This window comes from Hyperoodon ampullatus, assembly GCF_949752795.1.
Source record: "Hyperoodon ampullatus genome assembly, chromosome: 17".
Lineage (NCBI taxonomy): Eukaryota > Metazoa > Chordata > Mammalia > Artiodactyla > Ziphiidae > Hyperoodon > Hyperoodon ampullatus.
In genome coordinates this window covers 20,362,208-20,434,296 of record NC_136930.1, presented here as the reverse complement: position 1 = coordinate 20,434,296, position 72,089 = coordinate 20,362,208, and the positions used below count along the sequence as shown (strand labels likewise).

General features: G+C 34.2%; 1 protein-coding gene across 1 annotated transcript; it reads right to left on the bottom strand.

Moving 5' to 3' along the window:
- Window positions 1-27,878: 27,878 nt before the first annotated feature.
- On the bottom strand, window positions 27,879-55,132 carry LOC307065301 (E3 SUMO-protein ligase RanBP2-like; the record flags this gene model as incomplete). Its single annotated transcript, XM_079722136.1, is given in 7 exon segments — window positions 27,879-28,072; window positions 50,914-51,996; window positions 52,050-52,541; window positions 52,544-53,147; window positions 53,149-54,621; window positions 54,625-54,990; window positions 54,992-55,132. Coding segments are annotated over 7 exon segments (4,353 nt in total).
- Window positions 55,133-72,089: the final 16,957 nt, after the last annotated feature.

Here is a 72,089-nt window from a genome sequence, read left to right as displayed (position 1 = left end):
CCATTCAGCAGCATGAGATATTTAGTATAATACTCAAGCTTTCTCCCAGATAATCTTTGTATACTAATCATTGCACCTATATTTTTAAATTAAGAAAAAGTCATTAGTTTTACCTCGAAGTATTTAAAAGCATTTCTGGTATACTTTACACTTATATAGGAATTATAAACAAAAGGAAATAAACAGAAAACAATGTAAAATAATTCTCTAATTTAATATCCACCTGTGTTAGAGAAAGATATTGCCATAACTTTGTGTTTCCATTGTCTTCAGACACTCTTCAATCACAGCAAAGAATGTATGACTTTCTAAATTATGTCCATAATGTAGCTTACAGGTATTTTAGAAAATTTTAAATAATTTTAAAAATTTATAGAAAAGACTCTACAAAGAAATTATTCTGTTGATACTTAGAGATTGTTTTTAATTCTACATTAAAATAAATTAAAATTTTATTTTTTAATAAAAAAAATTAAAATTTTTAATAAATAAAAGTGTGTAAATGATCATTTCTCCATAAAGTTTTTGGTGCTTCCTTCCTAAATATTGACAGTGATAAACCAATGTTGTTGCAAGTCATCTAAGATATGCCATCTTAAGCCTGATAACATGCCTTATTCAAAACAACTTCAATTTTTTGCACATGTTTTCAGGAATTTTGTTTGTCTCACCATCTCATCTCTTCAATGACAATAAAATCCAAGAAATAACTTTAATTAATAAAGTTTCTGATATTTATACAATTATATTACACAATTTAACAAGAGCTACATCTTTCCATCAATGTTTCATCTTTTATTAATGAGTGTTTTGAGGAGACACTGATCTGACTTACAATATTTTGAAACATGTTGGTATTTACTGTTCCAAAAATTGAAATTGCAAAGACATGGAAATCAACTGATAAACTCACAAATTAATATCATCTTTATCCTTCCTTCTTCGACTGAATTGTGGAAAGGTTTGTTGACTAGCAGTTCAAACATCAGTGACTTTCCCTGTAGGTAAGGAAGCAAGAATCCAAGTTGAGGGCTTCTGCTGGTGGAGATAGAGAAAATAGTGAAAACTTTTGTCTGTTTCAGAATGGAAAAAATAAAACAAAACAAAACCTGCAATACTTGAAGAATTCCAAGTTAATAGCTTGATTCTCCATCAAAACAGTTGCCCAAATTCTGAAACTGTGTGGAATGGAAGATTAAAAATCTAAGCCAAAACCTCTGAAAAGCAAAGCAGGTTATCAGACATTCTCAAAATGCTGAGAAACGATCATTAAAGTTCAAGTTACACTGGTAGAGGGACTATAGTGAAAACAATAGGCTCTCATCTGAAATCCCTGGAGATCTATGCCTCAAAAATGAGGCAAACCAAAGGTAAACGGAGTCATACCAAAACTGTGGTCCAGTTTTGAATCAACATAATCCCTGATTTGATTAAGCTTATAGCGTCCACATCTATCTTTCACTAGAGGAAAGGATAGCTCCCCTTTGGAGGAAGTTAACATTATTTGGAGTTATATTTTTTTTTTTTGTAAATAAAATATATGACATTCAGTGAAAATTACAAGTCATTTACAAGTTCTTATCACTGACAGGAAATTAGACCAAATGACCAAAGACCAAGAGAAATAACAAGAGATGAAAACATTGGTGTTATCCAAAAGGATTTTATAATAATGATTCATATATTCAAAAATAGAGGGAATGAGACAAAAAAATTAATGTATAAATTCACCAAATATTCAGAATCTATAAAAATAATCAAAGGAAATTCTAGGACTGAAAATCAGATTAATGAACTTGATTCTAGGACTGAAAATCAAATGAATGAACTTGAAGCCTCAATATATGGGTTTAACAATTTTGTAGTGAATAAACAATAACAAGGGAGTGTGAGTATATGCAATTAACATATAATAAAACCTTACCTTAATGACGTAGAGCTCAATAATATCTCAAAGATAAAATGTTTAGAAATTATCTAGTTATGTCACTTTAGTCCATAAATGAGGAATAAGATTAAGAGAAGTATGTAACCTGTTGAAAAATCATACAGATAGTGGTTATATATGGGTTTAGCAACTAAGGTAAAATAAAAGTCGCGATTGGTAGATTTGAAGATGGGTCAATAAAAAATTTGTAAACTGAAAACAGTGGGAACAAAATGAAAAATAGAGATGAGAGCATAATACCTATAAATGACTCAGTCGATTATTCTAGCTTGAATGTTGATGATGTCTCAGAAAGACAGAATGAGACAAAATCAACATTTGAAAAGTTGATCAAAGATTTTTCAAAATGAGGAAAGATATATACCCATAGATGATAAGCAGGATAAATACAAAAAACATCATGCCTACTATAGTCAAATTACTGAAACATAAAAACAAGAAAGAGATAAAGCCAAAGAAAAATGAGAAATAATAAGACAGAGAGTTGACCTCACACCAAAAACAATGGAAGTTGGGGAAAAAATGATATATTTAAAATACTGAATCGAACAACCACCAACATAGCATTATACAGTTGGAGAAAATAGTTTAAAAATTAGGGCAAAATAAAGACACGTTCAGACAAATTACAGCTAAGAGAAATCACTAGTAGCTCTTCTTTACAAGAAATATTAAAAGAACTCCCTTAGGCCAAAGAACAATGATCCCCGAGGGAAACAGTGCAGTGTGAGCCATAATAAATATTGACTGTACAGAACAATAATCATACTATATCCTGGAGTTTAAAACATATGAGAAAACAAAAAACCAAACCAAACCAAAACAAACAAACAAAAAAACCCAAAACCCTGATCTCAGTAATGCAAAACATAGAAAGGAAGTAAGCAGAGTTAAAGTATTCTGAGGTACTAGCGTTATTGGCAAAGTAGTAGAAATAATAATATTTCAAAACCTTAATGAGTTACAAATGCATGGTTTAATATTTGGGATAAACATTAAAATAATAATAAAAAGAATGTAATTAACATGTTAATAGAGGAAAAGCAAAAATGTTGTAATACCTTGTGTTATACAAAGGAAATCAAGGAACCAGACAAGAAAGTGAGTAAAATAGATGTGAAAAATGGAAAAGGAATAGTAGGATGACTGGTATAAATGCAAATACATTAATGATTATTGGTAAATGGATTGAATACTCCAAATAAAAGACAAACATTGTCATAATAGATAAAATAAAAACCCAAGGATTTAATGCTTATAAAAGACATGTTAATTATAAAGATAGAGATTGAGTGAGTAATAAGATGGAAAAAAATAGCAAACACTGGTAGCAGAACATTTAGAGTAACTTCAGAAAAAGAAAACTTAAAGGAAGGCAACATGGAGATAAAAAGGGACATTTCATAATGACTTATAAACCACCATGAAGAGATCAAAATTTTAAATTTGTGCACATCCAATAATATGTATACAATCACTCCAAGCTAAGTTCAAAACCTGGCATCAAGAATTATGCAATAGATGGCACCTGATTTTGAAATTCATTGATAAAAGAGAAATAGCCATTATTACTCCGTTAGCCCACATTTCATTTTATTCATCTATTCACTCATTTATTTATTCACAAGATAGCAATTGAATGTATACTCTCTTCCAAGTACTGTGCACTAAGTGGACAAACAGATCTGCATTTTGCATTCATAGAACTTACTGTCAGAGCAGGAGATGGATATTTAAAAAGCACAGTTAAATTCATATAGATTTATCCTGTGAGGTATGATTTATAGACAAATATAAGAGAAAATAATGGCAAATATCTGTTAACCCTATTATATGAAGTCTCATCATAAGGTCTGGTGTGTTGCAGTTGGTCAATGATAATTATTGTGAAATTTAAAAGTTATTAACATGTTTTAACATTCAATAAGCAGTATTATTTTTCACAATTTGTTTTTTTCTTGTTTACATACTGATCATAAATACACCACAAATCTCCCATTATATTCCACGTGTATAAAATATGGGAGCACGGAAATATTCTTCAGTGGAACTTCCACAGAGTATGTTTACATTTAATTAATGACTTTGACAATAATTTAAAATTCAGAACTCTGAAGTTTTTCTAATTTGAGTTATGCTAGAATGCATAGATTTAAATATTTACATGATTATTTTTTGTGTGAATTTGATCAGCCTATAAGAAAATAAGTATGAATCAAAAGGCTCACAGTTCTTTTTCTACAGAACAAAAAAGGAAGGATTGAAAAGTCATATTTATAATTTCTAAGCTGTGATATTATGTGGTTGTTTTTTTAATATCTAAAAATTTGTCAGGGATGTGAGACAGTAAACCCCAAACAATCCCCACACAAAAACAAGATGTGTGCTCTAGCAGTGCACAAAATACCACCGGAAGTTACACAACATTTCTTGGCTTGCAAACCAAACCATTATTGATTTTTTTTTTTAATTTAAAGAGACTCTATGCTTCAGGTTTAAACTATTTATATATATACTACTATTGCAAATGTATTTTTCCCTTGCAAAACTCATCACAAGTGGAAATTGATCATTTTATTTTGTGCTGTCTCTTCAGTTTGATCTAAGTTCCATCAGGAAAGGAATTGTTTTGTCTGTTTGGTTTCCTGTCATAACTCTCTAGGGTCTTAAAAGGTACCTGGCACATTGCAAGTGACAATACATATTTGTTGGGTAAGCAAAATGAATGAATGAATAAATGACTATTACATTTACATAACTTTATTTGGATATATCACATATATATGAATATATATATTTGAAAATTATGGAACAAAATCATAGTATGAATGAAAAGCGACCTATGAGGAAAGTAACAGATTCAGAAATATTTGTGGTTCTAAGTGAATGGTACTACTCTGTCTGGTTTCTTAAAAATAGAGTGCACAGTTCATATAAGGAAATATAATATAAGCAAAAGACACTACATAACCATGGAGATACTATTTTTAAGAGCCTACCTGTTGGCAGTGTATATATTTCTGGTCTTTATTTGAATAAGGTGTTATGGTTTCTTTGATGGAGGTCATCGACTCTGCATATGCATATATATATATATATATATATATATATATATATATGTGTGTGTGTGTGTGTGTACATATATATTTTCAGATAAACAGATACAACAGTATATGGGTAACACCTATGAGAAGAAAATATTTTGAATGAGCTAATTTTAAGAATATATATCATTTCTCTGAATTTATAGAAAAAAATACAATCTCCACACACCACCAGTAAGATTTTCCACTGTTGCTCAAACAAAATGGAATTCATTTGCACCTAGCAGTTCATGCATGAACTGAATTCTTTTCTAATTATCAGAAGCTATGATATTTTCAAGTAAATGTTAGACTAACCTGTATTAAAAGCTTCTTAGGGATTTATTACTATTAATCTAAAGTAATATTGTAGAGGATTTTTATCATGAGTATATTTTGTAAAAGTAAAGATTACCTTGTCAACTGTAGTGCTTCGATTTTTCTCTGTAAAAGTTATTGTGAGTTTTAACTTTCTAATTTTATAGACTTCAGTACAAAGGATACCACATTATATAGAATAGTATAGTACAAAGAATAAACATTCTTGATTATTCATCATGCTGCTACAAGCTTTATTGTAGCTTTATTAATACTTTCTTAATTTAATCTCAAAATGTAAAGAAAGAAAGAACAATATTGTAATGTGATCATAGGAAAATTTTCATGGCTAGTGTCAGTTTCTATTAGGGGAAGTCCAATATATTCTGTCAAAGAATTTCCTGGTGTGATAGTTAAAAAGAAAAAAATAAACCTAACACACTAAATAAAACAGAAACAGAAAATCTTGTAATAGATTGAATGAGAATTTCTATTTCTGGGAAAATTAGACATGTGATGTGGGGACAACAAACTGAGTTTGGCATATATTTGGTTTAAAGAATGATCTCTGTCTGAGTCAACACTTATTGGATGCCTCCTCATGCAGAAGAACACTGTACTAGTTGCTGAGAATATACAGAGGGACAGAAGACCTGGTCCCTGCCCTTGGAGGAGCTTACTAAATAAATGGATCATTGGTTTTACCCACAGGGCAGAGGGAAGACCAAGACTAATGAATAAAACACAGGGGCTTCCCTGGTGGTGCAGTGGTTGATAATCTGCCTGCTAATGTAGGGGACACGGGTTCGAGCCCTAGTCTGGGAGGATCCCACATGCCGTGGAGCAACTAGGCCCGTGAGCCACAAATATTGAGCCTGCGCGTCTGGAGCCTGTGCTCCGCAACAAGAGAGGCCACCATGGTGAGAGGCCTGCGCACCGTGATGAAGAGTGGCCCCCGCTTGCCACAACTAGAGAAAGCCCTTGCACAGAAACGAAGACCCAGCACAACAAAAATAAATAAATTAATTAAAAAAAATAAATAAAAAATAAATAAAACACAATATTTCCAAAATTATATTAAATCTTATAGTATTTTAAGAGTCAAATATAGTATAACTGAATAAATTTGGCCTTGAAGTTAGAAGTCCTAGATTTGAAATTCTAACCTTCAGCTTATCAGCTATGTGACCTTAACAAAGTTAAAAACACCTCTCTGAACGCTTCTGTTCATTTGCAAAATGATGACATTGAGATGATATTTCTGATGTATGAAAGTTTCCAATAACATTCTTGTAGAACATGCTAGGTACTTATTGGAATAAATGTTCAGTGTTTGCATGTTTAGTATATTACCAATGATTCTAGAAGTATAATAGATTAGATCAATATTCAGAAGACAGAACTTGAAAACATGAGTTTGAACAATTTTGCCTTCTCTAATATTTAGGTTGATGGTTCTGTTGTGAGGTAGGATTTGTCTCTCATACTGAACTTTGCATTAAGGTTTTGCTATGCTAAGCAGAAGAAGTAATCAGGTAAGTTCCTAATTAAAGATTTGATGTCTAGAGAGAAAAAACAGAAGATCAAGACTTCAGCCCTGTATAACAATCTCAAATATACAGATGCTTCCGAAAGTTCAATCTCTCAAAACTTTCCAACTCCAAAATATGATGGAATATTATTAAATTTGGTACCACCATGATGATTTTCTAAGGAATGAGATGACATTGCAACAAAACTTTAATCCATGAAGTTAACCTGGAGAAAAGGGGATCTTACTTTGTATTTAGCTTCTACATATGTAATATTTGCTTCAACTTGCATCTCATTAATTATAGTGTTTCATGGACACATTCAATTACTACTCACAGTGATATTTTAGTAAACTTAATAAAGCCTGAAACTGAAGCCTGAATTCGTCAAAATATCTGTCTATATATCTGGAAAATATTCTAACTATATATCCCAATACCCAATGAAAGGAGCAAAGTAAGTTTGAAGCCAAAGAAAGTGCTTAAATCATTCAGCCACTTATTATTAGATGACATATATCACACATCATATGGAGACAATAACTCTGACCTATCTCAAGAAATTGTGAGGACAAGCCTAAAACACAGAACTGCATGCTTACAAAATATGAAGCAGCTATACTGATTACACACACACACACACACACACACACACACAGAGTACTATGTATCTGTGCAGCCTTCAATGTCCAATTCTTCTCTTCCTGGAATCTTCTATGATTGGCCTAAAATGTAGGCTCAGACTCAGAAAATCATAGAGCAGTGTAGGGTAGCACAATTAGATTGTAAAAGTAGAACCATGTTCAGAATAGGAAGCAGATACATCCTCTGAGAAAAACAAAAAGAATGTGAACTCTTTTCAGCAGAAAATTAATCAATCTCTTTCTTCTTAAAAGGGTTATGTTAAAACTATATCTAGCATAGTTAGTAAAATACTAAATTTGAATAGTTTGCAAGTTTAAAGGGAATACTTCTAGACAGTTCTAAGAGAACCAGATTTTTCTTTTCTCTAAAGAGATTAATAGTATTGCAAATATGATGCTGCTGCCAGGCTTTGGGGAAAAGCCTTTGTTTTCTTGAGAGCTGATAGCAGTCAATAACCCATGTGTGGTTGAAAAATCATCCAAAAAAATCTTCATTTGGGGGTTGCCAGAGACTACTTTATATCCATTATTAGCACATAAATAAGGGTAATATCCTCTAAATACATTAATCGGTTTAATCTTGTATCCCTCATGGCCCAATGCAGAGGTTAATGGTGGAGGTTTGTTATTAGAAAACTTATAACATCTTGTACCTGCTGAATAAGAACATTTATTTCTAGTTTGATAATGTCTACCAATAATTGAGAATCACGGCTGTGTCAGGCAGAGTGCATGCCCTCTACAAAATTGTCTGTTTTCTCATAACCTCCCTATGAAGAAGATATTATTATCTCCCTATTATACATGAAAATACTGAGTCTTAGAAGTAAAGTAATTGGTTCAAAGTGGTGATATCTTAAAAGGATTCAAGCTCAGGTGTATCTGACTCCATTGTCCATTATGAGATGCTGCTCTATTATTCGAGGTCTCACTCTATTGTTTTTAAAGAAAAACAAGTAATTCATTCAAAATATTAATTTGAAATATTTTTTTATAAACGAAACTGAATTTTGTGTGGAGTTAACCATACATGTTGTTTACAATTATACCCAGTATAAATCCTTGAAGAATCACCCCTGTATTACTACTGAAAAGACCGTATGTGTTCATCTTTTGTCTTCTTTCTCTATGAGCAGTCAAGGGCTCTGTTCCTTTATCTGTAGCAGCCAAATCCACCTAAGAACATTTGAGCCTAGACATCTAAAAGCTTCTCTAGTGTAAAGCAACATTTCTCTTGAGCCCAGTCAAGCTCAGCTTTGAGCATTACTGTGTAACTTATATAATCTATTATTTTAAAGGTGGTGGGGTGGGGTAGGTTGGGGGGGTGGGAGTGGAGAAGGACTGTGTGATACAGTTTAGCTGAAGAGGTTTCATTTAAGAAAAAAACATTTCTTTGGATAAAGGTATCTCCATTAACAAGTGCTTTATCATACTACTCAGTGATTTTGATACCTCAAGGCCACTTATTAATTATAAGAAGGAAAATAATACACTACATTTTACCTAGTGGAACTTATGTCTTGCATGAGCAAAAATTTACTTTAACCTCAAGTACAGAATATCATATTTGAAATATTCACCGAAGGGTAAGAATTGTTTTGCACTTCACATTTTTACTGCTTATCTACTGAACCTCAACTCTCAGGCTCAAACTAAGCCACATGAAGCAGAAATACAGACAATACAGTCCTTTGGTAAAGACATTGTTATAAAGCTTGGATTTCATTTAATGGAACTCCTAATTAGAAGATTATTGAGGTTTGTCAGAAAATCAGTGTTCTAGTCTCAGATCCACCACTAGACTGGGGGTAGTTCACAGACTTTCTCTATTTTGATTTCTTCATAATTAAAAAAGCAGATGAATGTCCTGCAAATCTCAATACTTGATATATGTATTAATTTTCTACGGAGATAATATAAATTAAAATTCCAGTGCATAGATAAGGCTAAAATGCACTACAAATTCAAGTTGGCATCATTCTTTCATTTTTTTAACCTTGCTCTTCTTTTTGTGACTGTATATTTCTTAAATGCTAGTATAAGTTCTCTTTAACTGTGGGCATGGCACTGTGGCACCTTTGCTTGTCTAGATACACAATTGAATTTAAAATCAGAGGTAAAGGGAACTCTACTCAATACTCTGTAATGATCCATATCGGAAATGAACCTTAAAAAAGCGACTATATGTATATGTATAAGTGATTAACTTTGCTGTACACCTGAAACTAACACAGCATTCTAAATGCTATATGTCAATAAATTGTTTTGTTTTTTAAATAGTAGATTTAGACTTACAGATTCATCAGGGAAAAAAAATAAAAGTTGGTCCATAGAAAATAGTGCTCTCCCAAAGTGTCTTCTCTTTGTCATAGAAGCTAGTTTATGTGCTCATTCAGCACGAAGTATCCTGAAGTTCAGAGAGCAGGGGAGGGGTCCTAAATAGTGACTAATCCATTCATGCCAACAGGGACATTTCACAAATTCCTTTTTGTTTCTCAAAAAAGAAAAAAAAAAGTGTTGTTTATAGTAAAACATTAAACCAGAAAGCCTGACTAATTTGTTAGGAGGAAAATAAATCTAAGCAAAGCAATGTATATTTATTCAAGTGCATAACTTGAATTTTCCTGAAAAGGTTTTTACACAAGCAAGCAAACCCCGCCTTGTCAGGTCATAAAGGTAGCAGAGCTCTATCTGGACATCAAGAAAATAAAGCCCTGACTACTTGTTTTCTCTAAAATAATGAAGGTTGATGATTTGACACCATTATTCTGGACTTTTAAAATTTGTCTCTAGTCTCTTTTTGCCAGTGGAATTACTAAACTTTCCTCAAGCAGGTTGCATTCCCATTGCAATCTCAAAAGTGGCAGCTATGGCCATCATGGTGGGACAGGGTGAGTCTCCCTCTTTTTCTTGGAGTCCTTCCCATCTCAGTATTCCAGGTTTGCTCTGAATATCTTCTCTCAAGTAAAATTCCAACATCAGATACACTAGATTTTAAGCCAAGTATTACTTTGTTGATGTCATATGAACAAATGTACTGATTTTCATAGCTAGACACCTCCTATAATCATTGTACTGTTGCCTTGTACTTTTTGTTTTATTGTCATTTATTTCTATTGAAAAAAAAAAGAGTGTTTTAATTTCAAGTCTTCCCAAATTCTTTTTGGACTTAGCAAACAAATGCATTAATATATATTTTGCAGTTTGAAAATATATTTGTGGACATAATTTCACCACTTAAGAAAATTAGAGATCCTTTGGAGGGTGAATACTCAGAATTTTTCTTGAAGTGTCATAGAGTCTTAGCTCTGTTAAGTGTCTACTAAGTATATATAGAACTCCATTTCCACTGTCAAGGTAAAATTCGTATTCCTGAGTTTCTACAATAGCATTAATATCATGACTAAAATTACATTCTTGTGGTTGTATGTGGTGTGTGCCTGTAATAATAGTTATTGTTTGAAATATCTCAAGCAAGTTGAACTACTCCATCATTATGTTTCAAAACATCTCAAAATGTATCATATTCTGAGTCATTGGCCAGGATTGGTTAATATGTCGTGAAGGCTTTTGTCTAGAATATTATATTTCTAGAATATTTTAATATACATACGATAATTTTCTATTTATGCTTAAAGTTTATTTTTATTTTATTTTATTTTATTTTATTTTCACTGTTTATTTCTCACCACATTTATAATTGTAACAATATTGTCAGCTTATTGGTATAATCCACAGAGGCCAAAGTGAGCTCTCTGACTCCAGAAACTGCTATGTAAATAGGCACTCTACATCTTCTCCAACTATCAACTACCTTTTTCTTCATTGCATATTTGTATTCTTTTTCTTTTTCTAAACATTTTTATTGGAGTATAATTGATTTACAATGGTGTGTTAGTTTCTGCTTTATAACACAGTGAATCAGTTATACATATACATATGTCCCCATATCTCCTCCCTCTTGTGCGTCCCTCCCTCCCACCCATCTGGCTGGTCACAAAGTGTCAAGCTGATTTCCTTGTGCTATGCGACTGCTTCCCACTAGCTATCTATTTTACATTTGGTAGTGTATATATGTCCATATATACACTACCACTCTATCACTTTGTTCCACCTTACCCTTCCTGCTCCCCATGTCCTCAAGTCCATTTTCTAGGAGGTCTGTGTCTTTATTCCTGTCTTGCCCCTAGGTTCTTCAGGACCATTTTTTTTTTTTTTTTTTTTTAGATTCCATATATATGTGTTAGCATACAGTATTTGTTTTTCTCTTTCTGTCTTACTTCACTCTGTATGACAGACTCTAGGTCCATCCACCTCACTACAAGCAACTCAATTTTGTTCGTTTTTATGGCTGTGTAATATTCCATTGTATATATGTGCCACATCTTCTTTATTCATTCATCTGTGGATGGACACTTAGGTTGCTTCCATGCCCTGGCTATTGTAAATAGAGCTGCAGTGAATATTGTGGTACATGACTCTTTTTGAATTATGGTTTTCTCAGGGTATATGCCCAGTAGTGGGATTACTGGGGTCATATGGTAGTTATATTTTTAGTTTTTTAAGGAACACTCGTACTGTTATCCATAGTGTCTGTATCAATTTACATTCCCACCAAGAGTGTATGAGGGTTCCCTTTTCTCCACACCCTCTCCAGCATTATTGTTTGTAGATTTTTTGATATTGGCCATTCTGACTGGTGTGAGATGATATCGTGTTATAGTTTTGATGTGAAATTCTCTAAAGATTAATGATTGAGCATTCTTTCATGTGTTTGTTGCAATCTGTATATCTTCTTTGGCAAAATGTCTATTTACATCTTCTGCTCATTTTTGGATTGGGTTGTTTGTTTGTTTGATATTGAGCTGCATGAACTCCTTGTAAATTTTGGAGATTAATCCTTTGTCAGTTGCTTCATTTGCAAGTACTTTCTCCCATTCTGAGGGTTGTCTTTTCATCTTGTTTATGCTATCCTTTGCTGTGAAAAAGCTTTTAAGTTTCATTAGGTCCCATTTGTTTATTTTTGTTTTTATTTCCATTTCTCTAGGAGGTAGGTCCAAAAGGATCTTTCTGTGATTTATGTCATAGAGTGTTCTTCCTATGTTTTCCTCTAAGAGTTTTATAGTGTCTGGCCTTACATTTAGGTCTTTGATCCATTTTGAGTTTATTTTTGTGTATGGTGTTAGGGAGTGTTCTAATTTCATTCTTTTACATGTAGCTGTCCGGTTTTCCCAGCACCACTTATTGAAGAGGCTGTCTTTTCTGCATTGTGTACTCTTGCCTCCTTTATCAAAGATAAGGTGACCATATGTGCATGGGTTTATCTCTGGGCTTTCTATCCTGTTCCATTGATCTATATTTCTGTTTTTGTGCCAGTACCCTACTGTCTTGATTACTGTAGCTTTGTAGTACAGTCTGAAGTCCAGGAGCCTGATTCCTCCAGCTCCGTTTTTCTTTCTCAAGATTGTTTTGGCTATTAGGGGTCTTTTTGTGTTTCCATACAAATTGTGAAATTTTTTGTTCTAGTTCTGTGAAAAATGCCAGTGGTAGTTTGATAGGGATTGCATTGAATCTATAGATTGCTTTGGGTAGTAGAGTCATTTTCACAATGTTGATTCTTCCAGTCCAAGAACATGATATATCTCTCCATCTATTTGTATCACCTTTAATTTATTTCCGCAGTGTCTTACAATTTTCTGTATACAGGTATTTTGTCTCCTTAGGTAGGTTTATTCCTAGGTATTTTATTCTTTTTTGTTGCAATGGTAAATGACAGTGTTTTATTAATTTCACTTTCAGAGTTTTCATCATTAGTGTATAGGAATGCCAGAGATTTCTGTGCATTAATTTTAAATCCTGCTACTTTACCAAATTCATTGATTAGCTCTAGTAGTTTTCTGGTAGCATCTTTAAGATTCTCTATGTATAGCATCATGTCATCTGCAAGCAGTGGCAGCTTTACTTCTTCTTTTCTGATTTGGATTCCTTTTATTTCCTTTTCTTCTCTGACTGCTGTGGCTAAAACTTCCAAACTATGTTGAATAATAGTGGTGAGAGTGGGCAACCTTGTCTTGTTCCAGATCTTAGTGGAAATGGCTTCAGTTTTTCACCATTGAGGATGATGTTGGCTGTGGAGTTGTCATATATGGTCTTTATTATGTTGAGAAAAGTTCCCTCTATGCTTACTTTCTGGAGGGATTTTATCATAAATGGGTGTTGAATTTTGTCAAAAGGTTTCTCTGCATCTATTGAGATGATCATACGGTTTTCCTCCTTCAATTTGTTAATGTGGTGTATCACTTTGATTGATTTGCATATATATAAGCATCCTTGCATTCCTGTGATAAACCCCACTATCATGGTGTATGATCCTTTAATGTGTTGTTGGATTCTGCTTGCTAGTATTTTGTTGAGGATTTTTCCATCTATGTTTATCAGTGATATTGGTCTGTAGTTTTCCTTTTTTTGTGACATATTTGTCTGGTTTTTGTATCAGGGTGATGGTGGCCTCATAGAATGAGGTTGGGAGTATTCCTCCCTCTGCTGTGTTTTGGAAGATTTTGAGAAGCATAGGTGTTATCTCTTCTCTAGATGTTTGATAGAATTCACCTGTGTAGCCATCTGGTCCTGGGCTTTTGTTTGTTGGAAGATTTTTAATCACAGTTTCAATTTCAGTCCTTGTGATTGGTCTGTTCATATTTTCTGTTTCTTCCTGGTTCAGTCTCAGAAGGTTGTGCATGTCTAAGAATTTGTCCATTTTTTCCAGGTTGTCCATTTTATTGGCATATAGCTGCTTGTAGTAGTCTCTTATGATCCTTTGTATTTCTGCAGTGTCAGTCATACTTGTATTCTTAAACTTATATAGCTTATTTAATGGTCAAAAATGTGAATGCAAGGTTTAATTTCACAGGAAGTTAAATAACACGTATGGATATACCAGCAAATTCTTTAATCTCTACAGTCCTCAGTTTCCTTATCTGAAAGTGATAGCAATAATATTAATTTTAATCAGTTGATGTTAGGACTAAATGAAACAATGAAAGTCAAACAATCAGTACAGAGCCTAGCACATACTCAATGAAATAAATGTCAAGTATTTTCTGTAATTATCATGCTGTTTTCAATTCTCTCTCAACTTTTTGAATAATTTTACCTTAGTTCAGGTTTAGGTTAAATATAGCTTCACCTAATAATTGTGGGTACTTAATTATCCAAGAGTTATATTTCTTCTTTCCACACTTAGATTTGCCGTTGAACACCACAAGAATTTCTCCTCATTACATTTCACCTTTTCAAGTTTACATGGCAGTAACAGTGGACATTTTGCTCACTCATTCTTGTAGATTCCATCCTCGATTTTGTAGAAAGAAGTCATTTCTGATGCTCTGGATGAAGGTTTTCAGTTACATATAAATTTGACCTTCACTTACATTTGAAATGTTGTTGGTGGGAATGTAACTTGATACAGTCATTATGGAGAAACGTATGGAGGTTCTTTAAAAAATCTAAAAATAGAACTACCATATGATCCAGCAATCCCACTACTGGGCATATACACAGAGAAAACCATAACTCAAAAAACACATGCACCCCAGTATTCACTGCAGTACTAGTTACAGTAGCTAGGACATGGAAGCAACTTAAATGTCCATCAACAGAGGAATGGCTAAAGAATATGTGGTACATATATACAGTGAAATATTACTCAGCCATAAAGAGGAACGAAATTGGGTCATTTGTAGAGACCTGGATGGACCTAGAGACTGTCATACAGAGTGAAGTGAGTCAGAAAGAGAAAAAATATATACTGCATATTCACACATATATGTGGAATCTGAAAAAAATTGGTATAGATGATCTTATTTATAAAGCATAAATGGAGACACAGACATAGAGAACAAACATATGGATACCAAGGGGGGATGGGGGGGTGGGATGAACTTGGAGGTTGGCATTGACATATATACACTCATGATACTATGTATAAAATAGATAACTAATGAGAACCTACTGTATAGCTCAAGGAACTCTACTCAATGCTTTTTGGTAACCTAAGTGGGAATTAAATCTAAAAAAGAGGAGATATATGTATATGTATAGCTGATTCACTTTGCTGTACAGTAGACACTAACACAATATTGTAATGTTACTATACTCCAATAAAAATTTTAAAAAATATATTTTAAGAGTTACAGGGTTATGAGGCTTCCCACTTGGCTTGGGAGGGAATCAGATAGTCTTCAATTAAGAGAGTTATCAAATGAAATTGGGAAAGTTTCTAGAGTCATAAAAAAGGATATATCAGTCTCTAGAGAGAGGGGGAAAAAAGCAAACACAGAACAAACAAACAAAAACACATTTCTTCCTGTCAGCAATAGGTATATTAGCAACTTAAAGTATGGCTTCAATTAGATGGGTAGGTTAGGCATGATGTCATAGAAACATTTGCTGTTGACTCTGATAGGAAAATCCAAACCCTTTCTAAGTCTATATTTATCATTGTTTTATTTGTTGACAATTTTTATTTAAAATATTAAATTAATTGGTTTCTGAGTGGATTTTTCTGAGCTCTCTTGAGATGTCTAGTTAACCTTGGCTTATCTGTTGCCTTAATTCAAATCAAGAATAATCCAGATACAGAGCAGTCACCACTAGTTTGAATCTATCTTTGGTTAAGTGTTTTATGAACAGACTATGAGGAAGATGGCTCAGGCCTCAAGGAAAGCAGAGAGATTCAGTGCCAACAATGGTAAAGAATAGAATAATTTTAACATGAAAGTTAAATTAACTTTACCAGGATCAGAAAAAACATGGGAATGAGGGGATCCTTAATACTTCTGAATGATAACCCAGAAGCTCTAACACTTTGGATTCATCTCTGTAGGTGAAGCCATGAGATCTACAGTAAAGAGAAGAGCCAAAAGAAGAAAAACCTGAGACAGATTTTAGAATTGCATCAAAATTAAAAGAACAGAAAAAAAATAATAATACAAGATGTCTCTAAATAAATGTGAAAATGTGATTTGGGTATGTACTGTAATACTTTGTCAGTCATTGTCATAAAGTTTTCATGGCTTCTATTATAAATAAGCATTAAAATGCTCCCATTTTTAGTCTTCAGAAGGAAGGTAAATCATAAAACCCAAAGGACTGGATTCCTGGGGAAAAAAATATTCCCATAACTGGAGGAAGCTATGCCATTCAAGTATTTTTGCATCCCTAATAACAAAATCTTTTTTTAATATAAGAAAATTATGCAACAAGGACTTATTGTATAGCATAGGGAACTATACTCAATACTGTATAATAATCTATAATGGAAAATAATCTAAAAAAGTATATATATGTATGTAATGTGTATATATATATATATGTGTATATATATATATATATATATATATATATATATATATATATATGTATGTATAACTGAATCACTTTGCTGTACGCCGGAAACTAACACAACACAACTATATTTCAGTAAAAGTTTTTTTAAAAAAGAAAGACCAAAAAAAGAAAAAATTACAAAATCTATGAAAGATACAATTTATACTGTATAATTTTGTCAAACTTTTTTTTTCTTTTGTGTTATCTGACTCCCCACTAGAATATAACCTCTTTGAGGGCAGGAATTTAGTTGTTTTGTTCACTGTTTATACTTAGGATCCGTGTTAGGTGCAAAGCAGGACCTAAGGGAAATAGTTGGTGAATGAACTAACTTGTATTTTCAAATTCACTTTAACCCAGTAATCCTTGCCCCTTACACTCTCAGTATCTTGTGAGTCTAATTTTCCTTATGCACATATTAGTATACACTGTCTTCACATTTTCCACTCAATGGTCAATGATTTTACTCCTTCTTGACAGTCCTGTTCACAGTCCTCTAAACCCTTGCTATACTCATTCTGTCAGATGATTTTATTTCAAAAACTATTCTAATTTTCCTGACATTTGTACACATCATCCACCCATATCTTTTCTCAGATGTAAAGGACACCCCTGTAAGTGTCTATCTTTACACTTCATAAACGTCTGCTATATCTTCTGATTCTTTGCCTCATCGGTGACCCACTTTCAATCTTATATCCTCCTTGTCCACTTTCTCCTTATCTTTTGTCTATTGTCAAATTCAAGTCTATATTGCATGAGGACTTAGTCCTTCCTCACTCCTTTTAATCAGCTACTTTACTTTCTCTTTTCCTTTCTTTCTCCCCAACTGTCTTAGTGTGTTCAGATTACTATAACAAAACACCAAACACTTGGTGGTTTATAAAGGGCAGAAATTTATTTCTCAGAGTTTTAGAAGCTAGGAAATCAAAGATGAAGGCACTGGCAGATTTCATGTCTAGTGAAAGCCTGCTCCTTGCTTCATACACGACTGACTTTTTTCTGTGTCCTCAGAGGATAGAAGGGGCAAGGGGGTTTTCTCAGGCCTCTTTTATAAGGACACATATTCTATTAATGTAGGCTCTACCCCCATGACATAATCATCCAAATCCCCCACTTATTAATACCATCACTTCGGGGGATAGTATTTCAACATATGAATTTGGGGGGACACATATATACAGATCATAGTATCACCAAATATTTAAAGCAATAATGTGGGTACCTCTTGCTTACTACACACTTAGTTATTATTATTATTATTTTTTTGCAAACTAGTGTCTCCTTCAACCCCCATCTATGCCAATAAAGCTTCCATTTTCCAAACCCATTTCTCTCAGCCTTGAATAGTTTGTTTGACCACACATAACCCAGGGGTTAAAGATTGGTACAACACTTTGATAAAAATCAAGTTTTCCTTTGATATTTTCAATATATGTAGAAGTCAGGCCAGCTATTCGGCATGTTTCATTAGGTGATGGATGGTATATTGCACAAGGCACATAGCTAAGTACATTCCTCCATCCACTATTAATTTAACTAAAATTAGTTAAAAGGTGGCAGTGCCTACAGTAGTCCAGGATGATAGTAATGAAGACAGAGCTATCCAGTGGGGTAAGTGTGCCTTTACTATTACAACAATAGGTAAAATAAGGTGAGATGCTCACTATAGTAGCATAGGCATTGGGTGCCATGGTGACATGGAGTATGTAACATAATTCAGTCTGGAACGAGTGAGGAGGCAGCCACAGGCCAGAGGTGGCCTAACACACCAGTGTTCAAGGATGAGTAGGAATTAGCCAGGTAAAATGTTAAGAGAAGTGGGTGAGAGATTCAGACATTAGTGTGATCATATGCCCTTGACTATTCACAACTCTTCATAAACTCCCCATTACTTCTAAGAAAATTGTAAATTCCCAAACCTGGCATAGGGAGTACCCACAATGTGCTTTCCACTTGCCTTTCTGCTCATCCAAATGTTCTCTACAAAATAAATCATTTACAATTTTCTAGACCAAAAATATACTTTCCCATTGTGTTTTTGCTTCTCAGTCGTTTTGCCCATGTAAAGCACCCCGTCAAATACTTACACATTTTGAAAAGATAGTTACCAATTAGTGCCTCTTTAATTACCCCTTCTGAGGTAGTTATTTCAATACTATGATATTTTTCCTTTCAATTTAATAGACAAATCACACATTACTTAGTTTCGTGAATGTCTGTTTTCATGAATTTTCCCCCAATTAGCTTATGAGCACTTCATGGTAAAGAACCCTACCTTAGCTATTTTTTGTGTCCCTCACAACCTAAAGAAACAATGCCTTTAAAACATTAGCTTTTCAATAAATTGTGGACCAACATATAGCTTGATTGGTAAATTTTCCTAAGAAATACGGTTCTGGTCATTTTGTTTTAGTTAAGAAAGTAGTTCAAAATTTTTGCCCTAGACCTCCGTGATTTTATAAAATTCTTGCTTTGCTACTTCATTATTAATCTAACACAACATTACCCTGAAAACAAACTGGAAATGTTAGATTCACTACAAAAGCCAAGGACTTGCAATGAATCTCAGTATAATTACCTCATATAATTTTTGCAACAGGATACAAAATGTGCCATGGTGGAAAATATTGCTTATCACCCTGGAAAGACAAAGTTCCATATTACTCAAGATAAAAACTGCTTTTTCTTAAAGGAGCCCCAAATATTTAAAGGGAAGAAGCAAAGCACAAAATGTTTACTCAGTTTACATTTTATTAGGTACATTAAGGAATAGATCCTTATGGTCATAGCTAAGAAAAATTATAATAAAAGTTTTGGAGAGGGAGGTAATATATTTTCAATCCTAGCCATTAATTTTAGACAATATTTAATCTACAAAATATAGAGAAGTCTGTATTTGTACTCAGTTTTGCTGTAGACCTCTGCTCCTTTAGTAAAACCTAGAACTTCCAATAATACGAATGGATTTTGATATTGTACTTTAGTTTTAGATTTTATAGGGGCATCAAATTACCTCTCTTTGATTTGGCTTTCCCCTAAATGCTGAGTCTATGCCTAAGTGTCCACCAGAGGCCAGGCAGTGGGTTTCTCTTAAAATGTGACATGTCTAAAAGATGATAGCTGACTTAATAAAAATTTCAAGTTAGAAATGTCATAATAAGCATGTGTTTCCATTCATAAAGTATGTCTTGAACACACACAAACTATCTTTTGTCATCTGGTTCTGCCCCATTTCGAAATTATTCTCTGCTGTTAATTAGAAGTGACTACACTTTGATTAATCTCAAACATGTGTCACATATAAACGATGTGGAGAGCTGAATTCAATATTTTTCCACGTGGAGTATTCATAGTATTCATAGAAAGGAGACAAATATATATTTTAAACCTATTGGCAATCTGATATTATCAAACTAACAGGACATTATCAATGTAACATATTTTACTTTATTTGAAGTATTAAATTCACAGAAGAACCTAATTATAAGCATATTTTAGATTGCAAATGTAAAACTGAAGAGGACTTCTCTCTCATGTTGTTATGCTTCAAAAACTCTCATTCCTGGAATCTGTTTTTTCACCTTGAGAATTCACCTGATCTTGGTCCCTGTTTGGTTTTTTATTTAACTCTTTTGAAAACAGCTTCCCAATACCTGCAAACTCACAGTAGACAGATACACATGGATTTTGCTTAGAGAAAGTAAAGGTTCAATTAACAAGGGAAAAAGTCTCTTTGGCTTAATTTGAATTATCATTATTATTATAGGATATATACTAAAACACTCATTTTTCAAAGTGCTAATTAAATTTCCATAAATGCACTAAGCCTTTAACCAGATTATAAAAGAAAAATTTTATGATAAAGTAGTTGTGATTTAAGAAACAATGATTCCAGTTAGGTTTTCCTGTTCAACATTCTAACCAAAAATGGTTTTCTTTCTTATTACACAGGCTGCAGTAATAAGTGAAATATAATCCTAATTAATTTTTCCTACAGCTGTATATAAATCAATAGCTGCAACATCCCAAAGGAAACACACACTGCAGTCCTCCGGTTTTCTAATGAATGCAAATAGAATGACCTTTTTCTGACAACTATGAATATTGTTCCACAATTTTACCATTAAAATTGCTGCTATCAGCAATTCATACAGCAAACATGGAGACTACAATAGTTGTAAATAGCTATTCATTATGGTAAGAAAGGAATGGAAAAAATGAAGCCTAAGTTATTCAACTTTTAAGCCTCAGCCTGATTTTTATATTTCATTTTTTTGTTTGTTTGTTTTCCACATACGATTATAGCATTTATTTATACTTCTGACTCATTGTAGAATTTTTTAGTTTTTTTATATTATTTTAAAATTAATTTTATTTTATATCAGAATATAGTTGATTTACAATGTTGTATTAGTTTCAGGTGTACAACAAAGTGAGTCAGTGACACATATATATATGTCCTTTCTTTTTCAGATTCCTTTCCCATATAGGTTATTACAGAATATTGAGTAGAGTTCCCTGTGTTATAGAGTAGGTCCTTGTTGGTTATCTATTTTATATACAGTAATGTGTATATGTTAATCATTTTGATATGGAAATTCTGTCTTACATATAACCAGTCATCACTTAAATTCTTTCTTCTCTATTCCAGAAGAAAATAAATTAATTCAATGCTTCATATCATTTAACTGAGAGGTTCAATATTGAAATATTTTTGCAAATGAAGTAAAATCTCTCAATAAATAACATTATAAAGCTCTAATTACTATATCCAGGTTATTAGGAGACTGTGATTATATTCCACCAGAAATAACTCTGTGGAAAATCCTATTGGTGTCCTTACCCTATCAAGACACAATACTATTCATGTAATGAGCATGAGATGAATTTAGAAGCTATGAAAACAGATAATGATGTAAGGATGACACCTATGGGAACCTGAGAAAAGGTAAGGAGTAATTCAATTGCATTTTTGTCCATTTTGACTGAAGAACCACTTTATTTCAAAATGCAATAAAATTGCATGTACTTATGCTAATGCATATTCAGTTTCCCATGAAACTTCACTATAGCCATGAAGATGTCTCATTAAGTAGAAGTTAAACTCAAGTTTTATAAGAAAAGTAGTTAAGTGAGTCAAATCTAATTCTGCTTATCATAGATCTATATACTGGAAACTCCTGTTGTTCACGAGAGTCAAGAATACGATTTGCCAATAGAATTCAAATACTCATGAAAAATAAGACTCCCTAATTTGCAACAAGTTTCAAAAAGGAACTCACAACAAAAGTACTCCATTTCCACAAAATTCCAAAAATATTTCTTCCATCCCCTATTCTATGATTATTTTATATACCTCTGTACAGAACTGGAGACCACTATCACATAATTATTTGATATCCCAAATATGTATTAGTTTATGTAGACTATATTTATAGAGAAATATTAATTGTCTTTGGTAAGTAGTTGTACCACTATTTTCATATAAAGCCAACTTATTATACTTTTAAGTCGAGTGCTGTTTTAAACCCTATTCAACTTCTTGAAACTGTTAAGAGAGCTTTTCTGTGAGTGTGGTTTGTCAATATCGGGCATAGATGGCAGTTTTTAACTGTATTAAACTATCTCCACTTGACGACATCTGAAGATGTCTATACTCTCACACCTGTAAAGCTTTCATGTTCAGAATGAATCCCTGCTACATCTCACTCAATATTGATCTTTAAGGCATTTCTCCCAATCCTTTTCCCAGTGTGGTCACTGAACAGTATCAGAGTTCAATAGGAAGATCAGCTGCTCATCCACTTTTTGCTAAAGCAATTTGTATTATGGATTTATTTTAGCAGTCTACAGTGGCAGTTGTTGTTTTTACTATTTAAATGCTTTGATTATATGACCTTGCTTACTTTATCTTTCTAAGTGCTATGCATGGGCTTTAAAATTGATCAATAAGTGGGGATTCCTCTACAGGATTATGCTGAAATCAATCTCAATTCAGACTTTTTGTATTTTATGTTTATTACTAGATCCGTCTTAATTGCACTCATTTTGGTAAATAATTTTAAAACCTGTACTTGATTACAGAGGTTAAGTGTCTTCCAAGACCCACACACACTGTAAAAATAACCTGTATTCTTTATACATTATTTTATTCATTCTTTTAATGTGAAGCAGGAAAGAATTAATTCCTAGATATTTTACTCAAACACCTTTGTATTATAAATAAAAGATCTGTTCCATTAGAAGAAAAAATATAATTACATATATATGTGAATAACTGAAAAATCTTGAAATACATTAATGGGCTATATTAATTGTGCTAACTGTGGAACTTCAACAAGCACTGTCTGTATACATATTTTGCACATAAAAGTGTTTATAAGACTTTTCACAGAAAATATTAACGCTCCCTGGAAGAAAAATCAAAGGAAATTCTCAATATTTGTATCTTTGAAAGTCAATGGGAAACAAGCTATAAGCTTGTTGAATATCAAAAAAAATTAATATTTAATGTAACGAGAAAAATTTTTCAGTTTCACATTCTCACTACTAAGATAGGATGCTTTACTCATTTTTTTTTTTTCGGTTAAAAGAAAAGTAACTTAAAACCTTAAAATGCTGAATACTTCTTAACTCAATCTATGAATTTTATAAATTCCATATTAGTTATTAATGATTTTGAATATAGATAAGATTCTTAAAATTAACTATGTAAGACATAAACATTAAGGAATATGAATTATATTGCATAACTATTAAAACTTGTGCTAAATTTTTGGTCTAATTTAATTATATTTCATGCCTCTGGGTGTACTCACATGAAGCTCCTGAATTTTATCTTTGGATCAATTTATTCTAACATTAGATTTTTCAAAGTCATAAATAAAAGAAATGCAGATGGGAGTTAAAAAAAGGAATTGATGTCATCTTTTTTTAATCCCATTTCCAAAGCCAATCTAATGTCTAATATCTCTGTCATCAACTCTTACAAAAAATTACAGTGAAATACTTTCTACATATGTAATTGAGAATATAAAATCTGCAATTTGTTCCAGCGGCCAAAAATGCAAGCAGTAAAGAACTCGAGGTAAATAAACATATGATTATATACAGAAAATGTGCAATATTTTCACCTGTGCAAATACAGGTTTTGTTTAAATAATTAAAAAACCTTTCACAGGACTAGAGAAATATCAAATATATCCAATAGGTATATATTCACATTTTCAGACTTTGAAATTATTGGCCAAAATTATTTAGTATTTAACAGCTTTCTTTTCAGACTAAATTATAGCCTATTATTACAATAATTTTTCTTCTGCTGCTCACATTAAATAAGATGTAAATTATAAGTGAATAAAAACAAAACTCTCACAAGATAATTCATCTTAATAGTTACATGTATGAAGTTAGGGTAGGAAAATTAAGATTCTTAAGCGCAAAGAGAATGAGGAAGATAAGAAGTTTAATTACCAAATAGTTGCCATAATGATATTTCCAAAAACAGTTACAACCAATTTTGTTCCTTTCTACTGTTTGTGGTAGAATAGCACTAGAGAGAAATCATTTTCCAGAAAGTTTTGCAAATCTGTAGATCACAACCTTGGCAAGACATATCCATACTTTCATACTTTTTTCCTCAAGTGGGTAAATGTTAAGAGAGAAGAATTCAAGTTTCACGATGCAGCAACACAAAGCTGGGAAGTGAAAATTATGTTACAGTGGAGTCTTGAAAATATGACTGTAAAAGTTAATCAATAAAATGTCTATTCCTGTCTATTCACTGGAGGCCCCAGCTGCATAGCTTCACTCAATCGATACTACAAATTATTACGATTTCCAGGTTCCCACTGGACATTCAGAACAAATCTTTCAAGTGTAAAATGCTTATACTGAGTATAAGGTGTGTGTTCTCTACATTTTGTTCAAAAAGAGGAGGGGAAAAATAAAATCTAAACCCTAGGTGTTTTTTAAAACTTCAGCTTTATGGAACCAGTAACTTAGAGGTCACCTTTTAATGTTAAAAAATCTTCCTTTTGATTGCCAAATATTTTGTATGCTTCTTTTTCAACTGTTTCATATTTAGTTAAGAAATGACTTAACCTAGTAATAGATTTTGGTGATATAGGAAACTGGTTAATTCTGAACAACTATCCCAAAATAAATGAATGAAAGAAATGTTTGAGTTAAATACTTATCAAAAAGTCACTTGGATACATTATCACTATTAGAGAGAGAAATGTGTGGGACCCTGATTGACAAATATTTCAAACTGTAGCAGATCCCTTAGAATATACATTCAAGTTATTGTTTTCATGACTTATTCCAATGCATTTTAAAATCATGTTTGAGGTGTTCCATTTTTTTCTATTTTTGTAAAATAAAGCAAATCATAATTTCAGAAATGAGTTTCTCTTCATCTTAATAAAAGTTTTGGATTTTTTTTTCTAGTGAGATTCTCTGCTCTCTGCAGGAATATTCTACTGTGATTGCAAATTCTAGAAACTACTCAAGACCTTAAATTTATGTTCCATACATTTTGTTCCTGAATCTTCTAGTTAAAATCCAAAAACTTTTCCAAATAAAGGGATAACTGGTTAAGGGAACTAACTATAATGCTTGCATGCCTTATGACACCTAACATGGCCTTTCTTTCTTCTGACTGGTAAGCACTATGGTGTCTGGCACTGCCCCAAACCAGATCAATTGGTAAATTTGATCAATTCATGCCACCTGTCGATTGAGTGGGAAAAAAATAACAAAATAAATAAACAGAATTTTTTGTTTGCTCGGCCAAAAAGGCTTTGATTTTTATTTGACATTTAAACAGTAGTATATAATTTCACATATCATAGAAAATATATAGACACGTATATCTAGCATCTAGGCACACCCTGTGACAATGTATGTCGAGTCTGTATTTGAAAAGCAAGATAAACCTGCTTCTCCTGAGAAACCATTACTGTTTTGATTATGATATTTATCAGTATCTTTAAAATTTAACATTTTCTTATGTCAATAATATTTCTGATTTATGACTTTTAAAATATTTAATTGCTAAAAACCATTTCAAATAGTTAGACTTCAAAAAAATACTGTACAATTTTAAATACTCTCTGAGATGATATTTGTATACCTTGACAGCAGTTTCACATTAAGAGAGAATATCATACTTAATTTCATGATCAGGCTGTGTTGGAAAATAAAATAGATAAATATAGATCAAGCATATAGAACTTAAGTTTGATTTTTATTGTAATTTAACTGGATGAATCAGTGTCTGGTGTATTTACTTATAAAATTCAAGATTGAAAGCAGATCTTTGCATGCCAGTTTTCAGATCAAAAATGACATTATTTTTGTGGTTCAAAATAACGTGCCTTTATAGTAATGTTTAACTGTAGAAAAATGTTGGCATTATTTTAATAACAATAAGAACATCAAAAACTGTCATTAGTTTTATATGTGTTCACAACCATTGTTATATATTTCATATTCTCTAAATATATCTTAAGCATATTATTGCCCTAATATAATTTGGCTTTTTAAAAGACCATAATATTTATAACAATAGTACATTACTGTAGCCATTCCCAAAGAAACTTTGCCCAATATGCTTTTAATCCTTGGTACCAATTTCTACCCTTTAATATTTGTTAAATGTGGCTTTTTTTGTTGTCTGTGTTCTGGCATCTGACTAAAGTTACATTAATGGCAAACAGCATTTATCATAGTGTTTAATTTTATTTAGAAACACATAAAGTGTCATTCTAGATTTTATAATTATTTTTAGTGTTTTGTCATATTAAATCATTGGATTAAAACAGAAATAAATTGCTCATGAATAAATTTCAAAAAATTTACTTTTACATTTTAATATGCTTTATAAACTATAAATCAAAAAAGAATTTTAATGTTTATCATATGTAATATTTTGAAATCCTCTTGATGGATATATCAAGATAAGCAGTAAGTAGTGTAAGTTTAGAATTTGACTTCCAAAGATCGGTTAATATCAAATGCACATTTTAGTTTTGGCCTCAGGACTGTGTTCAAAGGTATGAGTGATGAAGGAATAAAGAACATTAGATGTGTATGCTTTATCTAACTGCAATTACTCAATTTAACCAAAGTTCAGTGAGTAAAGTGTAATTCTTGACAAATAGATACAGAGAGAGGGACAGAGAGAGATTCGTCTGGGCTATGCTGCTTTCACAATTATTTTTAAAAACAGACTAAGAAAATGAAGCAAAAGGCAGAGAAGACAGAATACTTAATTACCAGAACACTCAAAAAAAGAAACTAACGTTTATTTGAATAGTAGATGACAAAAGCTGAAAACATTGCAGAGATATAATAATTACATAAAGATTTAAATGATAAAAACAGAAATTAAATACTAGGTGTTTCACTAAGAACAATTTTCTTGAATGTTTCAAAACAACATAGATGTTTATTACTTTTCATCATAGTTCCTTACATGCCTCAATGGTCTGACCAAAATTTTTCTACTCTAAACGTCTCTCAATTTAATACTGTCTTGCTTAGAGCTGCTACTTTAACAAAAAGAAAGTCAACAAGAGCCATATGTAACCTTTGGACTCCAAAAGGAGAAAGATGAGAATGCCATTGGCAGATAGGTGCTACAGAAACACAGTGTATTCTTTGCCTTGAACCCTACCTTGAACATTTCTTGATAGTTAACAAGAAAGTTGACTGCCACGTCATTACTCAGAATCTGGAATAGGACAGTTACCGTTTTCAATATGTGCCGTTTCAGTTAAGAGATGTTGGAAATTTAAAGTTTATCTATTTTGGAACGAACAATTTATTGAACAAGCTAGTATATTTACACATAACCTTTTGCAAGACAGAGAGAATTAAATATTTAAGAGCTAAAGTCAAAAGGACTGACTTGATTTCAGTTTGTAAAGTAAAACTTTTTGAAATACTAAAAAACAACTCACTTGTAATCATTTTTTTCTTCTTCAGAAGCAATAATCCCTTCTGTCACTGTCTTCAGCTCTGCCTGGGGTTTTCTACTGTTCTGTTCTTGGCGAACTGTTTCTGCTATTTGCTCAGTTAGCTGCTCTTGAGTAGCTTTCAAGCTGGATTCCATTAGTAGAAGTTTTTCATCTTGACTGGCAAGTTCTTGGGCTGAAAGATAAAACAAGAACGTTGCCTTTTAAAAAACCAAGTTAATGTGTTTTTTTTTTTTCTTTTGTTTTTGGATTAAATTTTATGCAATGCAGCTTTGAAGAAGATTTAAACAGATTCTTCTTGTCCAAATACAAGCTCATGCATTCAAATGTTCAGATTCCTTTATTTAAAACACAAGTAAACAAATATATGTACGAAGAGATACAAGATGCGTGTCAGTAATCTCGAGTTTATAAAACATTTGAATCCAAAAATTAGATGTCTTCATCAGACAACAATTCCCTGAGCTTATTTGTGAGTCTTCTGCTGCTACATAAGTGTATTATAAAAGAAGAACATTAATGTATACTATTCTTGTTCTTTCTTTTGCATAGGCCTTGGGTATATGTATATATGTTCATATAGACAAAGACTGATATGTTATAAATTATGCCAAAATGATGGCTCTCCACTGATTTATTTTCATGTATAATACTTAGGAAATTTAAACACTTTTTCAAGGTCATCCAATAGATGGCAGTCTTTCATTAGACCAAAGCATACTTAGGCAGTATGCTTTAAGCTCTCAAAAAATAAGTGATTTAAGACAAAGACATTTTTCCTTTGTTCTTTGTTGACCGTATTCCTAGAGATATATATCTGTATTTTTATTCTAGTATTTCCCGTTTATAAAGTATTTATCAGTTTTTTTCTTTTCAGATTTTCTCAAAAACATATCATGAATTTTAAATGTTTTCAGGGTTTTTAATTTTATTTTTAATCACATTTGTGTATATATTTATATAAAGTTGCTAAATAGTATCTTTTTGGAGGTATTCTTAAATATAACTGGATATATAATTCATTACATTAAAGATCATGATATTTTATGAAAATTAGCAATTTCAATCTTGCAGTTCAAATGAAGAAAAAAAAAATACTTTTAGTATCTCCAAATCAATATAAATAGAAATGGAGAAGGTCATATTTTTTCAAGAAAAGCATCTTCCCTTTTAATGATTCTCATTTTATGTCCAAAAAATGGTGTTTATATTAAGCTTCAATAAAGTTGGAAACCAAGGTATTAAAGTCTTACATCAGAGGTATCTTTTACAGCCAACCTCATAAAGAAGAAACTCTATATAAATATTCTGCATTTATCACTCATCTTTGAAGTTGAATGATGTCTCCCTTATAAATTAGATATAAGAATATCTGATTCTCAGTTTCTTATTTATAGATTTTGAACAACTGAGTGCTTATATTCTAATAAATATGTGCATACATGTTTGCTTTGTTACTTGCAAGTATTCAAAATGACCAGTTTTGCCCCAGAAGAAATTACAGCATCTACTATTTTTATAGTTTAAACCTGCTATATATTAACAGTTTAATTTTGTGCCTCAGGAAACCACAGAGCTAACGCAAACAGCTAAATATTTAACAAGGAAGAATGCATCATCTAGAGCTCATCTTTATTAAATTTCAAATACATTGAAATCCCTCTGAACAAATGAGTTAAATGTTTAATAATTTCAACACATGTTCAAGTATGGGGAAAAAATCCAATAAAGATTACAACAAGTTCAATTTCAAAATTCTTTTAAAAACCCTTCAAGGTTAAAAATATATAAAGTCACTTTAGCTTTCCCTGCTCTTGACCAATAAGAAAACGTAATCAAGTAAAAGCAATCAATATTTTATAATGATATTTTTTAGCATTGTTAATGTAGTTGCATAAGTAAAGTGCAATGTTTCATTTTATATGCTTTTCACCTTCCACAGTATACATATTTCTTATGGAAAAAAAAAAAAAAACCTACGCCAAAACTTTTTAAATAAGGAGAATTTTCAGACAGTGAAATTGAGAGGTTAACAGTCATTAAGTTAAAAGGACTTTGAGCAATCAGACTATATACAAATAATTATGGAGATAGGAATGTTTCAGGAAGTTTCTTGTTTGAAGAACTTACCTGTGCCAATAGACTGACTTCAAGACTACTTGAGTAAACTTGTGGCACATAAACAAAAAAGACCTTTTATCAACTATGTATGATGTGAATTTTCTACGAAGTTTGCCGTTTCAAAATGACTAAGAGATTTATGCCCCACAGTTCTCCTAAGAGTCTACTCTAATTCATTATATGCTGGTTAAAAAGGGGTAAATTATTTTAAGTTTACCTATGCCTTGGACTTGAGCCGGAGTTGATCCCAAGCCAGAGGCACTCGCAGCTGCATGCTTTATTTACAATCCCTTTGTCAGACTTACAACTGCCCCAGGCTATAACATAGTGTACCTAATGTTCAAACTGGCAGGTAATCTTATGTCAAACATACTTCTTTGATTTAAAGTGATCAATAGATTCTTGTAAAGAGGTAATTTCTCTGATGTTTCCACCTTGCCTTTTTTACAGGTGATTCACACAAAAGCCTGATTATATGATGCACGAACAATAAACAGAAAGCTATAATCATGTTTTTTCAGATGTTTCCGGTTCACAACGATTTTGGATCGATACACTGTGTAATACAATTATCTGCAATGATCTGGTTGTATTGAAAAAGAATTTGTAGGAGACCTCTGGGGGTTTTATCCAGAAATACGTATCTGGCAACGTTGTGAATAGTGGAAGGAAAAATTAAGGGGTTGACGATGGCTGTCTATTATGTACCCAGTGACTTCATTCAGATATTATTTCATAAAATATTACACCACAAACTTTAGTCAAACAATAACTCACATGTAATAAAGATAATAATACTCCTAGCTTCATACTATTTATTTATGTGAAAAAAAAAACTTAGCAAACATATAGACTTCTAACTATAGAGATTCAATGTTGTGTGAATATTATGCACCACAGATTATAAGCAGAATTGATTACTTATTTATGCTATGCAATAATAAATTATCTTATTTCTATCTAATCTAAGTTATGTAAATACTAGTATCTGTGAAATACTTTGATATCTCTCCAACTACATTTTTTTTTACTAGAATGTTAAGATTCTAGGCAGAATATCAATTTGAACTGTTTAAGAGCACTATACAATATGCCCTTTATTTCAAGCTTCTTTTTTCCCAAATGAAGATTTGCAAAATCAGGGAAAAAGCTAAGATAGAAGAAAGTCTGTATCCAAAAGACATTACACAGTTTCCTGCAAAGATCTCTGTGTGTGTAAACAACTCAGTTTTGTTTTTATGGCTCTCTGGACGATGCTGACTCTTAGCAGCATCTTCCCCAAAGCCTGAAAAGATCCACATTTTCTATTTTGAGCCTCTAATCATATACCTGGAACATGAAATTCTCTTTTGTCAGGCTGAACAGATTTCCATACTGGTGAAGCTCACAATTTGGGGTACACTGCTTTCTCTCACAATGCCCTGCTCTATGCAGATTCGGCAGGTCCCCACGTGGCTGCTGGAGACCTGCTCTGACGACTAGGAAGATTGCTCTTCCCAACGCTTCCCTCCCTGTAGATCTTGGGATTTTCTTTCAGTCTCCTGACCGCACTGTCTAGGCGCCTCCCCCTTACCCACTTTGACTTTGATGGCTTCCTGTGCCTGCAGGAGACCAGCTTCTGACTTTCTTAGAAAGTCCTATTTTTTTTGCGTATTGCCTGTGAAGACAAAAAGCATTCCAATAGCGCCTTTTATGATGGACTTTTTATATTGCATCCTGCTATTTTGAGCTATAGGATACTGGAGATTATACAACTCCTCATTAGCAACTGGGTCAAGTATCCACATCTTTTCTAGGATCAAAACCTTAAAGGGACTTTCATTAAAAAAAAAAATCAGTTGGAAGATTCACCCACCATTAGCCTAAATGAAGTGTTAATCAATACATAAAGGTTCCAAGACTAAAGAATACTATATCCCATGATTCTTAGGGAATTAAAAAGGAGACTTGTTAGATCAAAATGAATACTTTCTCTTTAAACTGTAAAGAAGAATTTAATGAATACAAAAAGTGTATTTAATCTCTTAGAGTTAACACCTATATGGCTCTTTCATTTAGCTCTAAAGCAAACTACACTAATGTGACACACAGGGAAATCCCTTCACCATAAAGATAATTATGATACCCTCCTAATGACTTCTCCACAACACTTGAACTAATTAGCTTTAGAAGAACACAATGTTTGTCACTTTCTTTTTTCAATTTTATTATCTTTCTAACACACCAGGTCTCAGCTTTAAATTTGAGTGAGGAAAGACATAAAAAAATAATGGAAAGCTAAAATGATAAACCAATGTGCTTCCTTAAAAAAAATTCACCAAACTTTACCGGTGCTGTTTTCATATCCATCAATATGGTATTCCTGGTTGTTTTTTTTTTTTTATTGGCTCCCTGCCACACCTTGACACTCTATCATGCTCCATCATGCTTCTTTAATCTGAATATTTAGTGTTCTTTCATGTCTTAATTACAGCAAATTGCGGCAGAGTTGGCACCATTTCTTGAAATTAATCCCAGAGTACTTTGTTTCTGTCAAGCAGTCAAAGCCTTGGAGAATAATAGTAAATGTTATTGCAGATCTAAATTTAAATGACTGTCTATGTATTTAACTTAAGCCTTTAATTATTCGTGCCAAACTGTTTTTGGTTCAAATGTTAAACATTATTCATTGAGAATGTAGAATTAGATTAGACAGCTAAAACCTGCAGACATGTTTGGCTATACTTTTAACACAACAATTATCTATATTAACATATTTTCTCAGGTGTACAAAACTTAGTAAATGGCATGTGATATCTTCTTATGAATATGTATTTCAATGTTCCATTACTTCTGTCATTATTAATAAAAGGTATGGATTTAGGTCCATTTGATTCTAAAAGGCTTTTCCCTAACCAATTGTTAAATTGTAAGTCCAACCCAAGAATGATTTGGTATTACTATTGCTAATAGTCTTTAAACAATTCAATATAATGAAGCACTTCAAAAGTTCTTACAAACGTAAGACTTATATTGTTTTGTTTGTTTTCTATGGAAAATTTATAAGTCCTAGAACTCCATGCCCTTATTCTGAGCAGGCTGTACAAATATGCAGAGTCAAAAAAAAAAAAAAAAAAAAAAACTACGTTATAAAAGTTATAAAATAATATTAGCTTTAAAGGTGCTAGGAAATAGAATTCATTATTCATGTTTTATGTATATATGTTTAAAGATTTAGAAATTGGAAAATTCTGGGATGTAGAGACTACATATTTGTTGATTAGATTTCAGATAATTGATTTCACCCTAAATTTTAAAAAAGGAAACCTATTCTTAATAATAATAAAAATTGTATACTTTGTAAAGTGAATATATTTTTTAGTGAACATAGTAGGAGACTGTGTTTTACAGTGGTACACTTAATGAACTCCCATGAAGAAATGAGCTCCAGGTAGATCAGGACTTTGTCCTATCCAGATAGATCAGGACTTTGTCCTATTATCTATCTGTGTGTTGCCAGCTTCTAGCCCGTAGTCCTATATTTAGCTCTCTATACAATAAGCACTTAGTCAATTGAATTGGATAGATGGTGTTAATTTCACCTGTCAGACATGTGTCATTTTCCCCACTAGGAAAAATGTGTCGTTTGCTTTGCCTCTGAAATACAAAGTGAATAGGAAGGATTTACATTTACAGTTTTGGCAGATTTATCTTCAAGTCATCTACAGGCATAAGTTAATAAATACTGCTTTTTTTTAATTTAGTTTTAATATCTATCTAAATGAAGCTAGATGGCATTTCTATTACCAACACTTGAGGTATATATTGAATTTAGAGACATACGAGAGAAAGATGGATTCACAAAATTTATGGTAAAATAGATATTTCTCGGGCTTCCCTGGTGGCGCAGTGGTTGAGAATCTGCCTGCTAATGCAGGGGACACGGGTTCAAGCCCTGGTCTGGGAAGATCCCACATGCTGCGGAGCAACTAGGCCCGTGTGCCACAGCTACTGAGCCTGCGCGTCTGGAGCCTGTGCTGTGCAACAAGAGAGGCCGTGATAGTGAGAGGCCCGCGCACCGCGATGAAGAGTGGCCCCCACTTGCCACAACTAGAGAAAGCCCTCGCGCAGAAACGAAGACCCAACACAGCCATAAATTTAAAAAATAAATAAATAATTTTAAAAAAAAATAGATATTTCTCAATAATTCAGAAAAAAATGTACAAAACGGTTTTTCCAGTTCCGTCTCCTTATCAATAGCCATGTAATTTTTAAACAGATATGTTTCCCCCATGCCTCAGAATCTCAAGGGTGTAGCTGATCTTTCTAACTACAAAGTTTCCTGGCAGCTGTAAAGTCGCTTTCAAGCTGTGTTATCTGCTGTTCTAGCTGAGCAAGTTCCACTTTGTGTTTCTATTGGGTAGCCATTACATCCAAATGCAGTGACTGCAAGGTCTTTTCTAGCTTTTCAATGACAAGCAGCTTTCTCCCCCCAATATTGGGCAAGTATATTAGCTGTTTCAGCTTTTTCTTCCACTGTGATCTACTCACATTCTTAAACTTTCATAGATGTTTGCATTGCATTTAAAAATCATGGTTAAAATGAGAAATTAATGTACATGATACCAGATATATTCCATTCATTATATTCTCTAAACATTATTATAGACCTACTTAGAAAAAAATAAACAAACATGTCTTTCTGTTAGTATAGCTAATGTAAATGTAGAAACTGGGGCGTATAAAAGTGAAACCAATTATCTCAGCCCTGGGGTAGTTTCACCTATACTGTTTCGACATCTTAGGGAGTCAAGGAGCTACCATATTTTTACAAGAAGTCTAAAAGCAGGACTTCTATACATTTGTTTTATATAATTGAGTTGGTTCTCTCCTAAGAATTATTCCAATATGCTTAGTCAATATGATGTCTTATTTTTACAATTAATTACCAGATACTTATCTAAGTTAAAACTTTTATTGCATTTTATAAAAGCATTTTATATGAGTTTTCTTGTTTTGTCCTTATTGTAAGTTTGTAAAGTATTATCACTCCATTTTAGAAAGAAACTAAACTTCAAATTCTTTTGTCTTTCTACTATACTATACTATTATTTTTCCCGAGAGATTGGGTTTCATGATACCAACTAATGGGTTAATAAACTGATTTTTAAATAAAAATGTGTTTCTATTGCAATAATCATAATATAACATTGAGAATGATAACATTGTACTCAATGTAAACCACAAATCAGTGCAAACCACGTATCTAAATGAAGTCATCTCTAAAATTTTGACATAATTTGAACTCTTTACCATCCACTTATTTTTTGTGATAATTACAATTCCCACTTAGCAATAGAAAATAAATCTCTCTCTTCCTTGTTTTTTAATGGGGTTGGATTTTTCCCACTTGCATCGAGAGACGGCAATTTTGCATAGTGGAGGATTTCCTTGAAACCAGAAATGCAATTATTTTCAAAAGCCAGATAACACTGTTAGCTATTAATATTTAGTTTGACCATATTGTGATTGGGATGTTGGTCAGAAGATAAGTAAAGATGGAAACGTGCCTAATAACAGAGAATAATTCAAAGAGTCCAGAAGAATTGGGGATACTACCCTGAATTCAGTCAGCCCTGTGTTTCATAAAGTAGAATCAGGGAAACTAGTCTATAGGCAGTTAGCAAAAAGATTGTAAGGTGGAATACTAGAAGACACCAGAGATTATAAGTTGCAATCAAGAGATATTAGACTGTAGGCAGTCAGTACCCAGTGTTGTCGTAAGTATAGAACAAAGTTAGTGTTTCCTCTAAATCTCATTTTACAAAGGGCCCTAACTGGAACCTACTGCTGTTTAATGTGTAATAAAATCAGAAAATTAGAATTTTGGCCAGTCTCATTATTAGGAGCTTAACTGATCATTTTAGACTGGGATTCAAAAATGAAATTCTGTAATTGCTACTCTATACAATGTACTAGAATTAGGCCATTATTTTATTGAGGGCAGGGATTATGTTATTAGTTTTTCATTCAGCAGCTCTTGCTCTGCACTGGCACATAGGAGTTGCTCACGAAAACCTGCTGGATTGAACTGAAGTCTTGAGCAGCAACAGTAAATATGATAGTGTGACATGTTAAATACACACCCAGTTCTTACATTGGGAGGAAAATATCCCTAAAGAGACTGTATTATAAAAACTGATAAATTCACTAATTTGGAATTTTTTGTAATAAAAATCTGACAATAAATGACTATTAGTTTACGAAATTTGGAAAATGAGTAGGTTAGGAGAGTAACGGCAGTTACAGTTGTAATCTATAATATTCTCTCGTAAGCATACAGTGAATTTTGTGAAAATAAATGTCTAATTCTGAGGAAGAATCAAGATAATTGAGCATATTTATCACAAAGAGCATACAAGTCTTTTAAAAGCAAAATAAAAAATCTCATAGCCAGGCTTGTTTAAAGATTCAAAAGTGGTATTCTTTGTGTGTTTTCAAAACAAACAAAAAAACAAACATTTGTTATTTATATGCAGGTATGTGACTGCCAGCTAGAGCAGGACTAATTCTCACTGGAATTTTTGTGTCAGTGTTTTTTATTATAATATAAAGTAGTCAAAATATTACATATGCCAACAGTTAATATATCATCATGTTGAACTGGAATCCAGAACAGGGTTTCCAAGCAGATTTCAATTTCCATCAAAACTTCACTACTTAATTAGCATGTAAACTTAATTAAACCATTAAGCCTCCTTGAGTCCCAATTTGGTCACCTTAAAATGCGGATGTAATACCTATCTCTTAGAGATGCTGTTAAGATAAAAATATAATAATAATACATCTGTACATTTCTGACATCGTAGGCACTTAGTAAAAAATCTATTAATATTATTATACTGAGTGATTATTTTTTACATTAAAAGTGTATTTAAATTTAAGAAAATTTAAAAATTATTATAGAGAGACTTCCCTGGTGGTCCAGTGGTTAAGAATCTGCCTTCCAATGCAGGGGACATGGGTTCGATCCCCCATTGGAGAATTAAGATCCCACATACTGCAGGGCAACTAAGCCCGTGTGCTGCAACTACAGAACCTACGAACTCCGCAGCCCATACACTACAACTACAGAGCCCACAAGCCACAACTACTGAGCCCGCACACACCACAACTAGAGAGAAACCCACACATTGCAACGAAGAGCCAACATGTCACAACAAAAGATCCTGTGTGCCTCAACTAAGACCCAAAGCAGCCAAAAATAAATAAATAAAAAATAAATATTTTTTAAAAGTAGTATAGAGCCACCATGTATAAAAATTACTCTACTTTTTAATCTCATTGTTTCTGAAAAGTGACTTTCTCCTTATGTTCTTATACTAATATGTTTTGAAAGATTTCCTCAGCAATCATGTGTTTGTCTCCTTAATATATTTTTTATACTATAAAATAAGTCTATTAAGGGAAGTCTATGGATTTTTTAAAACAATCTGCTTTGATTATTAAGAAATAAATCATAATTCAATAAAAAATTACCTTTGACAGAGTAATGTGCCATCATTATTTTTTACTTATTTTCAAATGGAAGACCCCGGTGTTCTCTTTCTGAGAGCTGGAGGTTTAACCCGACATGATCTAATGTTAACCCCACATGATCTAATCTAGAGGTCAGAAGTTAAGTTATAGGCTAATAAAACCATCAGGTCAGAATTTGGTTGTCAAGTCAGACATAACAACATAGAGGCCACTATAGTGGCTAGAAGAGAGAGAAAGAGATTCTATGTGCGTTTGTGAGTACAGCAGTGATGGGGTCCTGGCAGGAAAAGAATCTGGTTCAATGAGAATGGGATTAAGATACCAAAAGTGCCGAATATCCATAAAGGAAGTAGGTGCCAACAACTAGCTGCTTCTTCTTAACTGTGGCAAGTAGATAACTTTTGAGTGATCTGCCTGCTTTACTTTCTCTATGAGGAGCTGTGGGATAAATAAACATTATCCATAAACAAGCAATATAAACATTTTATTGTCTCACAGATTGGTTCATGGAATTTATTGATTGTTCCTATTAAGTTAAGTTTGCCCCTCTGGCATGTAGAACTATGTGATGTACTCAGAGGTCTTCACAAGGTCCAGTTTACATAGGTATTCATGAGTGTCTTACTGATAAGGGAGGAGAAGTAGGGTCAGGGGATGTACATAAAAATAAATTTTAGGCATATCAAATAAATTCACATACTACTAGATGAATTTCCATTGCAACACTTGAGAAGACTAGCATACATAACAGTTTGAGGTAGGAAAGCAAATAAATGCCTGCTCTTTCTCTCAGGATAGAGGGTATCTGTGGGCACAGAGCTCATAAAAACACTAGGATATAACCAGCAAGTGATGTTACTCATGCTTGTTTCCCAGGACATCTTAGGTGGACTTTGAAAAAGTTTTGTGTAAACTGTAAGTACTACCTTAAATTAATGCATTTTCTTGAAGTTATGTGGCAGGCACTATTCTAAGTGTAATTTTATTAATTTCATTTAACTTAAGAAAATTAGAATCCTGCTGGAAGATGTTCTGTAGATAAGGTGCTGAAAAAGTAATGATCAATTGAAATTTTCTCCAGAATATGGGCAATAAATTGATAAAGAAAGTAGAAGTCACTAGGTATAATTTTTGCCAGTAGCTGCCCCTGTCACAAACAGAGGAAACTGATGATAACTGCTATCAATGGGAATCACTAAGAACAAAGAATCACCCTGTCATCCAATTGTGTTTTCTGAAAGAAGGAAGGGCCTTTGGGAAACACCAACAGGAAGCAATGTTTTGATCATAGTGCTCTTGCATTTAAAATACTGCTGCAACCTCATGTTGGTCCTATATAAAGTTCAGAATGGTCTACATGGCTTTCAGGTCCCATCTATCTCAAAAGTGTCATTTCCCCATTACACAGTAAAATTTCAGTTGTGCTGGTTTTCTTTTAGTTCTTAGAATGCCCCAAACTCCTTCCTTTCCACATCAGGCCCTGGTCCATGTTGTCCCTTTATTCTGAATGTTCTTTCTGCACACTTCCTTGGCCCCCACCACCTTTAACCCTGTTATCACCCTCATTTTTGAGTATCATCTTAAATCGCACCTTCTCAGAAAGCCCTCCCTACCCAGTCCACTAGAGGAGGTAAGGCTCTTTTGACATACACCCTCCTCGATCTTACACATTTTCACAGGATTTTAAATAATTGTAAGTTTAAAAAATTGTCTCATTATGTGTGCAATGTCATTTTCTCCTACGAAATTTTATGTTCTCTGCATGCATGGGCAATTCTAACATGGACTGTGTTCTCTGTACCTAGCTAGTGCTTGGCAAAGGCTTGTAATCATATGTCTGATGTCTAATATGTGAACAAACTAAATACATATATACTTACATAAACAAACACACTAACTCCCACTGAAAGAACTACCACTGGGATATGTTAGATTGATAAACCTATGTGATTCAACTATGACATATAGATGAAAGTTTACAATTATTATTTTCCTTTCTCTTTGGAGAACTTCCTTTAAAGGTAGTTTAAACATTCTTTAAAGGTTGGTAAGCTGATGACAAATTCTCTTAATTTTCCTTCATCTGAGAGTGTATTTATTCCTGAAGAATATTTTTGCTGGTTATAGAATTAGGGTTGACGGTTCTTTTCTTTCAGTACTTGAAAAATGAATTACACTTCCTTCTGAATCCATACTTTCAGATCAGAAATCTACTATCATTCAAACCAATGTTCCTGTATAGGCAATGAATCATTTATCTTTAGCTGTATTTAAGATTTTTTCTTTGTCTTTAGTTTTCAATAGTTTGATCATGATACATCATAACACGGACATCTTTGGGTTTATTTTGTTTGGGTTTTACTCAGCATCTTGAATCTGCTGGCTTATACATTTAACCAAATTTGGGAAATTTTCAGCCATAATTTCTTTGAATAGTTTTTCAACCCCATGCTCTTTTTTCCTCTCATTTTGGGATTCTGATAATAAGAATACTAGATTTTTTTTTGATATTGATCTACAGGCCATTGAAACTCTGTTAACTATTTTTTCTTTACTGTTCAGATTAAGTAATTTCTATTGTCTATCATCAAGTTCATGATTCTTTCCTCTGTTGTTTCCAATCTACTATTGAGCTGGTGCAGTGAGATTTTATTTCATTTTTTATATTTACATTTTTACAAGTTCTATATTTCCCCTTTGTATTTTAAAATATATTACATTTTTGCTGATGTTTTCTATTTTTTCACTTATTAATAGAGTTCATAATTGCTCATGAAGCAAGTTTATGATTACTGCTTTCAAATCCTTGCCAAATAATTCCAATAGCTGAATTATATCAGTGTTGGCACCTACTGATTCAAGTAGTAATTGTTCTGGTTCTTGAAATGATGTGTGATTTTGGATTGTATTTTGGACTTCTAGGATATGTTGTGAGATTCTGGATTCAATTTAATCTGTTTTAGTGGAGATTCACCCTGTTTAGTTGTAGCACATAGGTCTGTGTGGAGGTAGAGGTTCAGATACCCACTGGGCTCTACTGACACTATCCCTGAAAAAGCAGATCATGGCATTGTACTACCTTGTTGTTGGTGGATAAGGATAGAAACTCAGCTCCCTGCTGATCCACAAAAATACTACCCTATCAGCAAAAGCAGAGTGCCAGTTAGTACTGCCTCACACTGTCTTGTGCTGCCTCACTGCTGGCAACAGGGTGGAGAACAGTGAGGATGGAGGTTCATAACTCCACTGGGCTTCATTGACACAGGGGGAGATGTGGGTGCAACGTCCTGAATAACACCAACTTACACTGCTTTATTTCACATTGTTACTGCCTGGTAAGGTGAAAGTTCAGCTCTTTGCTTAGCCCAAACAAGAACAATCTGGTGGGGTATTCAGAGCACTATCTGTTGCTGTCTATCGGCAGTAGGGGAGAGATGTGTGGAACTTTGGCTCTGTGCTCAGCTCCCCTGACACCAAGAATGGGGGTGTGGGGGAGTTTTTCCACTGGTATTTAGGTGGAGTACAGTGGGTATTGTCAATAAGTTTACTACTCTATTAGGCTATCCTTATCCTTTTCCTTCTTCTTTGGCTAGGTAGACCAGGCTTCTCTTGGGTCATTTTGTCTACGTCTTTTGATAGTTTCAGGTTGCAGTCCCCCGTGTCTCAACCTGGTTATATAGAAGGCAAAGCTAACACCCAAAGAGCTCACTGTCTTTTCATTCCTCAAATCCCGTGGTCCTTAGTCAGCCCATCTTTTTCTTTCCATCATTCAGAGTCTTCCTATATTTGCTTGTTGTATTATGCTCACGTTTTTAAGTTGTGCCAGGAAGGAACATGTTTTCTCTACCCTTGTAGGTATTTTTGACTCATTTAATAATTAAATTGATGTAAGATAGATTAACAGGAGAAAAATAAACTTCAGTTCACGTATACAGGAACCACCCATAGACATGAGAAGCTCTCAGACATTCAGGCAATTGAGGCTTATATGTCATCCTGAGCTAAGGAGAAGGGGGTAGGGGTCTAGGTCCTCAAAGCGAAGGAAGACAATTCACAGCAAGATGGGAAGAGCAAATGTTTGGTAAACAAGTGTTTTTCATGCCTAACAGAGACACAGAGTCCACAGAGAGGATTCTGAACAAGCCCTGTTAAGCTCCGCCAGCTTATTACACATAGCCCATACTCTTTATAGTTATCTCTGGTGACAGTTTCTTGCTGGACCAGGCCTTTTATTTAAAAATTATTTTAGGCAGTTAAGGCGAAGGTCAAAAAGCTTTTTTTTCTTGAAGCTGCTGTGTCTTGATTGACTTTAGCTCAAAACAATCCACCTGCCAACACGGCACATTTTGAGGCAGCTTATTCTGTTCTTCAGTTGATAAGAATTACAACTTGAAATTACATATTCAAGGAATACGTGTATGTATGCATATATCCCTACATATATTTGTTTACATATAAAACTATATATACCCATATATATCTAGCTATCCATATATATCTGGATGATATATATATATATATATATATATATATATATATATATATATATATCCCTATATATGCAATGTATATATATTGGCATTGTATATATTTTTATGCACTCATATAGAATGTGTCAGTACTTATGAGTTATATCCATAAACATTTTTTCTTTTATTCTTTAAAAAACTTGTGTTCCTGCAAGTAGCCAACCATTTGTTGTTGTTGTTGATGTTCTGAAAAATGGATAAAGTAGAAATTTTATTTAGCAAATTTACTCTTTATTAGCGATATTCTATATTAAACTAAGTTTGTGTTAGGAATCAGCAGTGTGAGTATTAATTCTTTCATTACCACTCATGATCTAGGCAAGTTAGAGAATTTCCCTGAGTGTCACATTTCTCATTTGGAAATGGATTGTGTGAGTATGTGATAGAATATATTATCTCTACAATCCTTTCTAGCTCTCAAGCTTTCTTTTTAAGTTTTTAAAACATAAACTTTAAAATTTGCATACTTATTCTTTACAGATACTAGAAACAAAATATTACTCAAATCAGTCAAAAACAAACTACATTGTATATTTTGGAATAGGAAGAATAAGTATTTAACACTATCTAACCAAGTAAATTTTGCTTTTCTTGGAGACACTAGCATTTATAATATTTTTTTTTCCTTAGTCCAATCCTTCTATGACAGCCACAGCTGTGCCTTCTCTGAGCGCTCTCCACTCTGGTGGGTGGCCTGCTGTTTTGCTTTAGGAAGTCTCAGATATGCTCTTGCTAATACTTAAGACATATCTCTCAAACTTGAGCCTTATCTCTCTAATGAATGCCTGTTCACCCTCAGAGCTAAGTGCCCAGGGAGAACCAAACCTCTTGATCCTTGCTTTATGAACATTTACTTACTGGATCTCAGGGTCAGAAGCTCTGTGTTGTAGTCACTCTGGTATTGTACTCTCTCCAGGAATCTAGGGTTCAAACAGCCCCTGCAGCCACTAACTGCTATGGTGATAGATGGCCTCAAGCTGGTTTGACTGCTCCGGACTTCAGGTATATGAATTCCTGTAAGTCTGGACTTGCTACTGCACTGCTCTCAAGCCGCAGTGTTCCTTCTGCTCTCTCTAGGCAGCCTACCTTTAATGAGGTGCTTTCCTAGCAGCTTGGCTCCCACCTTATCCAGGCGTCTTTTATGCTAGTCCAGGCAAAGCCCAGAGCGAACCACCTTATTTTTAGTGTTCTTCTACAGCACCTATTCTAGTCTCATTCCTTCTTTCAATAAGAACAGAAAATGCAGATAAAAGCCATGCATTATACTATTTTCTTATTATACCATGATATGCATTGATACAAGGCCGTGGTATTTTTCTCCTAATCAGGACAGACATTTACCTCCATTAGTAAGATAATCAGATGCTGTCTATTGCCCTCAGAAAGGAATCCGAATGTACAGCTTATACTAAAAGTCTTTTTAAGTCTTATGTGAGAGTAGAATTTTAAGGAATTTTAAGAAAATGGTTAGATAATAGCCCTATTGAAAGAGAGATGGATAAACGTAATAGACAGATTAAGACAAGAGAGGGAAAAAGAGAGAGATGAGAGAAAGCTGTTAGATCTCTACTCTAGATGTATTAGTTTTAATATATCTTCTGCTCAATTTGACTACTAACTGAATCAGTTTTTTTGGTTTGTTCATTCTTAAAATTTGAAAAATGTTACATTTAAATATTACATTGGTGTTTCATTTGAGTTTATCTTGAATGCAAAACTACCAATGTATACATTGCATTTAATGCCAAACTACCACTATATATCCAATTAGTTAAACAAATTGCATACAAAAGTAAATAGTGTAGAACTGAAAGACCTAACAATTAATTCTGGTCCAGGGAAACCTCTGCCCTTTCACACAAACACAAAACAAAGCTGAGATGAAACGTAGGATAGAATGCAAAGGAAACTATAGTACTGAACATTCCTGAGACTTGAAAGAAAAATTGGAGAATAAGCCATTAACCATGAAGTCATTTACTAAAGACTAACAATGATTCAAGTCACCTAGGAGTTACCACCTGGGCATTAGGCACTTTGACCACCAGTGAAACAAATGTCAAATGTCACCAAATGTTATTCAAATGCTATAATGCTATATATGTTTGTACTAGAGCAGTCAGGCTCAGGGAAATAGCAGAATAGGTACATACATGGAATAAGACTCAGTCTTGATTAGTATGCTTCTGGGTAATGTTTGGTAGGTTTTATTTAATGTTTTGTAAACTGGTGTCATGAGTGAGATTAGTTTGGAGTTCTCTTTATTTTTCTTAATTTTTTTAGAGGGGCAGGGGGCTATGTGGCTGATGGACCACATCTTTTGGACTATATCTTTAATCACTATTTGGTGTCAATACTTTGCCAATTTCATAAAAAAAATTTGGAAACTCTCTTCTTTTTTCTGTGCTTCAAAGGATTTTATATAGCTTTGGAATTAACTGTTTCTTAACAAACTGCTCTAGGAAACAGTCCACTTTTTGAGCATAGCTCTTTGACAAATCTGTTTCTTAGGTGGTATTTATCTGTTCAAATTATCTATCTGTTCTGTGATTGTTAGTGGCAGTTTACATTTTCCTAAAAAATTATATATATATATATATATATATATATATATATATATATATATATGTATATATCATTCAAGTTTCTAAATGTGCTTACATAGAATGGAGAAAATTAGTCTCTCATGATTTAGGTAACATCCCCTATATCTGTGATTATTTCTATTATCAGTGTGTATGTCATGTATTTGTGTGATAACAATTTTCCCTGTTTGGTTTAGAAAGTTATATATGTTTTATATTATCTTAATTTCCCCCCCAAATAGTTCACTTGTTTATTTATTAGGTCTATTAATGGTTAATGAGGTGACTTTTGGAAAGCCCTGAGGTAACTTGAGGATGGGGTCTGGTTGCCAGGGAAACCCACTTTGTAATTAGTGGTTTGGACTTTCAATCCCATCCCACCACACCCTCACCTCTAGGAAGGGGAAAACGTCTGGAAATTGAGTTCAATCACCAATGGCCGATGATTTAAGCAACCATACCTAGGTAATGAAGTCATCATAAAAACCAAAAAGGATGGGATTTTGAGAGCTTCCAGTGAATACATGGAGATATGAGGAAAGTGGTGCACCCAGAAAGCATAGAAGCACGGCATCCTTTCACCATACCTTGCCTTATGCATCTCTTTCATCTACTGGTTCCTAAGTTATATCCTTTTATAAAATAAAAGGATATAAAATGTTTCTCTAAATTATGTGGTCCACTCTAGAAGATTAATAGAACCCAAGCAGGTGGTTGTGTGACCCTCCTACTTATAGCTGTTTGGTCAGAAGCACAGGTAGCAACCTGGACTTGTGTTTGGCCTCCGAAGTGTGTGTGTGGGGGGGGAGGGGGGTATCTTGTAGTACTGAACCCTTAACCTGTGCTATCTGATTCTATCTCCTGGTAGATAGTATCAGGATTAAGCTAATACTTTGGTGGCCTTGAAAAAAAAATACACATCAGAGCTAATAAGTACATAACAAGTCCATCATTAGAGAAATATAAATTAAAACTACAAGATACAATTTCATATCCACTAGATCAGCTATCCAAAATAAGACTAACAATAACAAACAGTGGTAACAATGTGTAAAATGTGGAAAAATATCATACATTTCTGGGAGAATGTGAGATGGTACACCTACTTTGGAAAACAGTTTAGAAGTTTCTCCAAAAGTTAAACATAAAATACTGTAGAACCCAACACTTGTAGGTCTATACCCAGGTTATATGAAAATGCATGTCCACAAAAAGACTTGCACATGAATGTCCATAGCAGCATTATTCACAATAGCCAAAAAGTGGAAAGAACTTAAATGTCCATCAATTGATAACTGAACAGACAAGTGTTGTATATCTATACAATAGAATACTACTCAATAATAAAAAGGAAGGAATTCCTGGCCAGGTTATGTCCTGGATTAACTTCAGAAAACATTATTCTAAGTTTAAGAAGCTAGACACAAGAGACAACATGTCATATGGTTACAGGTACATAAAATTTCCAACTAAGGCAATTTTTTTAACATCTTTATTGCAGTATGATTGCCTTACATTGGTTACGTTAGTTTCTGCTGTATAACAAAATGAATCAGCTATACATATACATATATCCCCATATCACCTCCATCCCACCCTCCCTATCCCACCCCTCTGGGTGGTCACAAAGCATCCAGCTGATCTCCCTGTGCTATGTGGCTGCATCCCACTAGCTATTTTACATTTGGTAGTGTATATATGTCTAGGCCACTCTCTCACTTCGTCCCAGCTTACCATTCCCACTACCTGTGTCCTCAAGTCCATTCTCTACATCTGGGCCTTTATTCCTGTCCTTCCCCTAGGCTCTTCAGAACCATTATTATTTTTTATTTTTTTTTTATTTTTTGAGATTCCTTATATATAGGTTAGCATACGGTATTTGTTTTTCTCCTTCTGACTTACTTCACTCTGTATGATAGAATCTAGGTCCATCCACCTCACTACAAATAACTCAATTTCATTTCTCAGTAATATTCCATTATATATATATATATATATATATAGATATATAGATATATATATAGATATATATATATATGCCACATCTTCTTTATCCATTCATTTGTTGATGGACACTTAGGTTGCTTCCATGCCCTGGCTATTGTAAATAGAGCTGTAGTGAACATTGTGGTAAATGACTCTTTTTGAATTATGGTTTTCTCAGGATATATGCCCAGTAGTGGGATTGCTGGGTTGTATGGTAGTTTTATTTTTTGTTTTTTAAGCAACCTCTGTACAATTCTCCAAAGTGGCTGCATCAATTTAAATTCCCACCAATAGTGCAAAAGGGTTCCCTTTTCGCCATACCCTCTCCAGCATTTGTTTGTAGATTTTAATGATGACCATTCTTACCAGTGAGAGGTGATATCTCATTGTAGTTTTGATTTGTATTTCTCTAATGATTGGTGATATTGAGCATCCTTTCATGTGTTTGTTGGCAATCTGTATATCTTCTTTGGAGAAATGTCTGTTTAGGTCTTCTGCCCATTTTTGGTTTGGGTTGTTTATTTTTTTTGATATTGAGCTGCATGAGTTGCTTGTAAATTTTGGAGATTAGTCCTTTGTCAGTTGCTTCATTTGCAAATATTTTCTCCCATTCTGAGGGTTGTCTTTTTCTCTTGTTTATGGTTTCCTTTGCTATGCAAAAGCTTTTAAGTTTCTTTAGCTCCCATTTGTTTATTTTTGTTTTTATTTACATTTCTCTAAGAGGTGGGTCAAAAAGGATATTTCTGTGATTTATGTCATAGAGTGTTCTGCCTATGTTTTCCTCTAAGAGTTTTATAGTATCTGGCTTACATTTAGGCCTTTAATCCATTTTGAGTTTATTTTGGTGTATGGTGCTAAGGAATGCTCTAATTTCATTCTTAAACATGTAGCTGTCCAGTTTTCCCAGCACCACTTATTGAAGCAACTGTCTTTTCTCCACTGTATATTCCTGCCACCTTATCAAAAACAAGGTGACCATATGTACATGGGTTTATCTCTGGGATGTCTATCCTATTTCATTGATGTATATTTCTGTTTTTGTGCCAGTACCATACAGTTTTAATACCATAGCTTTGTAGTATAGTCTGAATTCCAGGAGCTTGATTCCTCCTGCTCAGTTTTTCTTTCTCAAGATTGCTTTGGCTATTTAGGGTCTTTCGTGTTTCCATACAAATTGTGAAAAATTTTGTTCTAATTCTGTGAAAATTGCCATTGGTAGTTTGATAAGAGTGGTATTGAATCTGTAGATTGCTTTGGGTAGTATAGTCATCTTCACAATGTTGATTCTTCCAATCCAAGAACATGGTATATCTGTCTCTCCATCTGTTTGTATCATCTTTAATTTCTTTCATCAGTGTCTTATAGTTTTCTGCATACAGGTCTTTTGTCTCCTTAAGTAGGTTTATTCCTAGGTATTTTATTTTATTTTTTGTTGAAGTGGTAAATGGGAGTGGTTCCTTAATTTCTCTTTCAGATTTGCATCATTAGTATATAAGAAGGCAAGAGATTACTGTGTATTAATTTTGTATCCTGCTACTTTACCAGATTCATTGATTAGCTCTACTAGGTTTCTGGTAGCTTCTTTAGGATCTCTATGTATAGTATCATGTCATCTGAAAACAGTGACAGCTTTACTTCTTCTTTTCCGATTTGGATTCCTTTTATTTCCTTTTCTTCTCTGATTGCTTTGGCTAAAACTTCCAAAACTGTGTTGAATAATAGTGGTGGGAGTGGAAAACATTGTCTTGTACCTGATCTTAGAGGAAATGGTTTCAGTTTTTCACAATTGAGAACGATGTTGGCTGTGGGTTTCTCATATAAGACCTTTATTATGTTCAGGTAAGTTCTCTCCATTCCTACTTTCTGTAGGCTTTTCTATCATAAAACAGTGTTGAATATTGTCAATAATTTTTCTGCATCTATTGACATGATCATATGTTTTTTCTCCTTCAATTTGTTAATATGGTGTATCACATTGACTGATTTGCATATATTGAAGAATCCTTGCATTCCTGTACTAAACCTCACTTGATCATGGTGTATGATCTTTTTAATGTGCTACTGGATTCTGTTAGTGAGTATTTTGTTGAGGATTTTTGCATCTATGTTCATCAGTGATGTTGGCCTGCAGTTTTCTTTCTTTGTTACATCTTTGTCTGGTTGTGGTATCAGGGTGATGGTGGCCTCATAGAATGAGTTTGGGACTGTTCCTCCTTCTGCTATATTTTGGAAGAGTTTGAGAAGGATAGATGTTAGCTCTTCTCTAAATGTTTGATAGAATTTGCCTGTGAAGCCATCTGGTCCTGGGCTTTCGTTTGTTGGAATTTTTTTTTTTTTTTTTCTTTTTTTGCTGTACGCGGGCCTGTCACTGTTGTGGCCTCTCCCTTGAGGAGCACAGGCTCCGGACATGCAGGCTCAGCAGCCATGGCTCATGGGCCCAGCCACTCCGCAGCATGTGGGATCTTCCTGGACTGGGGCATGAACTCATGTCCCCTGCATTGGCAGGCAGACTCTCAACCATTGTGCCACCAGGGAAGCCCCTGTTGGAAGATTTTTAATCACAATCTGAATTTCAGTTCTTATGATTGGTCTGTTTATATGTTCTATGTCTTCCTGGTTCAGTCTCAGAAGGTTGCGCTTTTCTAAGAATTTGTCCATTTCTTCCAGGTTGTACATTTTATTGGCATATAGTTTCTTGTAGTAACCTCTCATGATCCTTTGTATTTCTGCAGGGTCACTTGTTACATCTTTTTCATTTCTAATTCTATTGATTTGAGTCATCCCTTTTTTTACTGATGTGTCTGACTAACAGTTTATCAATTTTGTTTATCTTCTCAAAGAACCAGCTTTTAGTTTTATTGATCTTTGCTAACCTTGCCTTCATTTCTTTTTCTTTTATTTCTGATCTGATCTTTATGATTTCTTTCCTTCTGCTAAATTTGAGGATTTTTTGTTCTTCTTTCTCTAACTGCTTTAGGTGTAAGGTTTGATTATTTATTTGAGATGTTTCTTGTTTCTTGACGTAGGATTGTACTGCTATAAACTTCCCTCTTAAAACTGCTTTTGCTCCATCCCATAGGTTTTGGGTCATCGTGTTTTCATTGTCATTTTTTTCTAGGTATTTTTTTATTTCCTCTTTGATTTCTTCAGTGATCTCTTGGTTATTTAGTAGTGTATTTTTTAGTCTCCATGTGTTTGCATTTTTTACAGATTTTTTCCTGTAATTGATATCTAGTCTCATAGTGTTGTGGTCAGAAAAGATACTTGATACAATTTCAATTTTCTTAAATTTATCAAGTCTTGATTTGTGACCCAATATATGATCTATCCTGGAGAATGTTCCATGAGCACTTCAGAAGAAAGTGTATTCTGTTGTTTTTGGATGAAATGTCCTATAAATATCAAATAAGTCCATCTTGTTTAATGTGTCATTTAAAGCTTGTGTTTCCTAATTTATTTTCATTTTGGATGTTCTCTCCATTGGTGAAAGTGGGGTGTTAAAGTCCCTTACTATGATTCTATTATTGTTGATTTCCTGTTTTATGGCTGTTACCCTTTGGCTTATATACTGAGGTGCTGCTATGTTGGGTGCATATATATTTACAATTGCTATATCTTTTTCTTTGATTGACCCCTTGATCATTATGTAGTGTCTCTTATAATACTCTTTATTTTAAACTCTATTTTGTCTGATATGAGAATTTCTACTGCAGCTTTATTTTGATTTCCATTTGCAAGGAATATCTTTTTCCATTGCTTCACTTTCAGTCTGTTTGTGTCCCTAGGTGAAATGGGTCTCTTGTAGACAGCATATGTACAGGTCTTCTTTTTGTATCCATTCAGCCAGTCTATGTCTTTTGGTTGGAGCATTTAATCCATTTACATTTTTTTTCAGTGTTTAAACTTTTATTTCACACCATGCAAGGTCAATTATAACACATGAAAAAGTGACAACAGCTATAAGCTGCAATTTTATATTTATACATTGGAAATGTCCATTTTCAAAAGCTGAACATAATTACCATGTTGTCTTAACAGCCAGGCTTCAATCAACTGTTTATACAGGTAAAATCTACTATGAAAAACATTGATTTTATATCTGTCCACATTCTGTGATAATAATTCTTTGACTAACAGACCCTTTAGGAGAACCAAAGGATTCAATCTTTTTCACAGTATCCATACCATCTTAACAAACCCAAATACTACATGCTTAAAGTCCAAATGCTCTGCTTTTTTCAGTGTTATGAAAAATTGAGAATTATTGGTATACTGGCCTCGATTGGCCATGGATAGTAAGCCAGGACTGGTATGTTTCTCATCAAAATTTTCATCTTCAAATTTATCTCCATAAATGGACCATCCTCCTGTTCCATCGTGTTTGGTGATATCTCCCCCTTGGCAAACAAAATCTGGAATCACTCTGTGAAAAACGGAGTTCTTGAAACCAAAGCCCTTCTCTCCAGTGCACAGTGTTCTGAAGTTCTCAGCAGTTTGAGGTACAATGTTTGAAAATAATTCCATGGTTATACATCCCAGAGGCTCATCATCTGCACAAACATCAAAAAACACCACAGGATTTGTCTCCTTTGCTCTCAGTGATACCTGTTCTTCCTGGAGTTTCAATAAATTCTGTTGACATTCTTCAAATTTTTTCTTAAAACAGTCAGCCATTTCTTTAGTTTTAAATCTCACTGCAAGCTGTTCCACTTTGGCTTCTCCATCAGCATAATCTGAGGCAGTCCAAACTAAAGCATTGTTGGAAACATTCAAGGGTTTCAGTTCCATTGTTTTGGTGATGACGTGGTTTGCACACACTTTGAGCACCTGGTCTCTTCTCATCAGGACCCGGTAGTAATTATTCATCGTGTGCCAGAGGATCTTCATGTCTCCAACCCCACGCTCCTTCCACTGACTGGCTTCTCGATCCCACCTGTAAAGTTTGGCTCTCTCTTTAAATAAAATTTCTTCATCTTCTTCTCCAGATTTTACTTCTACCTCTGGTAATGACACTATTGGTTCAAAATGGATATCTTCATTATGAACTACCTCTTCATCACTACCATCTTCATCTTCACCAACTTTACTGGCTGACTGTGCTCCGAACACAGCTGCTCCAGTATTTGCCCACTGGAAATTTTTATCTTTGGACCCAAAAGCAAAATCCCCAGAATTACTGGAAGCCAAGTCTGCAAATGACAGCCCTGTGCTACTTCCAAATCCAAATGAAACTGTTTTGCTTTCCACTTGGCTTGTAGAATCTGCATCATTTTCCTTTCTAGTAGATAAATCCACAGGTTTATCGACAGTTTCAGAAGAAATAGGTGGTGAACTAATAGATCTGGTAGTAAACTCTGGTTCTTCAGATTTACACAAAAATGGTCAGTCACTTTACTGCCATCTGTACACACACTGTCAGCCATGCTAGTTATGTCCTCATTCTGGGATTTTTGAGCTTCCTGAACTTTGTGAAGCTCCGATTGGAAGTCGTCCCCACTTCCATTGTCCTCATCAGTGTCACTGCAGACTCCACAAAAAAATGTAGGTGGAAGCTTTAACGTATCTGTTTTTGCCTTTTCTTCAACTGTTGGTTTCTTTTCCCAAACAATAATACATTCTTTCTCATTATCTGTTAGATTTTCTTCTAATGGTCTACATTTTTCTGAGTCATCCAAATATAGTTTTCCATTAAGCTTCTTGACAGCTGTGTCAAAATCTTCATCATCATCCTCCTCTTCGCTGATGTAGTCTGGCCTGCTCTTATAACAGAAGAAAGTGGGAGGAAGCTGAAGTTTGCTTGCAAGAGCTTTTTGCTCAGGGGTCGGGGTTAGCTCATACACAATGAGAACATCGTCATCTGAGGGAAGATCTTCAGGCTTTTTCTTCTCTTCCACTGTTAGTGGGCCCCATGAAAATTCTGTGACCCCTGATATCCATCAGGCACTGAATCTGGTCCATAATTCTCTGTAGGCCAACGATGAGGGGACCCTGAGTTACTGCTATTTAGTTTCAACTCCTGCATTTCTTTCTTAATGGCCTCTACTTGTTGGCAGATCATTTTCAATAAAGAATTTTGATCTTCTGACCATGGAGGTGGTGTTTTGGGAGAATACTTGTAACTTTTATTTGGTGACAGAGAGTATTTGGTGGGAGACTGTGTAGAATGTTTTATTTCTGAATCTGCATTTCGCAAAGAACCATTTCTATAAAAAGGCCCTCCTTCACTGAAGTCATCGAGCTCCTGCATGACTAAATTAAGCATCTCTTTTACAGATTCCAGGGGCACAGGCAATTTCTTAACCACTGACAGATCTGAATCACTGTCATCTAAAATCTTTATCAGGTAGTCTCTGGTCTTTCTCAGGTAATTTTTGCATTCTTCTCGTTCTTCAGAAGAAAGCGCATCATTTTCAATGTCTTCTGCTTTTCTGTGAAAAATCAGTGCAAGATTCCAGTAAGAAACGACATTATTAATAGATTCAAAAGCAGCCACAGCATCGTCTATATTTCCAATTAACTGCATCCAATATAGCACATGTTATGTGTGCTTCCTCTTCATATTCACCCATTTCAGATGCCTGAATGTCTGCACTATGAAAATGTTTAAACAGAGGGTCAATATGTTCAGGGATACTGCTCTTCTTTTTAAGTATCTTCAACAATGGCAAAACCTTCTTCCAGTAATGAACACTTCTGCCTATGTATTCTCGTTGATCATAAAAAGAATTAAGACCACTGTCCATTTTCTGAAGGCACTTTTCCCTGTGCACAAGTAGAGCAGGCTGAAAGCCATGTTTTTCCTGGCCCCTTAGAGTGTTTATGTCATGCTGAACTAGAAGTCGCAATTTTGCTGAGGTTCCAGGTATTGCTTTTCTGTGGATTAGATTACAAACTGCATCCCACCAAGATTTCTGTCTTTCTGTGCAAAGCTGATTACACACAGGAAGTGGCAAGCACAGAGGCTGATAGAAGCTGTAGTGAGAATTACACTTCTCTTTTAATTGTAAGTGGCTGGTATATATTACTCCAAGTAGAAATACTTCAAGATCTAAAATACATATTGATTCAGGTGCATTTGTTTCAAGTCTTGAGGTTTCCTGGGGCAAATGATGAAAAAGCTGTTTTAGCCATTTTTGAATCGCAGGTAAGGCGGGCAATGAATTCCATTGTACGCCAAGCCAGGTGAGGTGCTGAAGACTACCATTGTGTGCTCGAATGGCACCAACATCATATCGAGCCAAATCCTCAGGACCTGGTGCTTGTACATCAAGGTTTCCAATATCATCATTACCAAGGAAAGATCTATCCTTAGGTGACTGACTAGAAAACAGAGCATCATATACAGCAGACTGCCCACTTTCATTGGCAAAGGATTCTACAACCTCTTTTAAAAAGTCTTGCTTGTCACGACTTAAGTTTAGCAGCATATGCCCTGATTGGCTCAGGCGATCACAGGCCATCATTTCCAGTAGATTTTGTCCAGCTTCTCCTTTTATAAATTTAATCTTTGGCCTTGGAACCTGAAAGGCTATGAGATAGCACAACACAGCCAGCTCAGAGAGCGCTCGCCACTGCACGTCACTATGCTGACCCATCTTCAAAAGCAGAGAACCAGCATGCATGTAGAAATGTCCCCTCACTTCGAAGAAAGTAGCTGAGAGTTCATCATTTCCACCCACACAAGATTTCACAGACTGAAGAGCACTATCAAAACTCTCCAACAATTCCCTGCTCTTGTGCACATCTCTCATGGACAGCGTGAGAAGCATAAGGTTAGCGTAGGCTAGAAGTAAGTCCTGATTGGTTGCTCGCCAGTTACTTTTATCAGACTCCAAACACTGTGAAGATTCCAGATATTCCTTAAGGGTCTGTACAACACAGGAATTCCACTCTAAACTTGAACGCAAGGCTATGTTTCTCTCTGCCTGGTGGCAGTGGGCCACGGCATCCTTCAGTCTATTGTTTGAGCGATACAGCTCTACTAGTCAGATGTTCATGTGGACATCATCAGGTCTTGCATAAAGTTCTGACTGAATCAAGTCGAAAAGTTTATTCCATCCATCTTCACCTTTACAATCTAAAAGCTGTTCCTTTAGTTTATAAATTGCAGGACTTCCTGGAAAAAGTTTACCTGCTCTTTCAACCCAGTATTTAGCTCTTCCATCACTAACATCATTTTTACAGAGCAATTCTGCAATCTTCAACACAAGATCTTTTTGTGTTGGGTTTAATTCCACTGAACGCTTATAATATTCAACTGCTTTCTCTATGTTTTCCTCCACTTCATAAAGAAGGCCGAGAAATCTGTGAGCTTTGGGATCCCTTTCTTGCACGTTAATGTATGTAGATATATATATTTTTAGCAAAATCATATTCTTTAGCTTCATAATACAGTTTTGCAAGATAGAATCCTTTCATTGACTTCTCCCGGGGAGACGGGGCGGAGCCCTGCACCGAGGAGATATACTGCTCCACGTCGGCCTTATTGCGCCTCATAGCACCGCCGACCAGGGTTCATGCGCGAGATGCCAGTGCTTAGGCCGCAACGGCTGCAGTCTGGGGAACGCGGCGCCCAAAGCTCTGTGACGCAGCACCGTCGCTGGCGAGAGGCCGACGCGCCTGCTCCATTTACATGTAAGGTAGTTATCGATATGTAGGTTCTTATTACCATTTTCTTAATTGTTTTGGATTTGTTATTGTAGGCCTTTTCCTTCTTTGGTGCTTCCTTCCTAGAGAAGATCCTTTAGCATTTGTTGTAAAGCTGGTTTGATGGTGCTGAATTCTCTTAGCTTTTTCTTGTCTGTAAAAGTTTTAATTTCTCTGTCAAATCTGAATTAGATCCTTGCTGTGTAGAGTAATCTTGGTTGTAGGTTTTTCCCTTTCATCACTTTAAATATGTCCTGCCACTCCCTTCTGGCTTGCAGAGTTTGTGCTGAAAGATCAGCTCTTATCCTTATGGGGATTTCCTTGTACGTTATTTGTTTTTTCTTTTCCTAGCTGCTTTTAATATTTTTTCTTTGTATTTAACTGTTGATAGTTTGATTAATATGTGTCTTGGAGTGTTTTTCCTTGGATTTATCCTTTATGGGACTCTCTGTGCTTCCTGTACTTGACTATTTCCTTTCCCATATTAGAGAAGTTTTCACCTATAATCTCTTCAAATATTTTCTCAGTCCCTTTCTTTTTCTCTTCTTCTTCTGGGACCACTATAATTCAAATGTTGGTTCATTTAATGTTGTCCCAGAGATCTCTGAGACTCTCTTCAATTCTTTTCATTGTTTTTTTTTTTTTTTTTCTTTACTCTGCTCTGCAGTTGTTATTTCCACTATTTTATCTTCCAGGTCACTTATCCAGGTCACTTATTCTGCCTCAGTTATTCTGCTATTGATTCCTTCTAGCAAACTTTTAATTTCATTTCTTGTGTTGTTCATCATTGTTTTTTTGCTCTTCAGTTCTTCTAGGTCCTTGTTAAACGTTTCTTGTATTTTCTCCATTCTATTTCCAAGATTTTGGATCATCTTTACTATCATTACTCTGAATTATTTTTCAGGTAGACTGTATATTTCCCCTTCATTTGTTTGTTCTGGTGGCTTTTTACCTTGCTCCTTCATCTGCTGTGTGTTTCTTTGTCTTCTCATTTTGCTTAACTTACTGTGTTTGGGGTCTCCTTTTCACAGGCTGCAGGTTTGTAGTTCCCATTGTTTTTGTTTTCTGCTCCCAGTGGGTAAGGTTGTTTCAGTGGGTTATGTAGGCTTCCTGGTGGAGAGGAATTGTGCCTGTGTTCTGGTGGATGAGGCTGGATCTTGTATTTCTGATGGGCAGGACTGAGTCCGATGGTGTGTTTTGGGGTTTCTATGACCTTATTATGATTTTAGGCAGCCTCTCTGTTGATGGATGGGGTTTTGTTCCTGTCTTGCTAATTGTTTGGCATAGGGTGTCCACCACTGGAGCTTGCTGGTTGTTGAGTGGAGCTGGGTCTTAGTGTTGAGATGGAGATCTCTGGGGGAACTTTTGCCGTTTGATATTAAGTGGGGCATGAGGTCTCCAGTGGACCAATGGCCTGAACTCGGTTCTCCCACCTCAGAGACACAGGCTTGACTCCCGGCTGGAGCACCAAGACCATCTCAGTACACGGCTCAGAAGAAAAAGGAGATAGAAAGAAAGAAAGAAAGAAAGAGAAAAAGAAAGAGAAAGAAAGAAAGAAAGAAGGAAAAGAAAATTAAAGATATTAAAATAAACAATAAGTTATTAAAAATTAAAAAATTCAATGTAATTTAAAAAAGAAAAAAAAAAAAGTACAGACAGAATGCTAAGACAAATGGTAAAAGCAAAGCTATACAGACAAAATCACACAAAGAAGCATACACATACATACTCACAAAAAGAGAAAAAGGAATAAAGTATTTTCATTTTCATTACATATTTCATTTCATATTTCATTTCATATATTTTTATTTTCATATATAAAATTTTTTTTAAAAAGGAAGAGAGCAACCAAATCAATAAACAAATCTACCAATGATAATAAACTCTACATATTAAACTAAGATAAACATAAAACCAGAAACCAATTAGATGCAGAAAACAAACCCCAGGTCTACAGTTGCTCCCAAAGTCCACCACCTCAATTTTGGTATGATTCCTTATTTATTCACATATTCCACAGATGCAAGCTACATCAAGTTGATTGTAGGGATTTAACCCACTGCTCCTGAGGCTGCTGGGGGAGATTTCCCTTTCTCTTCTTTGTTTGCACATCTCCTGGGTTTCAACTTTGGATTTCACCCCATCTCTGCATGTAGGCGGGCTCTGGCTCACTCAGGCCAGGGGTGGGGGGGAGGGAGGGATATGGAATGCGGGCCAAGCCTGCGGCAGCAAAGGCCAGCATGACGTTGTAACAATCTGTAGTGTGCTGTGTGCTCTCCTGGGAAATTGTCTCTGGATCATGGGACCCTGGCAGTGGTGGCCTGCACAGTCTGCTGGGAGGGGAGGTGTGGATAGTGACCTGTGCTTGCACACAGGCTTCTTGGTGGCTGCAGCATCAGTCTTAGCATTTCATGCCCGTCTCTGTCTCTGGTGTCCATGGATGCCTGTCTCTGGATCTCATTTAGGCGGTGCTCTGAATCCCCTCTCCTTGTGCACCCTGAAACAATGCTCTCTTGCCTCTTCGACAGTTCCAGAGTTTTTCCTGGACTCCCTCCCAGCTAGCTGTGGCGTACTAGCCCCTTTCAGGCTGTATTCATGCAACCAACCCTAGTCCTCTCCCTGAGATCTGACCTCCTCTGAAGCCTGAGCCTCAGCTCTCAGCCCCCACCCGACCCGTTGGGTGAGCAGACAAGCCTTTCTGGCTGGTGAGTGCTGGTTGGCACTGATCCTCTGTGCAGGAATCTCTCCACTTTGCCCTCTGTACCCCTATTGCTGTGCTCTCCTCTGTGGCTCTGATGCTTCCCTCCCATGACATCCACAACTGTCTCTGCCAGTGAAGGGGTTGCACAGTGTGTGGAAAATTTCCTCCTTCACAGCTCCCTCCCCAAGGTGCATGTCCCATCCCTATTTTTTTGTCTCTGTTTTTCCTTTTTTCTTTTGCCCTACCCAGGTATGTGGGGACTTTCTTGCCTTTTGGGAAGTCTGAGGTCTTCTGCCAGAGTTCAGTAGGTGTTCTGTAGGAGTTGCTCCATGCATAGATGTATTTCTGATGTATTTGTGGGGAGGAAGGTGATCTCCATGTCTTACTGCTCTGCCATCTTGAAGGTCCAGTCCTGAAGGCAATTTTATAGAGACAGAAAGTAGATTAGTGGGTGCTGGGGACTAGAAGTGGGAATCTGGGTGGGAACCGGGCTGAACTGTAAATGGGCATGAGGAATCCTTTTGGGAGATGTGAAAATACTCTAAGGATTATTTATGGTGATTATTGAAACTGCCAATAAAGTTAATAAAAAATCATTGAATTGTACACTTGAAATGCATTAGTTTTGTGTTATTTAAAATACATCTTAATAAAGTTGTTAAATATATGTTTACATAGACACACACATATACATACAGTTTTTAAGCTTAGGACATTATACTTTTTATATTTTCCCATATAACTTTGTGCTCTCTTAAATTAAATCAGAGGATATAGTATATAAAAATTTGACTTTCCAAAGTTGATTGAAATGCATTGTGACATTATACATGACCAAATTTCAAAGTTAATAGCATTTTTAAAAGAATATTTTCTATATCAAAGTACAGAACTTAAAAATTATAAGTATATATTAATAATGTTTATACTGTTTACATGTTTATTTTTGTTTTAAATTTAATTTAACGTAAAATTGAAAAGAAAAAGTAGTTTCCTGTTACAAATGTGTTTCTGTCATTTTCTCTGGATTTCTGATGATTTGGTTCTTACTGTTTTATTTAATGAATGAATATTTTCTTTGATCTTTGTTGTAAATTGTATTATTTTAAAATTTTTCTGCATTTAATTATTTCTTGTCCTGAATTTTGTTCTTTTCTGATTTAATATTACTAATCCCACTTTTGGATTTTTGTTTATTTGCATTTTCCTTGGCTGGTTAGATCCACCTTTTCCATATTTGGCTTTTCTGTGTTATTTTGCAACATGTATATTTTTGTATACAATATATTACTAGGTTTTGTTCTAATAAAATTTTTTACTTTAAATGGTTGAGTTAAGCCTATTTATATTTATGTAAATTATATATATGTTTGGTTAGTTATGTCATTATTTTCTCCCACTGCTTTTTAAAATATTTCACTATGTAAACAGTGTTTTCTTTTATGCATGTTTGTGGGGTTATTTTCCTGATAATTTGGAAAGTTTATACATTTTCTAGAGGTTTTCTTTATAGGTATTACTCTCAGCCATATTCTTAGTTATCTAAATCTTTAGACAAGCTCTATTGACTTCCTCTTCTACTATGTCACAACCACTGCTTATTTTGTGTCAATCAGAAAAGACTAGGTTACACTGCAGTAAAAAGAACACAACATTTCAGTGACTTATCACAACAAAGTTTATGTCTTGCAAAAAGTACCCTACAGTCTGGGCATCTCTCCAAAGCAGCTATTCTCCATGTGGCAGCTCAGAATCGCAGGCTGCTTCAATCTTGTGGCACTTACTTGTCAGCATAATGCTTCTGGTCCACTCTGCAGGAGAGGGGAACATGGAGGAGTGTGCAGCAGGAATTCAATGTGTCAGCCCAGAAGTGACAGCAGTCATTTCTGTTGGTATCCTTCTTGCCATAAAGTAAATCTTAAGAAGGAGACAGTACTCCTGCTGGTAACAAGAAGGAGAAGTGAGCAAGATATGAGTAAGTGCTTGTAACACCTACTACATGATTTCAACTATATTGTATTATTTAATAAGTCTACTGAATATCTTTAAATATATAGTCATTCTTGTATTAATATTTTTAACACTTTGATATAATACTGGATCATAAAATGATTACTTATTATAAAATATGAGAAAACTGGACTAATTATTGTATCTTCCAGTTTCTGTCCCCTTCTAGTCTTATTTTTATGGTTTATATCATTCCTACACAGTCAGAGGTTATAAAATTCTTCACTGTCTTTTTTAATGAAAATATTTAGCAAGAACTTTACTTCATTTATTTTTAGCTATCTCATAAATACCAGAAGATAAATTAGACAGTTTGTGATGAAATTTAGAAAATTTTTCCTATAAAGCAAATTTATAACTCTTTTCCTTTGGCTCTGTCTTCCAATCCTCCTTCACTGTGTTGAAGAGATACCTAGGTCTTCTTGATTTTTGGTTATGTGAGTGGTTTCCAAACTCACTGGACTCTCTGAAAAGGTAGTTCATGACCTGGGTTTTATGGTCGCTAGATCCATGACTTTTCCAACTTTGAAAATGATCTCAGCCAATTCATGTCTCACATGCTTTGTTTGTAGGACAGGTAAAGCTTTGAGAAGCACAATATCCCCAACTGTGCCCTGCTGAAGAGTATCATTTTCACTGATTTTTGAAATGCAAGATCTAAGTTTAAATTCCATAACCTATTCACAGACTTATTTAATATTTGTAATATATGACTTGGTATTTCTCTTCCGATATCAAAGTACAATTAAAACACAATGAAAATGATTAGAACCTAATTCTATTGGAATTAGTTACCTGACTTTGTTGTCATTCTTAGTCTTATTTCCATAATTATATTGTAAGTTCTTTGTGGTGTGAAGAGAAGTGACATATTTTTCTATAGCACCTAAAAATTAGTGAGGCACACACAAAAAATAAAACAACTTCTTATATATATATTTCTTTAATTAGAAGTATGCTCAGTTCTGAATCACCTTCCAGAGAGAATTCCTTGGAGTTCTGGAGCAATGTAGAGTAAATGCAACAGACTAATCTGTACAATTTTTACCCAAATATGGTAAATGGAGAGGGAGAATGTGATTTCAATCTAAATCAGGTTTTATTTTACTATCACTATATGGAATTAGAATGAGAATTGGAATGCAAAGTTATGTATTTTGTTTTAATTAATAAATTTTATTTTCTTTTTACCCTGTCATTTCAAATATACTCTTCAAATTGGAGACAAGTTGAAATAAATTCATAGGATAAAATTGTGGGAAAGAATTTGGTTGAATCAGAACAATAGCGCATAAGTCAATGAGAGCAAATTCTCCTTACTAAGAGAATAGAAAGTAAAAAGTTTTTCTAGGGGTCCCATTATCCATAAACACTATATCTCTCTATATATCTATATCTGTATATCTATATCCAACTGTCTATCTGTTTATCTATCTATCTATCTATCCATTATATATGTATTGGCTATGCATATATGCAATACATATATATCAAAATGTAAAGAAAGAAATCCTAAAAGTAAATGGGACATATCTATTCAAGTTATTATTTAAAACGTATTGAGTGTTGTTTATATACATTATTAAACTTCCTAATTTCATACACAAAGTAGTACTTCCCAACATTATACTACCAGATAACAGTAAAATTTATTAAGAATATTTTCCCTATTAGGTACCAACAGTATAAAACAGAATACAAAGGATTTTAAAATTTATTCAGCAATTTCCAATGTAACTTTTGATGTTAAATAAAACTTCTGACTATTGAAATAAAGACAATGAAAAGTTTAGAAATGCAAACGAATGCAGAGATGCTGTCTATATTATTGAAAACAGTTCCCAAAGTCACCTATGAAAATATAACTCTAAAGCCTTAGATACATACTACTATTTATTTCAGTGATGAATGGATATTTTTCGTAAGGAAAAGAGTCATCATAGAACTTAAATTTTGATAAAATTTTATTTAAGTAAAACATACATAAAGAGGACAAGATCTATATTATCAGTGGGCAAAAAGATTTCAACACATTTTTAGAAGCTGAAAGGAGCATCACACTCAATTCCATACATGGGTTTCAAAACATATTAGACACAGCTGGAGAAAGGGTTAGTTAACTAGAAAATAATGCACTGGAGAATACTAAGAAAATTGTTGACTGAAGCACAGAGAGTCAAAAAGATGGAAAATGTGATTAAAATAATTAAATAAGGGAACCAGTGAAAATGTTAAACATACATGTAAATGGAATCCTAGAAGGAAAAGAGAAACAAAAAGAACAGAAATTTTATTGCAAGAAATAGTGGTTAAGAACCTTCAAAAACTGTTTGTTATGTTAGCCTACATAGTCAAGAATCTCTATAAAATTAAAACAGGATAAATACAGAAAATAGTATTCAAGTTTAACATACTCAAAATTCTGTAAATAAATCAAATAGAAAAACATTTTAAACGACTAAAAGAAAAAAAATTAAAGGAGGAAAAATAGGACTAAATGCTAATACGTTAACAAAATCGATGGAAAATTAAAAGCCAGTGGAATAACATCAATAAAGTTTTTTCCCACTTTCCTCCATTATGAAACAGCTTTCCATCATGCCTAAAATTTTTTTAACCTTATGAATTTGCACAGATTAGTCCTTCAAATTGAACATATTTTCTTATTTAATTAAATTCAGTACCATGATTTAGATACTCTCACAAGAAGAACTTTGGATATTTTTAATCATATTTGGTTTATAGATCTATTTTCTTTACATCTCTCATATTCTAAAGGACAAACCCACACAAATAAACTAATTTTTAAAGTTGGCATTTTAAATCATATGTTGTATTGCATCATCCCTGCACTATTTTTCTCAGCCTTTCCTCTCCAGGGAAGAATTGAGTGTTCTCTCATTTAGGTACCTGTCTAGTACATACAGTATTTCTATTTTAATATTAACTGTATTATTCTGAAACTGTTTAAACATGCTTTTTCTAATAAACTGCAAGCTCTTTGAGGGCATAAACATTTCTTCTTTTGGTTATCATCTACCAAAATGCCTGGTACAGAGTAAGTGCTCAATAAATGTATAGTTTATGAATAAATGAATATAATGTAAAAATATTTTACACTACTTTAAGATTCAAATTACTATGACTAATCTCCCAATCAATATTCAATGTTCTTCCCAACATATCAGATCAAATTCCCATGGAAGGTAATGTTTTTCATTACCTACTAGATTAAAGTTTATCTAATAATGTGAAACATGAAGAATGTCATATGAAATAAATAAATAAAATGACATGAATAGTCTAAAGAAGACATTCTATCATCTTTTCATAAATTGCACTTGATATATTATAACATTGTGAGGATCAATATCATATATTAATTTTGACGGAGGAGATATAGTAGTAGGACTGGCTTCACTTTGGGGTAAGACAGTTAAAAAAAAAAAAAAACAGATTTTCCAGTTTGCCACTCCCATTTTTCTACTTATCCAGCATATTCCTTCTCCCAGCATACACCACCATGGAGTGAAAAAGTACTTAAATGAGAACACATTAAAAGACTACATTTATTAAAGCTAAGTTGTCAGCATCTAATATCAGATCCATTCCTGCAGTTTAGAAACAGAAGAGACTGAAGGCGGCTCCTTACATTATCAGAACCATAGTACATCCCACTTACATACATGGCAGTTATTTCTGCCCTTAAGTCTTGTTGGTATTCACTCCTAGAGGCCTTCTTTAGTTCCCAGTAGGGCTGCTGTGAAGAGTAATGGCCTCTTCTAGCAGTGGTTCTCTCATCATCAGCACCTATCAAAGGATCCCAGTTGTCTCCTGATTTTTTCAGTTGTTCCTAAATGTCTTATATACAAGAAAGCTCAGGGCCATACACAAACAGCCATGTAGACAGAGCACTCATATTAGCTTCCCTGAGGAAAGTTCAAGTGGGAATTTTATGCAGCTGGACAACTCTTTGGAGAAACTTAGAGTTGTGTTAGAAAATTAAACTGTAAGGCACTACAATGCCACACTCTAAACCTCTGCCACTTTATTCTGTACTATGGGGCAGTAAATATTTACCTAGTTTTTCCTGACTTACAGTAAGCGTAGATAATTCATGGCTGAAACATCTGAGGGAGTGTGGTCTGTTTTATAACTATATGACCTTGGGCCTCACTTCCCAAGTAAAGGGGAATAATATTTTACCAGATAAAATTGTCATAAAATAAAATGAAGTAACCCATTAAAGTGCTGAAAACATTTGTAACAAATAGCAAGCCCTCAATAAATGTTACCTATTATATATAAAACACAAAAGATCAATACAAATTCATAAGTAAATGAATGAAGTTTTCTGTCAACATATGTTTTTTCAGTAAGAGAAAATGTACAAAAAGCCCCTACAACTTATATGCATGATTTTACCTCAGTATCAAATTATGGTCTTAAACTTTTAAAAAATGTATAGGACATAAATAATATATCAAGATTACTTGAAAATAAATGGCATTCTAAAGTTAACAAATGACTAAATTAATTAAAATAATTTTTGTCAACAGATGGTCTTAGAAAGAAAAAACATGTCACCTGATACACAAAGATTAGGAGTTGAACAGATAGTTGAATATTGCTTGAGTTAAAAAAAAAAAAGTACATTTACCCCTCTTATGTAAGTGTCTACAATCCTAAGGGAAACAAGTGTAGTTTTTTAAAGTGTAGGCAATAATTTGTGAAATTTGAGTAATTCTCTTTTTAGTTTTTTTTTTTTTTTTCATGTAGCCCCAAAGGGGCAAGAAGAAACTTTAATTCGAGGAAGGGGGATTCACCAAAATAAGAAAAGGTGCAGAGAGTGGTGGAGCAGCAGAGAAAAAGCAGGCTGGAGGACCCCAGCCAAGAATTGTGGAGGACTCACCTTTCCACCTACAGGAGCACAGGTACTGCACTGACAGATTAGAGAAAACAGTGACCCCCTTGTGAGCTGGGAAGGTAAGAAGTGGCCCCCGTGGCCAGAGCTTGCCTGGCTTTTGGGCCCTGGCTCCTAGGTGTGGCTGGTGACCACTGTTTAGCCCTTGTCCCCAACCAGTCCTGGGTGGCCATCTTCAGGTAGAGCTCAGGAAGTTGGCAGAAGGTCTCCTGTGCTTCTACTGAGCCCAAGGAGGAAGAGGGCAAGAGAGAGGAACTAGAGTCTGAGACTTCCCTCCTTCTCCACTAGAAAATTCCCAGAAATTACCTCCTGGGATTTCCCAAATCCTGAAGTCAGCCTCTGGACTCTGATGGCTGTGGGTTTGCTTGAAGCTGTTAAAAGATTATCAGTCTTGTCACGCACAGACAGAAAAGAAACATATCCCATGCCTAATTCGTCCATCTAAGAGTCTTTCAGTACCAATTATCTGGTCTGAGAATAATTGTTAATGGATTGTTTGGGGCTGTGTAGTGACTCCATCCCAATCCAAAGGGAGACTAAATAACATGTCTAAATTTGCAAAGATAAGACATTGTAGCACCTAGATATGAAAGAGATGGTCTGGTTAGAGAATCAGTGCTCTAATATTCTACACTATTTTGCTTCTCTCAGGAGATGGGGCCTAACCATGCTGCCATAAAATATTAAAAGGATAGTGGAAGTAAAATGATTTATTAACACAAAGGTATGGAGGTCTCAATTCTTAGGGAGAACAGTGTATATAAATAAAAATTTATAAAAATCTAATTCCAAAATAATGTTTTTTAGATTTTCCTTTTAAGTGTGAATTATTCCAAAGTTTCAATATAGGACTATTTTTCTACTTCATTTGTAACCTGCTTCTATTTCTTATATTTATGTAAAATATATTATTACAGAAATTACCAATAACTTTCTGATCAATATTTCTGGCTATAAGCTGCTTCTTTAACTTTTACCTTCATAAAATCCGTGTTGTGTCAAAAAATTTGAGATCCTGATTTAGTTTATCAGCTGACGACTGTCAACTGAATGGAGCTAACCTGACAAATGGGGCATCATTGAGATTAGTTTAGTGTCGCATCTTTCATGTTAATGTTTAAAGGGAAAATGGTGAACTTACCTATATTGAATAGCTATCATATATCTCTGCTTTCAAATAATTTATGGCTTTGATCTCTGAAATACTTAGCAGAAATAATGACTAAACATAATCTGAAAAAGAGACTGTTATGTGTTCCTGTTCTTCAGTATTCTGCATGGGAAAGTTTTTATTTGTTTGTTTTTGGCATTTGGTTTGTTTCTTTCTTTGTTTGTTTTTGATCTATAGTGACCTCAAAGACCATCTGTTGAAGATGGCAGCCCCCCAAAATTAAATGAGCCCAAATCTCCAAGTCTCCGTCTCTGCTTGAAGGAAAGCTTTAGGCAAGGAACATCTCCATTGGACTTTCCATGACAGAGAAATAAATTTGTGTTGTGATAAGCTACTGAAATTTGGGGGTTTGTTGCCCCATTACACAATCCCCCAAAATTTGTATTGAGATATAATTGATGTAGAGTATTTTATTAGTTTCAAGAGTATGAATAATAATTTGATATTCGCACATATTGTGAAATGATCATCACAGTAAGTCTAGTTGAAATCCATCACTTTACATAGTTCCAGAATTTTTTCTTGTGATGAGAACAACTCTCTTCAGAACTTTCAAATATACAGTACAGTATTATTAGCTATCATCACTATGCTGTACATTATATCTGCAGGACTTATTGATTTTATAACTGGAAGTTTGTACCTTTTGACCACCTTCAACGATTTTGCTTACTCCCCACCCTCTACCTCTGGTAGCCACCAATATGTTCCCTATATCTGTGAGTTCAGTTTTATATTTTATTTTGGCATGTTTGTTTCAGATTTCATTTGTAAGTGAGATCATATGGTATTTGTTTTTCTCTGACTAAATTTACTTAGCATAATGCCCTCAAGGTCCATCCACATTGTCACAAATGGCAAGATTTTCTTCTCTTTTTTATTACCGAATTATACATACACACACATATATATACACACATACACACACACATATGTATGTGTGTATATATATATATATATATATATATATATATATATATATATATGCCACAATTTCTTTATTCATCCATTGATGGACATCTAGGCTGCTTCCATGTCTTAGCAATTGTGGACAACCCTGCTATGCATACTGGGGTGCATGCATCTTTTTGAATTAATGTTTTTGTTTTCTTCAGATAAGTACCAGAAGTGGAATTGTTGGATTATAAATACTTTTATTTTTAAATTTTTAAGAACCTCCATATTGTTTTCCATAGTGACTGAATGAATTTACATTTTCTCCAGCAGTGCACAATGGTTTCCTTTTCTCCACATTCTTGCCAACACTTGTTATTTCTTGCCTTTTTGATAATAGTCATCCTTACAGGTGTGAGGTGTATCTCAATGTGGTTTTGATTTGTATTTCCCTAATAATTAGTGATACTGAGCACATTTTCATGTACCTATTAGCCATATATCTGTACATCTTATTTGGAAAAATGTTTATTCAGATCCTCTGCCCATTTTTTAATCAGATTGTTTTTTGGTGTTTTGTTTTTCTTTCGATATTAAGTTGTATGAGCTGTTTATGTATTTTGAATATTAATCTCTTATCAGATAGATGATTTGTAAATATTTTCTCCCATTCGGTAGGTTGCTTTTCTTTTTGATGGTTTCCTTTGCTGTGCAGAAGCTTTCCCGTTTGATATAGTCCCAATTGTTTATTCACTTCTTTACTTTTGCTTTTGTTTCCTTTGCTTTTGGTGTCAATTTCAAAAAAAAAAATCATTACCAAGACTAATGTCAAGGAACTTACCACCTATGTTTTCTTCTAGAAGGTTTATGATTTCAGGTCTTATGTTCAAGTCTTTAATCCATTTTCAGGTAATTTGCATATATAACGTAAAATAAGGGTTATGTTTTATTCTTTTGTGTGTGGCTGTCCAGTTTTCCCAACACCTTTTATTGAAGAGACATTTTTTCACCATTGCACGCTCTTGGCTCCATTTCTATAAATTATTTAACCATATATGAGTGGATTTATTTCTAGGCTCCTCTTGTTTTCCATTAATCTATGTGTCTGTTTTTATGCTAATACCATAATGTTTTGATTACTATAGCTTTGTAATATAGTTTGAAATCAGGAAGTGTGATGCCTCTAGCTTTGTTCTTTCTCAAGTTTGCTTTGGCTTTTGGAGTCTTTTGTTCATTAAGTAGTATGGTAATTTTAACAATAATAATTCTCCAGTTTCTTTCATCAATGTCTTATAATTTTCATTGTGCAGGTCTATCACTTCCTCCAATAAATATATACCTAGTTTCTTTTTTCTTTTTTTGGTAGAGTTGTAAATGAGATTGTTTTATTAATTTATCTTTTTGATTGTCTTGTTGTTATTGTGTAGAAACACAACAGCTTTTTTATGTTGATTTTGTATCCTACAACTTTACTCAATTTGTTTATTAGTTCTAACAGATTTTTGGTGGAATCTTCAGGGTTTTCAATACATACTATTATGTTATCTGCAAATAGTGACCGTTTTACTTCTTTCTTTCCTATTTAGGTGATTTTTCTTTTTCTTTGCCCAAGCTGCTTGACCTGTGGCTCAGACTCATCCCTGGCATCCTCACCCATGTTGAACCCAAGGCCTAATCAGATGCTGCAGAGCCAGTGTCAGTCCCGACCCTGTGAGAAAGCCGTTTCCCACAGCCCCTGCCAGGAGCACCATGGGTACTTCCCTCCTCCAATCTGATGATGTGTGGGAACTTATGAACAAGAAAGGCTTCTCGGGAGACTAGAGCCAGCAGCTCCAGTGGAGGTTTAAGAAGCTGAGTGGAGATCAGCCCACCATTCTTAAGGAGAACTTAAACAAAATTCCAGGCCTGGAACTCAACCAAATATGATCCAAATAGCCATCTGCCTTCTTTGACAATATGAACATGTGCAAGGGGCTCAGTGGCCTGGTCCAGGAGATTAACTTGAGAGCTTCCTGATTACCATGTCTTACTTCCAACCCATGGAGGAGGAGCAGGTGCAGGTGCACTGAAAAGAAGTTAAGAGATTTGTTCTGCGTGTATGACACAGACAGGGAATGATGCATCAGCCTGGAAGACTATCAAAATGTGGTTGAGGAGCTTCTCTCCAGAAACCCTCATACTGAGAAAGATTCCACTCACCCCTATGCAGAGGGGGCGATGATGGAGTCAGCCAGAATCTGCATGGGGCAGGTAGAGCCTGATCAGGTGTCTGAAGAGATCACCTTTGATGACTCCTTGAAGCTCTGGCTGTGGGGTAGACAGCAAGACCAACATGCACGTCTCCTTCCTTAGCATGGAAACCATCACCTTTTGTCACTGACCCACTGCCTACCCCCTGAAGAAACTATACTTGCAAAGGGGCAGCCTCCCTGGGTGGCCTGTAGTAGCTAGTATCTTTTTGCTACAGCTCTTGTAAGATTTGTTGTTGATATGTTCTTATTATATATACATATTGGATATGTGTGTTGGCTATGGAGGGGGTGACAGGAGGAAGACAGATAATTTGTCTTTTAGTTTAGAGGATGCTGGGCCATGATAAGCCAAATTCAGACCTAACCATTAGGACTGCATATTTTCCAGAGATCCTAGACTTTGAGTAAGATACAGTTACTGGATGGGGCATTGAGGTTGATTCCCTGAAAAAAAGGCAAGTACATTCAGATGCATGAGAAGAAGGTTACAAATGGATAATTAAGAGAAGAAAAGTGTAGACTATAGCAGTGTTTACTATATGCCCCCTAATATATTTTTTCTTCTACATTAATAGAATTTTTTGTTGAGCACTTGGCTCCCCATGGAAAGACTACATTTTCCCAGATTACCTGCAGCTGAGTGTGGTCATGTGTCTAATTCTGTTCCATAGCATAGGAGCAAAAGTTACATGTATAATTTCTAGTCAGTACCCTTAACACAAATAACCATGTCTTTATATTTCTTCCTTCTGTACCTGGAATGGGGATAACATGGCAGCAACTGGAATAAGCATTTCAAACTAGAAGATGAAAGCTAGGTATTGAGGGTGACTAGCATCAAGGTAGACCAAGCCTGGACCCCTGATGGCTTTATGGAGGAAAGCCTTGAGCATAGAGGATCTTTTACAAGAAAGATAATTAAGTGAGATATAATCTTTCATAAGAGTTAATCTTTTGTGAACTATGACCGTCTGTTTCAATGGCAAAAGCCACATCCTAAATAATACTATCAGATTTTGTAAATTAAATTGGTTTACTATGTGGCAGGTAAATTATTTACAAATTATATCTATGGTAAAGAAAAAAAAAAGCCTTCATATAGATGGACAAGAAGAAGAAATGTCCACAAAGAAAACACAATCAGTCTGACTTCAAAACCAGATGATTATGGGGTATATTTTCCAAGTTGTTTTGTCCAAAGGATGATTCAAAAATTTTATAACCAATAAAATTGTTGTTTGTATATTAAGGAAACTAAAAAATATTCTTATCTAGGAAAGGACTAGAAAACATGTTACTCACATTACTCCACCAAGTTTTTTTAATTAAAAATATACTTACTGTTATGTGAATATGATTTGTGTCACCCTGAAAATTCATATGTTGAAGTCCTAAACCGCAATGCCTCAGAATGTTTAGGAAAATGCGATCATTACCGATGTAGTTAGTTAAGATGAGGTCATACTGGGTGGTGTAGGCTCCTAATCCAATATGAATCATGTCTTTATAAAAAGGGGATATTTGGATACACACACACACACACACACACACACACACACACACACGGGAAAAACATCATGTGAAGATGAGGGCAGAGATTGTAGTAATTCAGCAGAAACCCAGGAACACCAGACTGCCAGGTGGGATAGAGACATAAAACAGATCCTTCATAGTTCTTAGAAGGAACCAACCCTGCCAATATCTTGATCTCAAACTCCTAGCCTCCAGAAATGTAAGACAATACATCACTGTGTTTAAGACACCCAGTCTGTGGTACTTTGTGACAGCAGTCCTGGCAAACTAATACATTTACTCAGTTGAGATAGTAAAAAATGTAAAGAACTAATGAATGGAAAATCCATCATATAAAAGGACTAATTATGAATACTAAAACCAGTTAAACATGGAAATACTCTTTAAACAATTGTGAATAAGATTACAAAATAGAATGCAAATATCAAAATGTTATCTTGAAAGAGAATAAGACAAAACATGAATGTGTGCATGTGAATGATAGATCAATTACCTTTATCAAGTCCAATTTCCTTTGAAATGTTTCCCCCAACTCAGAAATCTTCCTCCATAAGTACATAAACATAAAATGTAAGTATTTCTCTCACGAAACATGAGTATATCAGTACACAAAACTGAAACAGCATTTACTCAGTAATAAAGCTCGTGGTCACTGGAAATTCAGTGAGTTTGAGTTTAAAAAAAACTGAAAAGTTAATAAGTTGGACATGTGACCTTTATGATTTTTGACTCTATATAAGAACTTTAAAAGTAAAGGCTTAAACTTTAAATGTTGGTCTTTGAAATTATTTTTAAAGGGTAATGTATAACCGAATGTACAACTATTTTATTCATGTTTGATTTATACAGTAGATTTAACATTTATTCAACAAAGCTTTGCATATAATAAGAGTATACACGATGCTTTAAAAAGCTTACTAAATACCACTTAAATTGAAAAAAAGTGTGTTGGGATTCAGTTCCAATATTGAGCTCATTCCACACTATGGTTTTCTCCACCTAAAATAGCCTTTATTTGCACTGAAAAAGAAATTATAAGCTTTATACAAATATTTTATTGTATGCATGTATTTATAATAAAAAAATAAAACATGGTGGTTAAATTATTTCCTCTCACCTTTTTCATGAAGCAACGTATTTTTTTTTTTTTTTTTTTGGCCAGTTTTTGCTTCAACTCTGAGTTTCGTTTCTTTGATATTCTTTCAAATGTAAGTAGATTCTTCTGGCATTTCCTAGTGACAAAGTAACTTATTTCTGCAGTAGCAATATTTTGTTATTCTACTAAGCTCAAGCAGTAATCTGAAACTGTTCAACTGAGTCTC